At 42.4% G+C, this 72089-nt stretch overlaps 1 protein-coding gene and 1 long non-coding RNA gene across 3 annotated transcripts; both read left to right on the top strand.

The window, feature by feature from the left end:
* Positions 1-47931: 47931 nt before the first annotated feature.
* Positions 47932-60300, top strand: LOC119554880 (survival of motor neuron-related-splicing factor 30). Of its 2 annotated transcripts, XM_037865967.1 has the most exons (4): positions 47948-48055; positions 48113-48271; positions 59514-59932; positions 59985-60300. In XM_037865967.1, the coding sequence occupies exons 2-4, from the start codon at positions 48269-48271 to the stop codon at positions 60253-60255; spliced, it is 693 nt and encodes a 230-aa protein (XP_037721895.1). In that variant the 5' UTR covers positions 47948-48055; positions 48113-48268; the 3' UTR covers positions 60256-60300. The 2 variants fall into 2 exon arrangements, with proteins under 2 accessions (XP_037721894.1, XP_037721895.1); XM_037865966.1 differs by lacking the exon at positions 48113-48271 and having other exon boundaries at positions 47932-48055.
* Positions 60301-67769: 7469 nt separating this feature from the next.
* LOC119554142 lies at positions 67770-69822 on the top strand. The gene is made up of 3 exons (XR_005219801.1): positions 67770-68196; positions 69237-69444; positions 69501-69822. It is a non-coding gene; the product is annotated as an uncharacterized LOC119554142 (long non-coding RNA).
* Positions 69823-72089: the final 2267 nt, after the last annotated feature.

Raw genomic sequence — 72089 nt, 5'->3', positions numbered from 1 at the left:
CTTGGGCTTTCTGCGTAGCACAAGTTTGTTTCAGCAGGGTGCCACGCCAACTCTAACGCCCATAAACAACTATAAATGAACCTTTGTTCATATTGATACGGGTAGCTATTTAAGTGGTGTAGGTTATATTTAAGATAGTTGTGTTGGATATGTTTTTACATATAGAAATTATAACTAAAAGTGTTCTGCACACGTTCTGCTCTGGAGTACGACTCTATCTCGACTACTTTATATATTCATTATTTAAAGATACTTATTCCACACTAATCTAGGAAGGCTTAGTATACACTACATTAGGTACTGTTCACAGTCGACCTCTCCTGACAAATCTATGCGTCCTCGCAGGATTCATGGGGTAGATCATCTTCCAAATCGTCATTCATTGGGTTCCTCCTGTGGCAGGTCACACCAGCGTTCCATCTTGTCGGACGAAAACACCGACTTGCAGTGTCACTGCTTTCGTTGTGCGTGAAGGATATCTTCTACAAGATTTCTGTCGTTCGGCAGGACTTTGTTGACTATAAAAGGACCTTTGTAGCGAGGCTCCAATTTGCGTGATGTGCCCGTGCTGAATGGCTCATTCTCGACCAACACAAGGTCTCCAAGGCTGTAAACAGTTGGCTTCGCATGTTTGCATCGTAGCGTTTCTTGGCAGCATCTCGGTGATCGTTGATCCAATTCCGCATCGGTAAGCATCTTTTGATCCTGGCATTTAATGATGTTGGTTATCGCGTTCTTCAGTATATTTTGGGGCTCATACCCATACTGGGGCTATTTACCATGGTATTAATGCTCCACTGGATTGAAGGCAACTGCATTGACAAAATGATTCGATTTGTTCTCTCTGCATGACCATTGGCTCTGGGTGTCCTTACAGCATTTAAAATGTGCTTTACATTGTTTGACTTGCTGTACTTTTCGAAATCTTTTGATGTAAATGCTGTACTACGATCTGTTACAATTCGACCTGGCCTTCCCAGGTAGCTGGTTACATCTTACAGGACATCCAGGAGGTGTTTAGTTGCTGTACTTTTTACCGCTCGTACAATGGTGAATTCTACGAGATATCACGAGAATATGCACGTTTCCCTTCGAACTTTTTGGAAATGACCCCAGGTGGTCCATGTGTATAAATAAGTTTAGAATCCGTGCCATAGTCTTATTCGTGCTCATATGTCCGGCCTTATCGTGACATTCATATAATATGCGGAATCTCTACTACTTCGGCGCAACCCATAACAAATTGTTCCCATGTTTTCGAAACAAGCGGTCTTGCTCGATCACATACTCGTCGGTCTCAGATTTCTTTTTCAACAATTTTTCGGCAATTTTCTGTATTTTCTCGTCTTGTAGCTGTATAGAAAAAAGCCAATCCTCTTCGTCGATTATGGCTTTTACTATTTTCAGACATGCGGTATCCATCTCTCGAGCATCTTCGAACAGAGCTCGACTGAGTGCGTCTGTTCATCTGTGTTCCTGCTCGATGAACGATGTCTATGTCGAATTCTTGAATACGTAACCACCACCTTGCAACCCTAGGTATCAGTTCTCGTTTATCCATCGACGTCTTTAGGGTTTTGCAGTCGGTGATAACCTTTATCTTCTTGCCATTTATGTAATATTTGAATCGTTCCAAAGATTCCACGACGGCTAGAGCCTCAGGTTTGTAGCTGTTATAATTTTCTCCGATTGGGAAGTAGCTTGGCTGTTATAAGCTATTGGTTTCAGTCGATCCTCCTCACGTTGTAGCAAAACTTCGGCTAAGCCAACGGCGCTGGCATCCGTATGTAGTTCATGCTCTGCGTCTAGACGATAACTGGTCACACCTGGATTTAATACTAGGCATTTTTTTAATTTGTCTAAGGCTTCTTCTTGTGGCGTTTTCTTAGAAAACGGCTCATCCTTGCGCAATAGGGTTCTCAATGGCGCTGATATCATGGCACATCCAGCAACGAATTTGCGGAAATACCCAGTGAGTCCCAAAAACTTTCTCACATCGGCAATATTGGCTGGTTTCGGGAACATTCTGATGGCGCTCGCCTTAATTTCTCCATGTCTGATTCCTTCTGCGTGTATCTGGTGACCAAGGAATGTGATTGACTGTTTATATAACTCACTTTTGTCTAGGTTTAACATTAATCCGCACTCCTCTAAACCTTTTAGGATCCTCTCAAGCTTCTCGTATATCTCATCAAATATTTGACTGCCAATAAGGATGTCGTCCATGTAGTGTATCACGTCGCCTTTCTGCACTCTCTTTTGTAACTCTGCCATGAGTCGATTGAAAACCGCAGGTGCGTTCTTCAATCCGAATGGATGTTGTTTGAATTCGTTAACCATTCTGCTAACGATTTCCTTCTTTGGCTCGGAATCTCGGTATTGGGCATGTGTTACTACCTGACTGCTTTCGACGGTGATATCTGCTTTGACTACGCTTGTCTTTCCTATGCCTTCCAATCCTGTCGAGAAAACATCGGCGAACTTCTCCAGTAAGCTGCGAGCTTGCTTACTTTCTTTGTCGTTCTGAAAATTTTCCAGCAGCTTGGCGATATTGGTGCTTACAGGGGTTGTCGGCTGATGAGCTGCTCGCTTGATTTTAGAATCGCCTGACTCAAAGTTGAGCTCGAGATGAGCGGAGATGATGACGTCCTGTCCCAACAGAAAGTCCTCCTGCAATAGGTCGTCGTCTTTCGCTGTAACCGTCTTTCGATCGATTTCTATATCCACAGTCATAGCCTCTGTGAGGATACATGAACCTCCCCAAATGCCTCTAATCTTCATAGAGCACTTGTGGCGCTTGGCGTTAATTTGCTCTACAACTGATTGTCGGATGAGACTACCTGTGTCAATGAAGGCGCTGTAAAAGTTTGTCCTGATTTGCGGCTCCAACGTTGCGGCAACTTCCATTTGGCTCGTGGAACTTGTTGCATTTGGTACACCGTGTCTTTTTCTTCTCTTTTTGACACGAATTAGCAAAATGTCCCCTTTCTCCGCAGTTGAATCATATTACGGATTCCTTTGTCCTTGGTGGTTTAACATGGCTGACCTGCTTCTGATCGAAGTTTCTGTCTTTCGGTGAATACTCTTTCTTGTTCGTACTTGACCGACCTCGATTAACGAAATACGATTCAATGTTTGATTGTGACGAAATGAATTGCTGCAAAACTGTTTTGCAATTCTCGATGCTGTAGACCTGAGTGAACATATCTGATGATCGCTGCCTCGCTGAGCTTGTAACGCACCCCAAGGGCTGACATCCTGAAACAGTACTCCTTTACCGTCTCCTTTGATCGCCTGGTTGCATTGGCCATGTTGAAATGCACTTCTGCTTCGTCTGGACTTGCTCCGATATTGCTTTGGCGAAGTTTTTCCACGTAGTGTGTAATGCTCAATCGACTGGCTAGGATCAGATTGGAAGTGGGTCGCGGGATCACCGGACAAATCGGAATGCCATCATGAAAGAGGAGGACAGCTTGGCAAATAACAACAATCAGCAGATTTGAATCAACACTAAGTTGTAAGCACGAACCGCTCCAGAAGCTGAACGACGTTATCGGGAGAGTCAACGCAATAGACGGGGACCTCCACGTGACGACGACCGTTCTCCACAAGACAATTATTATAGCGGACCAGGTCAACGAAATACTGAGAGCCTGCCAACTAGGAAAGACTAGAGTGGTCAACGCGAATCTCTTGGACCACGACGAGATCGACACGATATTGGCGGAGGTGGACAGCCTCCCATATTAAAACGTCGTTGAGGCAGTCGAATTTTCCCTGCCTATAATCCATACAAACGGGACTACTCTTTTGTACATCTTGATGCCCAATGCAGTGGACAGGAAGTACCGACTGATGAGGATCTACCCAACAATATCCGACGGCAAGCAAGTCGTTCTGAAGTACACCACACTGGCAATGGACAGCCTGAACACATGCGCCCTCCTCAGAAATTGTGTATCCATTGGTAACACAACAGTCTGCCGAGAAAATGACTTGTTTAAATTGGAGGAGGACAGTTGCATACCCTGACTGTTGAAAGGAGGCCAAGCCGAATGCGATTACCGGAGGACCAACCAGGGAACAGTGGACCTCATCGATGACGGCACAATTTTTCTAACAAACTTTAATTGAACAGTATTCACTCCGGTCAAGAAGCACCACCTAGAGGGCTCATACGTCGTGCAATTTTACAACGAATCGATCACAATCGGTGACCGGAACTACAGCAGCTACTCGTCTACACACCTGTTGGCAATGCCAGCCGTGTTAACCCAGATAAGAATCAGGGGTTATGAGCTATCACTGAAGTATGTCCATGAATTTAGCATGGATAACCTGAAAGAATTATCAGCCATGTCCAATGAGATTTTGAAATCCTTCTCAGTGGAAATAGTCATAGCTCTTTCCACCATGACTGCGGTGTACCTCGTTTGGAAGAAGAAAACGTCAACCAAAGGAATCCCTAAGCTGCGGAACCCGCCTGCGAATCTGGAAGCGCACGGCACTCTGGAACCCGCAACCAAGGCCTACTAATCTGTGGGACACAGATCTTGTGGTGGGGAGGAGTTAACACCAGCCAAGCGTCCCCCTTTCCTTCACCCCCTCTTGACCCCTACAATACCGGACAACGCACCTCTCATCTTGGCCCATTCCCTCACCCCTCTCGGCAACACAACGACAACAAACATTCAAGTAGCTACAATCACAAGTGGCTACAATAATGCAGCCGCTAAGTTATGAGACCAGCAGCGATGCAGCAGCAGAGATACAACGTCAGAACGACAGCGGCAGCGACAGAACGTCAGCGGCAGAATTGCAACGGCAGCAGCATGACAACGGAAGAGCACTGACCGCCCTCTTGCTGCCTCAGCTATAGCTGCCTCTACCCCTACCCCTCGCTGCGCCCAAACAGAAATGCAGCGCTAGCATCTAAAGCGCAGCAACACATTGCGCAAAATACCCAAGCCCGCTGCTATGGGCTTCGGTATTTTCGCAGCCGCTCTGCCAGCAATATGCTGACGTCGAGTTCTGTTTAAGCCAACCAGCCACTGTATAACGAATTTAGTTTTACTTCAAGTTTGACTCCCGACTCGAGAAGACTAGTTTTGATTTTAAGAAATAAAACCATTGTAACGTCAAAAACGATTACTGTTTTATTTAAAGTAAAATCGTGAGTATTGAAAATAAATTGGAGAAGGACAATGAAGGAACAACGATGCAGCTAACTCTAATGAGGTAATGTCTGGGAGAATACTTCCCCCTCTGAACATGGCCGAACATGGCGGCCATAACTTATATTACAATTGCTGGGATTTGTTAGGAAAAGAAGGCATAGTCATTTAAGCATTTGTACGTTATTTTCAAACTTTAAAGGTCAAATAACTTTAAATTTTAATATTAACTTGCTTAGAAGATAATAGTTAATAAAGTATACAATTTCCGGAAATAAATAGTGCGCTTTGTCGTAAGATCAGACACTTTTAATACGAAATTAAAATACTTTTGTGCTGAACAAAGCTTGTAAATGATTTAATTTTATTATCTTTTTTTAAAATATTGTTTCAAAATTAAAAAAAAAAATTATTTAGATTCTAGAAAAGAATCTTTTTTATGTTAATACTGGGCAATTGTGATCTGCCACAAAGTTCCCAGGAAAGACTTTGGCTAATTTAAGTCACCGTTCAAGCTAAAATCAGTTTTAGAGCTTAAAAAGTACAGTACCACTAATTTTCGTCGGAAAGTATGTGCAGGTAGAAGAAAGCGTTTCCGACCCCGTAATGTAAATAAATTCTTGATCAGGATCACTAGCCGAGTCGATCTAGCCATAACCGTCTGTCCGACTGTCCGTATGAACGCTGAGATATCGGAAAATATAAGAGCTAGAGTGTTGGCATGTAAATTCTTGGGCTTTCTGCGTAGCGCAAGTTTGTTTCAGCAGGGTGCCACGCCAACTCTAACGCCCACAAACAACTATAAATGAACCTTTGTTCATATTGATACGGGTAGCTATTTAAGTGGTGTAGGTTATATTTAAGATAGTTGTGTTGGATATGTTTTTACATATAGAAATTATAACTAAAAGTGTTCTGCACACGTTCTGCTCTGGAGTACGACTCTATCTCGACTACTTTATATATTCATTATTTAAAGATACTTATTCCACACTAATCTAGGAAGGTTTAGTATACACTACATTAGGTACTGTTTACAGTCGACCTCTCCTGACAAATCTATGCGTCCTCGCAGGATTCATGGGGTGGATCATCTTCCAAATCGTCATTCATTGGGTTCCTCCTGTGGCAGGTCACACCAGCGTTCCATCTTGTCGGACGAAAACACCGACTTGCAGTGTCACTGCTTTCGTTGTGCGTGAAGGATATCTTCTACAAGATTTCTGTCGTTCGGCAGGACTTTGTTGACTATAAAAGGACCTTTGTAGCGAGGCTCCAATTTGCGTGATGTGCCCGTGCTGAATGGCTCATTCTCGACCAACACAAGGTCTCCAAGGCTGTAAACAGTTGGCTTCGCATGTTTGCATCGTAGCGTTTCTTGGCAGCATCTCGGTGATCGTTGATCCAATTCCGCATCGGTAAGCATCTTTTGATCCTGGCATTTAATGATGTTGGTTATCGCGTTCTTCAGTATATTTTGGGGCTCATACCCATACTGGGGCTATTTACCATGGTATTAATGCTCCACTGGATTGAAGGCAACTGCATTGACAAAATGATTCGATTTGTTCTCTCTGCATGACCATTGGCTCTGGGTGTCCTTACAGCATTTAAAATGTGCTTTACATTGTTTGACTTGCTGTACTTTTCGAAATCTTTTGATGTAAATGCTGTACTACGATCTGTTACAATTCGACCTGGCCTTCCCAGGTAGCTGGTTACATCTTACAGGACATCCAGGAGGTGTTTAGTTGCTGTACTTTTTACCGCTCGTACAATGGTGAATTCTACGAGATATCACGAGAATATGCACGTTTCTCTTGGAACTTTTTGGAAATGACCCCAGGTGGTCCATGTGTATAAATAAGTTTAGAATCCGTGCCATATTCCATTCGTGCTCATATGTCCGGCCTTATCGTGACATTGATGTAATATGCGGAATCTCTACTACTTCGGCGCAACCCATAACAAATTGTTCCCATGTTTTCGAAACAAGCGGTCTTGCTCGATCACATACTCGTCGGTCTCAGATTTCTTTTTCAACAATTTTTCGGCAATTTTCTGTATTTTCTCGTCTTGTAGCTGTATAGAAAAAAGCCAATCCTCTTCGTCGATTATGGCTTTTACTATTTTCAGACATGCGGTATCCATCTCTCGAGCATCTTCGAACAGAGCTCGATGAACGATGTCTATGTCGAATTCTTGAATACGTAACCACCACCTTGCAACTTTAGGTATCAGTTCTCGTTTATCCATCGACGTCTTTAGGGTATTGCAGTCGGTGATAACCTTTATCTTCTTGCCATTTATGTAATATTTGAATCGTTCCAAAGATTCCACGACGGCTAGAGCCTCAGGTTTGTAGCTGTTATAATTTTCTCCGATTGGGAAGTAGCTCGGCTGTAATAAGCTATTGGTTTCAGTCGATCCTCCTCACGTTGTAGCAAAACTCCGGCTAAGCCAACGGCGCTGGCATCCGTATGTAGTTCAAGCTCTGCGTCTAGACGATAACTGGTGATACCTGGATTTAATACTAGGCATTTTTGTAATTCGTCTAAGGCTTCTTCTTGTGGCGTTTTCTTAGAAAACGGCTGATCCTTGCGCAATAGGGTTCTCAATGGCGCTGATATCATGGCACATCCAGCAACGAATTTGCGGAAATAACCAGTGAGTCCCAAAAACTTTCTCACATCGGCAATATTGGCTGGTTTCGGGAACATTCTGATGGCGCTCGCCTTAATTTCTCCATGTCTGATTCCTTCTGCGTGTATCTGGTGACCAAGGAATGTGATTGACTGTTTATATAACTCACTTTTGTCTAGGTTTAACATTAATCCGCACTCCTCTAAACCTTTTAGGATCCTCTCAAGCTTCTCGTATATCTCATCAAATATTTGACTGCCAATAAGGATGTCGTCCATGTAGTGTATCACGTCGCCTTTCTGCACTCTCTTTTGTAACTCTGCCATGAGTCGATTGAAAACCGCAGGTGCGTTCTTCAATCCGAATGGATGTCGTTTGAATTCGTTAACCATTCTGCTAACGATTTCCTTCTTTGGCTGGGAATCTCGGTATTGGGCATGTGTTACTACCTGACTGCTTTCGACGGTGATATCTGCTTTGACTACGCTTGTCTTTCCTATGCCTTCCAATCCTGTCGAGAAAACATCGGCGAACTTCTCCAGTAAGCTGCGAGCTTGTTTACTTTCTTTGTCGTTCTGAAAATTTTCCAGCAGCTTTGCGATATTGGTGCTTACAGGGGTTGTCGGCTGATGAGCTGCTCGCTTGATTTTAGAATCGCCTGACTCAAAGTTGAGCTCGAGATGAGCGGAGATGATGACGTCCTGTCCCAACAGAATGTCCTCCTGCAATAGGTCGTCGTCTGCTATATATACTTTCGCTGTAACCGTCTTTCGATCGATTTCTATATCCACAGTCATAGCCTCTGTGAGGATACATGAACCTCCCCAAATGCCTCTAATCTTCATAGAGCACTTGTGGCGCTTGGCGTTAATTTGCTCGGCAACTGATTGTCGGATGAGACTACCTGTGTCAATGAAGGCGCTGTAAAAGTTTGTCCTGATTTGCGGCTCCAACGTTGCGGCAACTTCCATTTGGCTCGTGGAACTTGTTGCATTTGGTACACCGTGTCTTTTTCTTCTCTTTCTGACACGAATTAGCAAAATGTCCCCTTTCTCCGCAGTTGAATCATATTACGGATTCCTTTGTCCTTGGTGGTTTAACATGGCTGACCTGCTTCTGATTGAAGTTTCTGGCTTTCGGTGAATACTCTTTCTTGTTCGTACTTGACCGACCTCGATTAACGAAATACGACTCAATGTTTGATTGTGACGAAATGATTTGCTGCAAAACTGTTTTGCAATTCTCGATGCTGTAGACCTGAGTGAACATATCTGATGATCGCTGCCTCGCTGAGCTTGTAACGCACCCCAAGGGCTGACATCCTGAAACAGTACTCCTTTACCGTCTCCTTTGATCGCCTGGTTGCATTGGCCATGTTGAAATGCACTTCTGCTTCGTCTGGATTTGCTCCGATATTGCTTTGGCGAAGTTTTTCCACGTAGTGTGTAATGCTCAATCGACTGGCTAGGATCAGATTGGAAGTGGGTCGCGGGATCACCGGACAAATCGGAATGCCATCATGAAAGAGGAGGACAGCTTGGCAAATAACAACAATCAGCAGATTTGAATCAACACTAAGTTGTAAGCACGAACCGCTCCAGAAGCTGAACGACGTTATCGGGAGAGTCAACGCAATAGACGGGGACCTCCACGTGACGACGACCGTTCTCCACAAGACAATTATTATAGCGGACCAGGTCAACGAAATACTGAGAGCCTGCCAACTAGGAAAGACTAGAGTGGTCAACGCGAATCTCTTGGACCACGACGAGATCGACACGATATTGGCGGAGGTGGACAGCCTCCCATATTAAAACGTCGTTGAGGCAGTCGAATTTTCCCTGCCTATAATCCATACAAACGGGACTACTCTTTTGTACATCTTGATGCCCAATGCAGTGGACAGGAAGTACCGACTGATGAGGATCTACCCAACAATATCCGACGGCAAGCAAGTCGTTCTGAAGTACACCACACTGGCAATGGACAGCCTGAACACATGCGCCCTCCTCAGAAATTGTGTATCCATTGGTAACACAACAGTCTGCCGAGAAAATGACTTGTTTAAATTGGAGGAGGACAGTTGCATACCCTGACTGTTGAAAGGAGGCCAAGCCGAATGCGATTACCGGAGGACCAACCAGGGAACAGTGGACCTCATCGATGACGGCACAATTTTTCTAACAAACTTTAATTGAACAGTATTCACTCCGGTCAAGAAGCACCACCTAGAGGGCTCATACGTCGTGCAATTTTACAACGAATCGATCACAATCGGTGACCGGAACTACAGCAGCTACTCGTCTACACACCTGTTGGCAATGCCAGCCGTGTTAACCCAGATAAGAATCAGGGGTTATGAGCTATCACTGAAGTATGTCCATGAATTTAGCATGGATAACCTGAAAGAATTATCAGCCATGTCCAATGAGATTTTGAAATCCTTCTCAGTGGAAATAGTCATAGCTCTTTCCACCATGACTGCGGTGTACCTCGTTTGGAAGAAGAAAACGTCAACCAAAGGAATCCCTAAGCTGCGGAACCCGCCTGCGAATCTGGAAGCGCACGGCACTCTGGAACCCGCAACCAAGGCCTACTAATCTGTGGGACACAGATCTTGTGGTGGGGAGGAGTTAACACCAGCCAAGCGTCCCCCTTTCCTTCACCCCCTCTTGACCCCTACAATACCGGACAACGCACCTCTCATCTTGGCCCATTCCCTCACCCCTCTCGGCAACACAACGACAACAAACATTCAAGTAGCTACAATCACAAGTGGCTACAATAATGCAGCCGCTAAGTTATGAGACCAGCAGCGATGCAGCAGCAGAGATACAACGTCAGAACGACAGCGGCAGCGACAGAACGTCAGCGGCAGAATTGCAACGGCAGCAGCATGACAACGGAAGAGCACTGACCGCCCTCTTGCTGCCTCAGCTATAGCTGCCTCTACCCCTACCCCTCGCTGCGCCCAAACAGAAATGCAGCGCTAGCATCTAAAGCGCAGCAACACATTGCGCAAAATACCCAAGCCCGCTGCTATGGGCTTCGGTATTTTCGCAGCCGCTCTGCCAGCAATATGCTGACGTCGAGTTCTGTTTAAGCCAACCAGCCACTGTATAACGAATTTAGTTTTACTTCAAGTTTGACTCCCGACTCGAGAAGACTAGTTTTGATTTTAAGAAATAAAACCATTGTAACGTCAAAAACGATTACTGTTTTATTTAAAGTAAAATCGTGAGTATTGAAAATAAATTGGAGAAGGACAATGAAGGAACAACGATGCAGCTAACTCTAATGAGGTAATGTCTGGGAGAATACTTCCCCCTCTGAACATGGCCGAACATGGCGGCCATAACTTATATTACAATTGCTGGGATTTGTTAGGAAAAGAAGGCATAGTCATTTAAGCATTTGTACGTTATTTTCAAACTTTAAAGGTCAAATAACTTTAAATTTTAATATTAACTTGCTTAGAAGATAATAGTTAATAAAGTATACAATTTCCGGAAATAAATAGTGCGCTTTGTCGTAAGATCAGACACTTTTAATACGAAATTAAAATACTTTTGTGCTGAACAAAGCTTGTAAATGATTTAATTTTATTATCTTTTTTTAAAATATTGTTTCAAAATTAAAAAAAAAAATTATTTAGATTCTAGAAAAGAATCTTTTTTATGTTAATACTGGGCAATTGTGATCTGCCACAAAGTTCCCAGGAAAGACTTTGGCTAATTTAAGTCACCGTTCAAGCTAAAATCAGTTTTAGAGCTTAAAAAGTACAGTACCACTAATTTTCGTCGGAAAGTATGTGCAGGTAGAAGAAAGCGTTTCCGACCCCGTAATGTAAATAAATTCTTGATCAGGATCACTAGCCGAGTCGATCTAGCCATAACCGTCTGTCCGACTGTCCGTATGAACGCTGAGATATCGGAAAATATAAGAGCTAGAGTGTTGGCATGTAAATTCTTGGGCTTTCTGCGTAGCGCAAGTTTGTTTCAGCAGGGTGCCACGCCAACTCTAACGCCCACAAACAACTATAAATGAACCTTTGTTCATATTGATACGGGTAGCTATTTAAGTGGTGTAGGTTATATTTAAGATAGTTGTGTTGGATATGTTTTTACATATAGAAATTATAACTAAAAGTGTTCTGCACACGTTCTGCTCTGGAGTACGACTCTATCTCGACTACTTTATATATTCATTATTTAAAGATACTTATTCCACACTAATCTAGGAAGGTTTAGTATACACTACATTAGGTACTGTTTACAGTCGACCTCTCCTGACAAATCTATGCGTCCTCGCAGGATTCATGGGGTGGATCATCTTCCAAATCGTCATTCATTGGGTTCCTCCTGTGGCAGGTCACACCAGCGTTCCATCTTGTCGGACGAAAACACCGACTTGCAGTGTCACTGCTTTCGTTGTGCGTGAAGGATATCTTCTACAAGATTTCTGTCGTTCGGCAGGACTTTGTTGACTATAAAAGGACCTTTGTAGCGAGGCTCCAATTTGCGTGATGTGCCCGTGCTGAATGGCTCATTCTCGACCAACACAAGGTCTCCAAGGCTGTAAACAGTTGGCTTCGCATGTTTGCATCGTAGCGTTTCTTGGCAGCATCTCGGTGATCGTTGATCCAATTCCGCATCGGTAAGCATCTTTTGATCCTGGCATTTAATGATGTTGGTTATCGCGTTCTTCAGTATATTTTGGGGCTCATACCCATACTGGGGCTATTTACCATGGTATTAATGCTCCACTGGATTGAAGGCAACTGCATTGACAAAATGATTCGATTTGTTCTCTCTGCATGACCATTGGCTCTGGGTGTCCTTACAGCATTTAAAATGTGCTTTACATTGTTTGACTTGCTGTACTTTTCGAAATCTTTTGATGTAAATGCTGTACTACGATCTGTTACAATTCGACCTGGCCTTCCCAGGTAGCTGGTTACATCTTACAGGACATCCAGGAGGTGTTTAGTTGCTGTACTTTTTACCGCTCGTACAATGGTGAATTCTACGAGATATCACGAGAATATGCACGTTTCTCTTGGAACTTTTTGGAAATGACCCCAGGTGGTCCATGTGTATAAATAAGTTTAGAATCCGTGCCATATTCCATTCGTGCTCATATGTCCGGCCTTATCGTGACATTCATGTAATATGCGGAATCTCTACTACTTCGGCGCAACCCATAACAAATTGTTCCCATGTTTTCGAAACAAGCGGTCTTGCTCGATCACATACTCGTCGGTCTCAGATTTCTTTTTCAACAATTTTTCGGCAATTTTCTGTATTTTCTCGTCTTGTAGCTGTATAGAAAAAAGCCAATCCTCTTCGTCGATTATGGCTTTTACTATTTTCAGACATGCGGTATCCATCTCTCGAGCATCTTCGAACAGAGCTCGATGAACGATGTCTATGTCGAATTCTTGAATACGTAACCACCACCTTGCAACTTTAGGTATCAGTTCTCGTTTATCCATCGACGTCTTTAGGGTATTGCAGTCGGTGATAACCTTTATCTTCTTGCCATTTATGTAATATTTGAATCGTTCCAAAGATTCCACGACGGCTAGAGCCTCAGGTTTGTAGCTGTTATAATTTTCTCCGATTGGGAAGTAGCTCGGCTGTAATAAGCTATTGGTTTCAGTCGATCCTCCTCACGTTGTAGCAAAACTCCGGCTAAGCCAACGGCGCTGGCATCCGTATGTAGTTCAAGCTCTGCGTCTAGACGATAACTGGTGATACCTGGATTTAATACTAGGCATTTTTGTAATTCGTCTAAGGCTTCTTTTTGTGGCGTTTTCTTAGAAAACGGCTGATCCTTGCGCAATAGGGTTCTCAATGGCGCTGATATCATGGCACATCCAGCAACGAATTTGCGGAAATAACCAGTGAGTCCCAAAAACTTTCTCACATCGGCAATATTGGCTGGTTTCGGGAACATTCTGATGGCGCTCGCCTTAATTTCTCCATGTCTGATTCCTTCTGCGTGTATCTGGTGACCAAGGAATGTGATTGACTGTTTATATAACTCACTTTTGTCTAGGTTTAACATTAATCCGCACTCCTCTAAACCTTTTAGGATCCTCTCAAGCTTCTCGTATATCTCATCAAATATTTGACTGCCAATAAGGATGTCGTCCATGTAGTGTATCACGTCGCCTTTCTGCACTCTCTTTTGTAACTCTGCCATGAGTCGATTGAAAACCGCAGGTGCGTTCTTCAATCCGAATGGATGTCGTTTGAATTCGTTAACCATTCTGCTAACGATTTCCTTCTTTGGCTGGGAATCTCGGTATTGGGCATGTGTTACTACCTGACTGCTTTCGACGGTGATATCTGCTTTGACTACGCTTGTCTTTCCTATGCCTTCCAATCCTGTCGAGAAAACATCGGCGAACTTCTCCAGTAAGCTGCGAGCTTGTTTACTTTCTTTGTCGTTCTGAAAATTTTCCAGCAGCTTTGCGATATTGGTGCTTACAGGGGTTGTCGGCTGATGAGCTGCTCGCTTGATTTTAGAATCGCCTGACTCAAAGTTGAGCTCGAGATGAGCGGAGATGATGACGTCCTGTCCCAACAGAATGTCCTCCTGCAATAGGTCGTCGTCTGCTATATATACTTTCGCTGTAACCGTCTTTCGATCGATTTCTATATCCACAGTCATAGCCTCTGTGAGGATACATGAACCTCCCCAAATGCCTCTAATCTTCATAGAGCACTTGTGGCGCTTGGCGTTAATTTGCTCGGCAACTGATTGTCGGATGAGACTACCTGTGTCAATGAAGGCGCTGTAAAAGTTTGTCCTGATTTGCGGCTCCAACGTTGCGGCAACTTCCATTTGGCTCGTGGAACTTGTTGCATTTGGTACACCGTGTCTTTTTCTTCTCTTTCTGACACGAATTAGCAAAATGTCCCCTTTCTCCGCAGTTGAATCATATTACGGATTCCTTTGTCCTTGGTGGTTTAACATGGCTGACCTGCTTCTGATTGAAGTTTCTGGCTTTCGGTGAATACTCTTTCTTGTTCGTACTTGACCGACCTCGATTAACGAAATACGACTCAATGTTTGATTGTGACGAAATGATTTGCTGCAAAACTGTTTTGCAATTCTCGATGCTGTAGACCTGAGTGAACATATCTGATGATCGCTGCCTCGCTGAGCTTGTAACGCACCCCAAGGGCTGACATCCTGAAACAGTACTCCTTTACCGTCTCCTTTGATCGCCTGGTTGCATTGGCCATGTTGAAATGCACTTCTGCTTCGTCTGGATTTGCTCCGATATTGCTTTGGCGAAGTTTTTCCACGTAGTGTGTAATGCTCAATCGACTGGCTAGGATCAGATTGGAAGTGGGTCGCGGGATCACCGGACAAATCGGAATGCCATCATGAAAGAGGAGGACAGCTTGGCAAATAACAACAATCAGCAGATTTGAATCAACACAAAGTTGTAAGCATGAACCGCTCCAGAAGCTGAACGACGTTATCGGGAGAGTCAACGCAATAGACGGGGACCTCCACGTGACGACGACCGTTCTCCACAAGACAATTATTATAGCGGACCAGGTCAATGAAATGCTGAGAGCCTGCCAACTAGGAAAGACTAGAGTGGTCAACGCGAATCTCTTGGACCACGACGAGATCGACACGATATTGGCGGATGTGGACAGCCTTCCATATTAAAACGTCGTTGAGGCAGTGGATTTTTCCCTGCCTATAATCCATACAAACGGGACTACTCTTTTGTACATCTTGATGCCCAATGCAGTGGACAGGAAGTACCGACTGATGAGGATCTACCCAACAATATCCGACGGCAAGCAAGTCGTTCTGAAGTACACCACACTGGCAATGGACAGCCTGAACACATGCGCCCTCCTCAGAAATTGTGTATCCATTGGTAACACAACAGTCTGCCGAGAAAATGACTTGTTTAAATTGGAGGAGGACAGTTGCATACCCTGACTGTTGAAAGGAGGCCAAGCCGAATGCGATTACCGGAGGACCAACCAGGGAACAGTGGACCTCATCGATGACGGCACAATTTTTCTAACAAACTTTAATTGAACAGTATTCACTCCGGTCAAGAAGCACCACCTAGAGGGCTCATACGTCGTGCAATTTTACAACGAATCGATCACAATCGGTGACCGGAACTACAGCAGCTACTCGTCTACACACCTGTTGGCAATGCCAGCCGTGTTAACCCAGATAAGAATCAGGGGTTATGAGCTATCACTGAAGTATGTCCATGAATTTAGCATGGATAACCTGAAAGAATTATCAGTCATGTCCAATGAGATTTTGATATCCTTCTCAGTGGAAATAGTCATAGCTCTTTCCATCCTGACTGCGGTGTACCTCGTTTGGAAGAAGAAAACGTCAACCAAAGGAATCCCTAAGCTGCGGAACCCGCCTGCGAATCTGGAAGCGCAGGGTACTCTGGAACCTGCAACCAAGGCCTACTAATCTGTGGGACACAGATCTTGTGGAGGGGAGGAGTTAACACCAGCCAAGCGTCCCCCTTTCCTTCACCCCCTCTTGACCCCTACAATACCGGACAACGCACCTCTCATCTTGGCCCATTCCCTCACCCCTCTCGGCAACACAACGACAACAAACAACATAACATAACAAACAACATAACCGCTAAGTTATGAGACCAGCAGCGATGCAGCAGCAGAGATACAACGTCAGAACGACAGCGGCAGCGACAGAACGTCAGCGGCAGAATTGCAACGGCAGGAGCATGACAACGGAAGAGCACTGACCGCCCTCTTGCTGCCTCAGCTATAGCTGCCTCTACCCCTACCCCTCGCTGCGCCCAAACAGAAATGCAGCGCTAGCATCTAAAGCGCAGCAACACATTGCGCAAAATACCCAAGCCCGCTGCTATGGGCTTCGGTATTTTCGCAGCCGCTCTGCCAGCAATATGCTGACGTCGAGTTCTGTTTAAGCCAACCAGCCACTGTATAACGAATTTAGTTTTACTTCAAGTTTGACTCCCGACTCGAGAAGACTAGTTTTGATTTTAAGAAATAAAACCATTGTAACGTCAAAAACGATTACTGTTTTATTTAAAGTAAAATCGTGAATATTGAAAATAAATTGGAGAAGGACAATGAAGGAACAACGATGCAGCTAACTCTAATGAGGTAATGTCTGGGAGAATACTTCCCCCTCTGAACATGGCCGAACATGGCGGCCATAACTTATATTACAATTGCTGGGATTTGTTAGGAAAAGAAGGCATAGTCATTTAAGCATTTGTACGTTATTTTCAAACTTTAAAGGTCAAATAACTTTAAATTTTAATATTAACTTGCTTAGAAGATAATAGTTAATAAAGTATACAATTTCCGGAAATAAATAGTGCGCTTAGTCGTAAGATCAGACACTTTTAATACGAAATTAAAATACTTTTGTGCTGAACAAAGCTTGTAAATGATTTAATTTTATTAACTTTTTTTAAAATATTGTTTCAAAATTAAAAAAAAAAATTATTTAGATTCTAGAAAAGAATCTTTTTTATGTTAATACTGGGCAATTGTGATCTGCCACAAAGTTCCCAGGAAAGACTTTGGCTAATTTAAGTCACCGTTCAAGCTAAAATCAGTTTTAGAGCTTAAAAAGTACAGTACCACTAATTTTCGTCGGAAAGTATGTACAGGTAGAAGAAAGCGTTTCCGACCCCGTAATGTAAATAAATTCTTGATCAGGATCACTAGCCGAGTCGATCTAGCCATAACCGTCTGTCCGACTGTCCGTATGAACGCTGAGATATCGGAAAATATAAGAGCTAGAGTGTTGGCATGTAAATTCTTGGGCTTTCTGCGTAGCGCAAGTTTGTTTCAGCAGGGTGCCACGCCAACTCTAACGCCCACAAACAACTATAAATGAACCTTTGTTCATATTGATACGGGTAGCTATTTAAGTGGTGTAGGTTATATTTAAGATAGTTGTGTTGGATATGTTTTTACATATAGAAAATATAACTAAAAGTGTTCTGCACACGTTCTGCTCTGGAGTACGACTCTATCTCGACTACTTTATATATTCATTATTTAAAGATACTTATTCCACACTAATCTAGGAAGGTTTAGTATACACTACATTAGGTACTGTTCACAGTCGACCTCTCCTGACAAATCTCTGCGTCCTCGCAGGATTCATGGGGTGGATCATCTTCCAAATCGTCATTCATTGGGTTCCTCCTGTGGCAGGTCACACCAGCGTTCCATCTTGTCGGACGAAAACACCGACTTGCAGTGTCACTGCTTTCGTTGTGCGTGAAGGATATCTTCTACAAGATTTCTGTCGTTCGGCAGGACTTTGTTGACTATAAAAGGACCTTTGTAGCGAGGCTCCAATTTGCGTGATGTGCCCGTGCTGAATGGCTCATTCTCGACCAACACAAGGTCTCCAAGGCTGTAAACAGTTGGCTTCGCATGTTTGCATCGTAGCGTTTCTTGGCAGCATCTCGGTGATCGTTGATCCAATTCCGCATCGGTAAGCATCTTTTGATCCTGGCATTTAATGATGTTGGTTATCGCGTTCTTCAGTATATTTTGGGGTTCATACCCATACTGGGGCTATTTACCATGGTATTAATGCTCCACTGGATTGAAGGCAACTGCATTGACAAAATGATTCGATTTGTTCTCTCTGCATGACCATTGGCTCTGGGTGTCCTTACAGCATTTAAAATGTGCTTTACATTGTTTGACTTGCTGTACTTTTCGAAATCTTTTGATGTAAATGCTGTACTACGATCTGTTACAATTCGACCTGGCCTTCCCAGGTAGCTGGTTACATCTTACAGGACATCCAGGAGGTGTTTAGTTGCTGTACTTTTTACCGCTCGTACAATGGTGAATTCTACGAGATATCACGAGAATATGCACGTTTCTCTTGGAACTTTTTGGAAATGACCCCAGGTGGTCCATGTGTATAAATAAGTTTAGAATCCGTGCCATATTCCATTCGTGCTCATATGTCCGGCCTTATCGTGACATTCATGTAATATGCGGAATGTCTACTACTTCGGCGCAACCCATAACAAATTGTTCCCATGTTTTCGAAACAAGCGGTCTTGCTCCATCACATACTCGTCGGTCTCAGATTTCTTTTTCAACAATTTTTCGGCAATTTTCTGTATTTTCTCGTCTTGTAGCTGTATAGAAAAAAGCCAATCCTCTTCGTCGATTATGGCTTTTACTATTTTCAGACATGCGGTATCCATCTCTCGAGCATCTTCGAACAGAGCTCGACTGAGTGCGTCTGTTCATCTGTGTTCCTGCTCGATGAACGATGTCTATGTCGAATTCTTGAATACGTAACCACCACCTTGCAACCCTAGGTATCAGTTCTCGTTTATCCATCGACGTCTTTAGGGTATTGCAGTCGGTGATAACCTTTATCTTTTTGCCATTTATGTAATATTTGAATCGTTCCAAAGATTCCACGACGGCTAGAGCCTCAGGTTTGTAGCTGTTATAATTTTCTCCGATTGGAAAGTAGCTCGGCTGTAATAAGCTATTGGTTTCAGTCGATCCTCCTCACGTTGTAGCAAAACTCCGGCTAAGCCAACGGCGCTGGCATCCGTATGTAGTTCATGCTCTGCGTCTAGACGATAACTGGTGACACCTGGATTTAATACTTGGCATTTTTGTAATTCGTCTTCTTGTGGCGTTTTCTTAGAAAACGGCTGATCCTTGCGCAATAGGGTTCTCAATGGCGCTGATATCATGGCACATCCAGCAACGAATTTGCGGAAATAACCAGTGAGTCCCAAAAACTTTCTCACATCGGCAATATTGGCTGGTTTCGGGAACATTCTGATGGCGCTCGCCTTAATTTCTCCATGTCTGATTCCTTCTGCGTGTATCTGGTGACCAAGGAATGTGATTGACTGTTTATATAACTCACTTTTGTCTAGGTTTAACATTAATCCGCACTCCTCTAAACCTTTTAGGATCCTCTCAAGCTTCTCGTATATCTCATCAAATATTTGACTGCCAATAAGGATGTCGTCCATGTAGTGTATCACGTCGCCTTTCTGCACTCTCTTTTGTAACTCTGCCATGAGTCGATTGAAAACCGCAGGTGCGTTCTTCAATCCGAATGGATGTCGTTTGAATTCGTTAACCATTCTGCTAACGATTTCCTTCTTTGGCTCGGAATCTCGGTATTGGGCATGTGTTACTACCTGACTACTTTCGACGGTGATATCTGCTTTGACTACGCTTGTCTTTCCTATGCCTTCCAATCCTGTCGAGAAAACATCGGCGACCTTCTCCAGTAAGCTGCGAGCTTGTTTACTTTCTTTGTCGTTCTGAAAATTTTCCAGCAGCTTGGCGATATTGGTGCTTACAGGGGTTGTCGGCTGATGAGCTGCTCGCTTGATTTTAGAATCGCCTGACTCAAAGTTGAGCTCGAGATGAGCGGAGATGATGACGTCCTGTCCCAACAGAAAGTCCTCCTGCAATAGGTCGTCGTCTGCTATATATACTTTCGCTGTAACCGTCTTTCGATCGATTTCTATATCCACAGTCATAGCCTCTGTGAGGATACATGAACCTCCCCAAATGCCTCTAATCTTCATAGAGCACTTGTGGCGCTTGGCGTTAATTTGCTCGGCAACTGATTGTCGGATGAGACTACCTGTGTCAATGAAGGCGCTGTAAAAGTTTGTCCTGATTTGCGGCTCCAACGTTGCGGCAACTTCCATTTGGCTCGTGGAACTTGTTGCATTTGGTACACCGTGTCTTTTTCTTCTCTTTCTGACACGAATTAGCAAAATGTCCCCTTTCTCCGCAGTTGAATCATATTACGGATTCCTTTGTCCTTGGTGGTTTAACATGGCTGTCCTGCTTCTGATCGAAGTTTCTGGCTTTCGGTGAATACTCTTTCTTGTTCGTACTTGACCGACCTCGATTAACGAAATACGATTCAATGTTTGATTGTGACGAAATGAATTGCTGCAAAACTGTTTTGCAATTCTCGATGCTGTAGACCTGAGTGAACATATCTGATGATCGCTGCCTCGCTGAGCTTGTAACGCACCCCAAGGGCTGACATCCTGAAACAGTACTCCTTTACCGTCTCCTTTGATCGCCTGGTTGCATTGGCCATGTTGAAATGCACTTCTGCTTCGTCTGGACTTGCTCCGATATTGCTTTGGCGAAGTTTTTCCACGTAGTGTGTAATGCTCAATCGACTGGCTAGGATCAGATTGGAAGTGGGTCGCGGGATCACCGGACAAATCGGAATGCCATCATGAAAGAGGAGGACAGCTTGGCAAATAACAACAATCAGCAGATTTGAATCAACACTAAGTTGTAAGCACGAACCGCTCCAGAAGCTGAACGACGTTATCGGGAGAGTCAACGCAATAGACGGGGACCTCCACGTGACGACGACCGTTCTCCACAAGACAATTATTATAGCGGACCAGGTCAACGAAATACTGAGAGCCTGCCAACTAGGAAAGACTAGAGTGGTCAACGCGAATCTCTTGGACCACGACGAGATCGACACGATATTGGCGGAGGTGGACAGCCTCCCATATTAAAACGTCGTTGAGGCAGTCGAGTTTTCCCTGCCTATAATCCATACAAACGGGACTACTCTTTTGTACATCTTGATGCCCAATGCAGTGGACAGGAAGTACCGACTGATGAGGATCTACCCAACAATAACCGACGGCAAGCAAGTCGTTCTGAAGTACACCACACTGGCAATGGACAGCCTGAACACATGCGCCCTCCTCAGAAATTGTGTATCCATTGGTAACACAACAGTCTGCCGAGAAAATGACTTGTTTAAATTGGAGGAGGACAGATGCATACCCTGACTGTTGAAAGGAGGCCAAGCCGAATGCGATTACCGGAGGACCAACCAGGGAACAGTGGACCTCATCGATGACGGCACAATTTTTCTAACAAACTTTAATTGAACAGTATTCACTCCGGTCAAGAAGCACCACCTAGAGGGCTCATACGTCGTGCAATTTTACAACGAATCGATCACAATCGGTGACCGGAACTACAGCAGCTACTCGTCTACACACCTGTTGGCAATGCCAGCCGTGTTAACCCAGATAAGAATCAGGGGTTATGAGCTATCACTGAAGTATGTCCATGAATTTAGCATGGATAACCTGAAAGAATTATCAGTCATGTCCAATGAGATTTTGATATCCTTCTCAGTGGAAATAGTCATAGCTCTTTCCATCCTGACTGCGGTGTACCTCGTTTGGAAGAAGAAAACGTCAACCAAAGGAATCCCTAAGCTGCGGAACCCGCCTGCGAATCTGGAAGCGCAGGGTACTCTGGAACCTGCAACCAAGGCCTACTAATCTGTGGGACACAGATCTTGTGGAGGGGAGGAGTTAACACCAGCCAAGCGTCCCCCTTTCCTTCCCCCCCTCTTGACCCCTACAATACCGGACAACGCACCTCTCATCTTGGCCCATTCCCTCACCCCTCTCGGCAACACAACGACAACAAACAACATAACATAACAAACAACATAACCGCTAAGTTATGAGACCAGCAGCGATGCAGCAGCAGAGATACAACGTCAGAACGATAGCGGCAGCGACAGAACGTCAGCGGCAGAATTGCAACGGCAGGAGCATGACAACGGAAGAGCACTGACCGCCCTCTTGCTGCCTCAGCTATAGCTGCCTCTACCCCTACCCCTCGCTGCGCCCAAACAGAAATGCAGCGCTAGCATCTAAAGCGCAGCAACACATTGCGCAAAATACCCAAGCCCGCTGCTATGGGCTTCGGTATTTTCGCAGCCGCTCTGCCAGCAATATGCTGACGTCGAGTTCTGTTTAAGCCAACCAGCCACTGTATAACGAATTTAGTTTTACTTCAAGTTTGACTCCCGACTCGAGAAGACTAGTTTTGATTTTAAGAAATAAAACCATTGTAACGTCAAAAACGATTACTGTTTTATTTAAAGTAAAATCGTGAATATTGAAAATAAATTGGAGAAGGACAATGAAGGAACAACGATGCAGCTAACTCTAATGAGGTAATGTCTGGGAGAATACTTCCCCCTCTGAACATGGCCGAACATGGCGGCCATAACTTATATTACAATTGCTGGGATTTGTTAGGAAAAGAAGGCATAGTCATTTAAGCATTTGTACGTTATTTTCAAACTTTAAAGGTCAAATAACTTTAAATTTTAATATTAACTTGCTTAAAAGATAATAGTTAATAAAGTATACAATTTCCGGAAATAAATAGTGCGCTTTGTCGTAAGATCAGACACTTTTAATACGAAATCAAAATACTTTTCTGCTGAACAAAGCTTGTAAATGATTTAATTTTATTATCTTTTTTGAAAATATTGTTTCAAAATTAAAAAAAAAATTATTTAGATTCTAGAAAAGAATCTTTTTTATGTTAATACTGGGCAATTGTGATCTGCCACAAAGTTCCCAGGAAAGACTTTGGCTAATTTAAGTCACCGTTCAAGCTAAAATCAGTTTTAGAGCTTAAAAAGTACAGTACCACTAATTTTCGTCGGAAAGTATGTACAGGTAGAAGAAAGCGTTTCCGACCCCGTAATGTAAATAAATTCTTGATCAGGATCACTAGCCGAGTCGATCTAGCCATAACCGTCTGTCCGACTGTCCGTATGAACGCTGAGATATCGGAAAATATAAGAGCTAGAGTGTTGGCATGTAAATTCTTGGGCTTTCTGCGTAGCGCAAGTTTGTTTCAGCAGGGTGCCACGCCAACTCTAACGCCCACAAACAACTATAAATGAACCTTTGTTCATATTGATACGGGTAGCTATGGCTTTTACTATTTTCAGACATGCGGTATCCATCTCTCGAGCATCTTCGAACAGAGCTCGACTGAATGCGTCTGTTCGTCTGTGTTCCTGCTCGATGAACGATGTCTATGTCGAATTCTTGAATACGTAACCACCACCTTGCAACCCTAGGTATCAGTTCTCGTTTATCCATCGACGTCTTTAGGGTATTGCAGTCGGTGATAACCTTTATCTTCTTGCCATTTATGTAATATTTGAATCGTTCCAAAGATTCCACGTCGGCTAGAGCCTCAGGTTTGTAGCTGTTATAATTTTCTCCGATTGGGAAGTAGCTCGGCTGTAATAAGCTATTGGTTTCAGTCGATCCTCCTCACGTTGTAGCAAAACTCCGGCTAAGCCAACGGTGCTGGCATCCGTATGTAGTTCATGCTCTGCGTCTAGACGATAACTGGTGACACCTGGATTTAATACTAGGCATTTTTGTAATTCGTCTAAGGCTTCTTCTTGTGGCGTTTTCTTAGAAAACGGCTGATCCTTGCGCAATAGGGTTCTCAATGGCGCTGATATCATGGCACATCCAGCAACGAATTTGCGGAAATAACCAGTGAGTCCCAAAAACTTTCTCACATCGGCAATATTGGCTGGTTTCGGGAACATTCTGATGGCGCTCGCCTTAATTTCTCCATGTCTGATTCCTTCTGCGTGTATCTGGTGACCAAGGAATGTGATTGACTGTTTATATAACTCACTTTTGTCTAGGTTTAACATTAATCCGCAATCCTCTAAACCTTTTAGGATCCTCTCAAGCTTCTCGTATATCTCATCAAATATTTGACTGCCAATAAGGATGTCGTCCATGTAGTGTATCACGTCGCCTTTCTGCACTCTCTTTTGTAACTCTGCCATGAGTCGATTGAAAACCGCAGGTGCGTTCTTCAATCCGAATGGATGTCGTTTGAATTCGTTAACCATTCTGCTAACGATTTCCTTCTTTGGCTCGGAATCTCGGTAATGGGCATGTGTTACTACCTGACTGCTTTCGACGGTGATATCTGCTTTGACTACGCTTGTCTTTCCTATGCCTTCCAATCCTGTCGAGAAAACATCGGCGAACTTCTCCAGTAAGCTGCGAGCTTGCTTACTTTCTTTGTCGTTCTGAAAATTTTCCAGCAGCTTGGCGATATTGGTGCTTACAGGGGTTGTCGGCTGATGAGCTGCTCGCTTGATTTTAGAATCGCCTGACTCAAAGTTGAGCTCGAGATGAGCGGAGATGATGACGTCCTGTCCCAACAGAAAGTCCTCCTGCAATAGGTCGTCGTCTGCTATATATACTTTCGCTGTAACCGTCTTTCGATCGATTTCTATATCCACAGTCATAGCCTCTGTGAGGATACATGAACCTCCCCAAATGCCTCTAATCTTCATAGAGCACTTGTGGCGCTTGGCGTTAATTTGCTCGGCAACTGATTGTCGGATGAGACTACCTGTGTCAATGAAGGCGCTGTAAAAGTTTTTCCTGATTTGCGGCTCCAACGTTGCGGCAACTTCCATTTGGCTCGTGGAACTTGTTGCATTTGGTACACCGTGTCTTTTTCTTCTCTTTCTGACACGAATTAGCAAAATGTCCCCTTTCTCCGCAGTTGAATCATATTACGGATTCCTTTGTCCTTGGTGGTTTAACATGGCTGTCCTGCTTCTGATCGAAGTTTCTGGCTTTCGGTGAATACTCTTTCTTGTTCGTACTTGACCGACCTCGATTAACGAAATACGAATCAATGTTTGATTGTGACGAAATGAATTGCTGCAAAACTGTTTTGCAATTCTCGATGCTGTAGACCTGAGTGAACATATCTGATGATCGCTGCCTCGCTGAGCTTGTAACGCAGCCCAAGGGCTGACATCCTGAAACAGTACTCCTTTACCGTCTCCTTTGATCGCCTGGTTGCATTGGCCATGTTGAAATGCACTTCTGCTTCGTCTGGACTTGCTCCGATATTGCTTTGGCGAAGTTTTTCCACGTAGTGTGTAATGCTCAATCGACTGGCTAGGATCAGATTGGAAGTGGGTCGCGGGATCACCGGACAAATCGGAATGCCATCATGAAAGAGGAGGACAGCTTGGCAAATAACAACAATCAGCAGATTTGAATCAACACTAAGTTGTAAGCACGAACCGCTCCAGAAGCTGAACGACGTTATCGGGAGAGTCAACGCAATAGACGGGGACCTCCACGTGACGACGACCGTTCTCCACAAGACAATTATTATAGCGGACCAGGTCAACGAAATACTGAGAGCCTGCCAACTAGGAAAGACTAGAGTGGTCAACGCGAATCTCTTGGACCACGACGAGATCGACACGATATTGGCGGAGGTGGACAGCCTCCCATATTAAAACGTCGTTGAGGCAGTCGAATTTTCCCTGCCTATAATCCATACAAACGGGACTACTCTTTTGTACATCTTGATGCCCAATGCAGTGGACAGGAAGTACCGACTGATGAGGATCTACCCAACAATAACCGACGGCAAGCAAGTCGTTCTGAAGTACACCACACTGGCAATGGACAGCCTGAACACATGCGCCCTCCTCAGAAATTGTGTATCCATTGGTAACACAACAGTCTGCCGAGAAAATGACTTGTTTAAATTGGAGGAGGACAGTTGCATACCCTGACTGTTGAAAGGAGGCCAAGCCGAATGCGATTACCGGAGGACCAACCAGGGAACAGTGGACCTCATCGATGACGGCACAATTTTTCTAACAAACTTTAATTGAACAGTATTCACTCCGGTCAAGAAGCACCACCTAGAGGGCTCATACGTCGTGCAATTTTACAACGAATCGATCACAATCGGTGACCGGAACTACAGCAGCTACTCGTCTACACACCTGTTGGCAATGCCAGCCGTGTTAACCCAGATAAGAATCAGGGGTTATGAGCTATCACTGAAGTATGTCCATGAATTTAGCATGGATAACCTGAAAGAATTATCAGTCATGTCCAATGAGATTTTGATATCCTTCTCAGTGGAAATAGTCATAGCTCTTTCCATCCTGACTGCGGTGTACCTCGTTTGGAAGAAGAAAACGTCAACCAAAGGAATCCCTAAGCTGCGGAACCCGCCTGCGAATCTGGAAGCGCAGGGTACTCTGGAACCTGCAACCAAGGCCTACTAATCTGTGGGACACAGATCTTGTGGAGGGGAGGAGTTAACACCAGCCAAGCGTCCCCCTTTCCTTCACCCCCTCTTGACCCCTACAATACCGGACAACGCACCTCTCATCTTGGCCCATTCCCTCACCCCTCTCGGCAACACAACGACAACAAACAACATAACATAACAAACAACATAACCGCTAAGTTATGAGACCAGCAGCGATGCAGCAGCAGAGATACAACGTCAGAACGACAGCGGCAGCGACAGAACGTCAGCGGCAGAATTGCAACGGCAGCAGCATGACAACGGAAGAGCACTGACCGCCCTCTTGCTGCCTCAGCTATAGCTGCCTCTACCCCTACCCCTCGCTGCGCCCAAACAGAAATGCAGCGCTAGCATCTAAAGCGCAGCAACACATTGCGCAAAATACCCAAGCCCGCTGCTATGGGCTTCGGTATTTTCGCAGCCGCTCTGCCAGCAATATGCTGACGTCGAGTTCTGTTTAAGCCAACCAGCCACTGTATAACGAATTTAGTTTTACTTCAAGTTTGACTCCCGACTCGAGAAGACTAGTTTTGATTTTAAGAAATAAAACCATTGTAACGTCAAAAACGATTACTGTTTTATTTAAAGTAAAATCGTGAATATTGAAAATAAATTGGAGAAGGACAATGAAGGAACAACGATGCAGCTAACTCTAATGAGGTAATGTCTGGGAGAATACTTCCCCCTCTGAACATGGCCGAACATGGCGGCCATAACTTATATTACAATTGCTGGGATTTGTTAGGAAAAGAAGGCATAGTCATTTAAGCATTTGTACGTTATTTTCAAACTTTAAAGGTCAAATAACTTTAAATTTTAATATTAACTTGCTTAGAAGATAATAGTTAATAAAGTATACAATTTCCGGAAATAAATAGTGCGCTTTGTCGTAAGATCAGACACTTTTAATACGAAATCAAAATACTTTTGTGCTGAACAAAGCTTGTAAATGATTTAATTTTATTTTTTTTTGAAAATATTGTTTCAAAATTAAAAAAAAAATTATTTTGTTTCTAGAAAAGAATCTTTTTTATGTTAATACTGGGCAATTGTGATCTGCCACAAAGTTCCCAGGAAAGACTTTGGCTAATTTAAGTCACCGTTCAAGCTAAAATCAGTTTTAGAGCTTAAAAAGTACAGTACCACTAATTTTCGTCGGAAAGTATGTACAGGTAGAAGAAAGCGTTTCCGACCCCGTAATGTAAATAAATTCTTGATCAGGATCACTAGCCGAGTCGATCTAGCCATAACCGTCTGTCCGACTGTCCGTATGAACGCTGAGATATCGGAAAATATAAGAGCTAGAGTGTTGGCATGTAAATTCTTGGGCTTTCTGCGTAGCGCAAGTTTGTTTCAGCAGGGTGCTACGCCAACTCTAACGCCCACAAACAACTATAAATGAACCTTTGTTCATATTGATACGGGTAGCTATTTAAGTGGTGTAGGTTATATTTAAGATAGTTGTGTTGGAAATGTTTTTACATATAGAAATTATAACTAAAAGTGTTCTGCACACGTTCTGCTCTGGAGTACGACTCTATCTCGGCTACTTTATATATTCATCATTTAAAGATACTTATTCCACACTAATCTAGGAAGGTTTAGTATACACTACATTAGGTACTGTTCACAGTCGACCTCTCCTGACAAATCTCTGCGTCCTCGCAGGATTCATGGGGTGGATCATCTTCCAAATCGTCATTCATTGGGTTCCTCCTGTGGCAGGTCACACCAGCGTTCCATCTTGTCGGACGAAAACACCGACTTGCAGTGTCACTGCTTTCGTTGTGCGTGAAGGATATCTTCTACAAGATTTCTGTCGTTCGGCAGGACTTTGTTGACTATAAAAGGACCTTTGTAGCGAGGCTCCATTTTGCGTGATGTGCCCGTGCTGAATGGCTCATTCTCGACCAACACAAGGTCTCCAAGGCTGTAAACAGTTGGCTTCGCATGTTTGCATCGTAGCGTTTCTTGGCAGCATCTCGGTGATCGTTGATCCAATTCCGCATCGGTAAGCATCTTTTGATCCTGGCATTTAATGATGTTGGTTATCGCGTTCTTCAGTATATTTTGGGGCACACCCCCATACTGGGGCTATTTACCATGGTATTAATGCTCCACTGGATTGAAGGCAACTGCATTGACAAAATGATTCGATTTGTTCTCCCTGCATGACCATTGGCTCTGGGTGTCCTTACAGCATTTAAAATGTGCTTTACATTGTTTGACTTGCTGTACTTTTCGAAATCTTTTGATGTAAATGCTGTACTACGATCTGTTACAATTCGACCTGGCCTTCCCAGGTAGCTGGTTACATCTTACAGGACATCCAGGAGGTGTTTAGTTGCTGTACTTTTTACCGCTCGTACAATGGTGAATTCTACGAGATATCACGAGAATATGCACGTTTCTCTTGGAACTTTTTGGAAATGACCCCAGGTGGTCCATGTGTATAAATAAGTTTAGAATCCGTGCCATAGTCTTATTCGTGCTCATATGTCCGGCCTTATCGTGACATTCATGTAATATGCGGAATCTCTACTACTTCGGCGCAACCCATAACAAATTGTTCCCATGTTTTCGAAACAAGCGGTCTTGCTCGATCACATACTCGTCGGTCTCAGATTTCTTTTTCAACAATTTTTCGGCAATTTTCTGTATTTTCTCGTCTTGTAGCTGTATAGAAAAAAGCCAATCCTCTTCGTCGATTATGGCTTTTACTATTTTCAGACATGCGGTATCCATCTCTCGAGCATCTTCGAACAGAGCTCGACTGAGTGCGTCTGTTCATCTGTGTTCCTGCTCGATGAACGATGTCTATGTCGAATTCTTGAATTCGTAACCACCACCTTGCAACCCTAGGTATCAGTTCTCGTTTATCCATCGACGTCTTTAGGGTATTGCAGTCGGTGATAACCTTTATCTTCTTGCCATTTATGTAATATTTGAATCGTTCCAAAGATTCCACGACGGCTAGAGCCTCAGGTTTGTAGCTGATATAATTTTCTCCGATTGGGAAGTAGCTCGGCTGTAATAAGCTATTGGTTTCAGTCGATCCTCCTCTCGTTGTAGCAAAACTCCGGCTAAGCCAACGGCGCTGGCATCCGTATGTAGTTCATGCTCTGCGTCTAGACGATAACTGGTGACACCTGGATTTAATACTAGGCATTTTTGTAATTCGTCTAAGGCTTCTTCTTGTGGCGTTTTCTTAGAAAACGGCTGATCCTTGCGCAATAGGGTTCTCAATGGCGCTGATATCATGGCACATCCAGCAACGAATTTGCGGAAATAACCAGTGAGTCCCAAAAACTTTCTCACATCGGCAATATTGGCTGGTTTCGGGAACATTCTGATGGCGCTCGCCTTAATTTCTCCATGTCTGATTCCTTCTGCGTGTATCTGGTGACCAAGGAATGTGATTGACTGTTTATATAACTCACTTTTGTCTAGGCTTAACATTAATCCGCACTCCTCTAAACCTTTTAGGATCCTCTCAAGCTTCTCGTATATCTCATCAAATATTTGACTGCCAATAAGGATGTCGTCCATGTAGTGTATCACGTCGCCTTTCTGCACTCTCTTTTGTAACTCTGCCATGAGTCGATTGAAAACCGCAGGTGCGTTCTTCAATCCGAATGGATGTCGTTTGAATTCGTTAACCATTCTGCTAACGATTTCCTTCTTTGGCTCGGAATCTCGGTATTGGGCATGTGTTACTACCTGACTGCTTTCGACGGTGATATCTGCTTTGACTACGCTTGTCTTTCCTATGCCTTCCAATCCTGTCGAGAAAACATCGGCGAACTTCTCCAGTAAGCTGCGAGCTTGTTTACTTTCTTTGTCGTTCTGAAAATTTTCCAGCAGCTTGGCGATATTGGTGCTTACAGGGGTTGTCGGCTGATGAGCTGCTCGCTTGATTTTAGAATCGCCTGACTCAAAGTTGAGCTCGAGATGAGCGGAGATGAGGACGTCCTGTCCCAACAGAAAGTCCTCCTGCATTAGGTCGTCGTCTGCTATATATACTTTCGCTGTAACCGTCTTTCGATCGATTTCTATATCCACAGTCATAGCCTCTGTGAGGATACATGAACCTCCCCAAATGCCTCTAATCTTCATAGAGCACTTGTGGCGCTTGGCGTTAATTTGCTCTACAACTGATTGTCGGATGAGACTACCTGTGTCAATGAAGGCGCTGTAAAAGTTTGTCCTGATTTGCGGCTCCAACGTTGCGGCAACTTCCATTTGGCTCGTGGAACTTGTTGCATTTGGTACACCGTGTCTTTTTCTTCTCTTTCTGACACGAATTAGCAAAATGTCCCCTTTCTCCGCAGTTGAATCATATTACGGATTCCTTTGTCCTTGGTGGTTTAACATGGCTGTCCTGCTTCTGATCGAAGTTTCTGGCTTTCGGTGAATACTCTTTCTTGTTCGTACTTGACCGACCTCGATTAACGAAATACGATTCAATGTTTGATTGTGACGAAATGAATTACTGCAAAACTGTTTTGCAATTCTCGATGCTGTAGACCTGAGTGAACATATCTGATGATCGCTGCCTCGCTGAGCTTGTAACGCACCCCAAGGGCTGACATCCTGAAACAGTACTCCTTTACCGTCTCCTTTGATCGCCTGGTTGCATTGGCCATGTTGAAATGCACTTCTGCTTCGTCTGGATTTGCTCCGATATTGCTTTGGCGAAGTTTTTCCACGTAGTGTGTAGAATGAGTGATGAATCTAGCCACATCTTGGCTGGACCTTTAAGCTTTGTATAAATGGCGAGTAACAGGAACTTCTCGTCCCACTGGTAGGCATCAACCAATTTGTTGACACGATCGATGAACTGGTTGACTGAAATGGCGTTGTCGTCGCTTGGATCAAGTTCTGGCAAGGTGTTGGCAATTTCTTTGACTGAAGCTTGCCTCACGTTGTTAGTAGCCTATACAGAAATGCTCTCGTTGTTGAACTCGTTGATATCCAAATCGATTATTTGGTGCTGTTGCTAACTTCCTGCATGTGCTGGTGCTGCGTTTCCCATTTGAACGGTAACTAATTGAGCTAACATGTCCTTTAGTTCATTCATCTCGTTTTGCAATTGTGCTGACTGCGCTGACATCGCTTCTTCTTGCTGCATGGTGATCCCCACTGCTGCTGGCAGCTCTACGTCTTCCGATTGTTCAAACTCTATTAGTCCTTGAACCAATTCGGCTCGCTGCCCGAAACTGACACGTTTCTAGATCCTAGCAGGAATCTTAACACGTCGCCTTCTATCCTCGGGATTTTCCATAATTCTTATAATGTTTGTTTAACTACTAGGTTGGCAGTCCTCTTTGTGAGCGAGACAACTATATGTACCTCACAAAGTTCTGCATCTGCTTTATCACTTGACTTATACACACGAACTCCTTGTATGTCTTTGTATGTGCTCTGGTTCTCTTCTAGAGAACTCTGATTTGCATCGACTTGTGAAATTCACCAATAGTCACAACCGCTTTGTGTGTGCTCTCGCTTCTCTTGAGACTTCAGCGGCAACAGGCTCACTAAGAATCCTGATCTTACTGATATGCTAGTCTCCACGGATTTACTTAGATTCCCGATCAGTTTTGCTTGAATCCGCCTGCCACGTAGAACTGAAATACATCCTTAATTTGCAATTTTAGCTCTCACATAGACCTATGGGAACACATCCCATTGCAAAATTTCCACGCCGACGATTCTCGCTGCTCTTCTTAGAGTTCTTTGCACAACTCCTCCCACTTCTGAACTGATAAGGGTAGCTATTTGAGTGGTGCAGGTTATATTTAGGATAGTTGTGTATGATATATTATTACATATAAAAAACAAGGAAGAACGCTATAGTCGAGTGCCTCGACTATCAGATACCCGTTACTCAGCTAAAGGGACCAACGGGAAATGGAGATAAGCAAGCAGCAAAGCGAGATTGAAATGCGCCACCTACCGGCGGTAGACCGATTTAAGCGTTATGGGCGTTAGGGTGGGCGTGGCAAATTTTTTTTGGGTCAATCGATAGGTATTGACGAGACCAATACAGTTCAGTTAAAATTTTGTATCTAGCATGAAAATTGTGGGCGCCACTGGTTTGGTCGGTTTGTGGGCGTTAGAGTGGGCGTGGCATATTCGCGTAACAAACCTGCGCTGCGCAAAAGGCTACGGAATCTAAATCTGAGATCCCAATTCTCTATCATTGATGGTTTCCGAGATATCCACGTTCATATTTACGATTTCTTGAAGTTTGTGGGCGGTTTGTGGTCGTAAAAGTGGGCGTGGGAAACTTTGTGTTATCAATCGATAGGTATTGATGAGAACAATACATTTCAGTTTAAATTTTTATTCTAGCATCAAAACTGTAGGAGCCACAGTTTTGGGCGGTTTGTGGGCGTAAGAGTGGGCGTGGCACTCTACTGAAACAAACTTGCGCTGCGTAAGAAGCTCAGTAATCTGCACGCCAAATCTCAACAGCCTAGCTCTCATAGTTTCCAAGATCTCAGCGTTCATCCGGACAGACAGACAGACGGACAGACGGACATGGCTAGATCGACTCGGCTAGTGATCCTAATCAAGAATATATATGCCTTATGGGGTCGGAAACGCTTCCTTCTGCCTGTTACATACTTTCCGAAGAATCTAGTATACCCTATGCAATCTTCTTAGTTCTTGCGATACCTTTCGATTGGTGTATCACTCGTTACGATCGGACCATAATGGCAGATTTTCAATTCTGCGGCTATTTATAGTAGTTGTCTTCGCACGCTTTCTTGCGCGCTTCGCCACTACGTGCACTGCCGTCCACAGTGATAGAAATTATAACTTAAAGTGTTCTGCACACGTTCTGCTATGGAGTACGACTCTATATCAACTACTTCATATTCTCAGAGATTGGTAACATTATTAAAAGGGAATTATTCCACACTTATCTAGGAAGGTTTATTATATTCTAGATTAGGCACTGTTCACATTATTATAAATACCTACATACATTTCAAAAATTATTGAAATCGGACCATTCATAATCAATATTTTGCAATTCAATCGAGATTGCACACCACATGCAAATAAGCTGTTTTCACTAATACGCCACCAAGCCGCTAGGGGCGCTAAGTTCTAGATCGCGCTGTAGGCCAAGTGGAGCTTTAGAAGAAGAAGATAGGTGGCGTTATTGACTAGGTGTGATAGTGAAAAAACAGCTTCTTTGAGCCTGTCTCCATCCCTCTCGCACTCCCTCAAGCTGAGTAACGGGTATCTTATAGTCGAGGCCATCGACTATAGCGTATTCTCTTGTTAGTTATGTATTGGTTATTTCCTTAAGCTACCCTTCAGTTCTGCAGTAGGGACGCGGTGACATGGCTCAAGGCAAAAAGCTTCTTTTTTTTGTGCCTAAAACGCTGTGCCGCTGTTGACGTCAGCAGAGCAGTCGGTGCAGCGTAGAAGACTGCCTACGAAATCGATCGTGCAACAAAGAGAGGCAGACATTCGGAGACATTTCTTGTCTTATAATCTGTCTGCACTCCGTGCCCGCAGAGACAAATTTCGGCCGGTCCGTTATTTTTTTTTGCGTTTCTCCGTTATGTTCGGCTAGCGACTAATATTTCGGCGGAAAAATTTTCGTGGAGCAGCGACATGCGAATGCCCTAAGATAATAGAAGCATTATTGTATATCGAAACACACAACTAGTATTGTTTTTTAAAAGTAAACTATTTGATTATAGTAAAATTTAGTAAGTTGAATTTACTTATAATGTTATGTTTACTTATTGTACTTGTACATTTTTATTACAATATAATTTTTTAGTTAGGTGATAGAAATTAAGTCCGTTAAAATTGATTTAAGTATTTAAAACATTTTAGTATTAACATTTTTAAAAAAGTCGTATTGTCTTTTTTACTCAAGAAGTAAAAAATATATAGTCGGATATTTTCGCTTAAGAAAGGGTATAGGTGGAGTGGCACGCGCCAACAGCGAAGAGAAAACAAAAGAAATCAAGTAAAGGGGTGAGAAGAAGACTTGGTGCATTCTGTTTGAGTGATTGAAAGGGAACCTCTTGCACAAGTGAAGAACAAGTGACGCTCCATATAGAAAATTGTATGGGATGTCCGCATTTTCACAAGTGAAAATTCAAATGAAAATTTTTCGAAGTCCTACGGGATTTCACTTGTTCCTTATACTCATTTTTCGTATGGCCTGTCACGTGCCGGTGACACGTCCCAAGTGAATCACTTGTAAAAATCTGAATTTTTCCATGAGTTTTCACTTATGAAATCACTGGCGAGTGACACGTCCCAAGTGAAATCACTTGTGAAAATCTGAATTTTTCCATGAGTTTTCGTTTATGAAAATATAGAATTTAAAATACATACAGTTTTATTTACTTTTAAATTCATTTTATTTAAATAGTGTTATTAAGGTTATCTCTTAAACGACTATTATTATAGTAAGCCTAGTTTTATGTTACGTTATTGGCTTTTTACATTGGTCATCGCTTTCCTTAAACCTTTGTCCGGGTCCTCCGAATCCTTGGCCAACGCTCCTAAAAAATGTATGGGGATATGATCAAAAAATGCGTTTTACTTGTTTATTTGTATGTTTACCTTCTAGAGCTGTGTATAAACCCTTTGCGGGATTTTTTTTTGCCACAAAACATTTCGTCATCCACTTTGGGCTAACGGAACCCATTGAATACCTTCAAAATTTACGAACTTTAAACTAATATCAATGCACAACATCTTAAACTTAACGTAGCACTTACCTGACTTTATTATATTAACTAAACGATTAAAGTAACGCACGATTAAAGTAGCGCACAATTAAAATGGATGCTTCGCTTTCAATCACTCAAACAGAATGCACCAAGTCTTCTTCTCACCCCTTTACTTGATTTCTTTTGTTTTCTCTTCGCTGTTGGCGCGTGCCACTGCACCTATACCCTTTCTAAAGCAAAAATATCCGACTATATATTTTTTACTTCTTGAGTAAAAAATACAATACGATTTTTTTAAAAATGTTAATACTAAAATGTTTTAAATACTTAAATCAATTTTAACGGACTAAATTTCTATAACTTAACTAAAAAATTATATTGTGATACAAATGTATAATAAGTAAATATAACATTATAAGTAAATTCCATTTACTAAATTTTTCTAAAATCAAATAGTTTACTTTTAAAAAACAATATTAGTTGTTTATTTTCGATATACAATAATGCTCCTAATATATTAGGGCATTCACATGTCGCTGCTCCATGAACATTTTTCCGCCGAAATATTAGTCGCTAGCCGAACATAACGGAGACGCAAAAAAAATAACGGACCGGCCGAAATTTGTATTTGCGAGCGCGGAGTGCAGGCAGATTATAAGACAAGAAAGAGAGGGAAATCTCCGAATATCTGCCTCTCTTTGTTGCACGATCGTTTTCGTAGGCAGTCTTCTACGCTGCGCCGACTGCTCTGCTGACGTCAACAGCCGCACAGCGTTTAAGGCACAAAAAAAAAAAAAGCTTTTTGCCTTGAGCCATGTTACCGCGTCCCTACTGCAGAACTGAAGGGTGGTCATAATGGCCATCTAGCCCTAGAAAGCTTCCGGACCTTATTAATTTTGCCGTGACAAAAAACATCTCATGCAATCTTATAAGTCCCAGATCGCTTTCGGATCTATCATCGGACACTCGCCTGTCTTAATAACTCTAAACCAAGCCAAGCTTAGCAAACCAGCAAATCGCCGCACTCAAACAAACTCCTGAAAGCAGCTTTCAAAAAAAAACAAGAGAGAACGCTATAGTCGAGTACCCCGACTATCAGATACCCGTTACTCAGCTTAAGGGACTAAAGGGAAATGGAGATATGCACCTACCGGCGGAAGACAGATTTAAGCGTTAGAGTGGGCGTGGCAAATTTTTTTTGGGTCAATCGATAGCTATTGACGAGACCAATGCAGTTCAGTTAAAATATTGTTTCTAGCATGCAAATCGTGGGCGCCACAGGCTTGGGCGGTTCGTGGGCGTTAGAGTGGGCGTAGCATATTTGCGTAACAAACATGCGCTGCGCACAAGGCAACGGAATCTAAATCTGAGATCCCGATTCTCTATCTTTGATAGTTTCCGAGATATCCACGTTCATATTTACGATTTTTTCAATTTTGTGGGCGTAAAAGTGGGCGTGGCAAACTTTTTTTATCAACCATAGGTATTGATGAGAACAATACAATTCAGTTAAAATTTTTATTCTAGCATCAAAACTGTAGGAGCCACAGTTTTGGGCGGTTTGTGGGCATCCGGACAGACGGACATGGCTAGATCGACTCGGCTAGGGATACTGATCAAGAATATATATACTTTATGGGGTCGGAAACGCTTCCTTCTGCCTGTTACATACATTCCGACGAATCTAGTATACCCTTTTACTCTACGAGTAACGGGTATAAAAACAGGGATAGAGCCATATCTAAGAGTACAAAATATAATTTCAGCACATCAATTTGGCTTCCGGGAAAGTCTAGTTCCTTGAGCTGCAGCAATATTAACTTCATACGTACAGCGCGCACAATCCAAAATACTGAGAGCAATCACTGGGGCACCTTGGTATGTTGGGAACGAAAACATTCATAGGGATCTTGGCATTCCACTACTAAAAGATGAACTACAGGGTGGCTGATGAAAGCCGCTACCAAATAAAATTTAAATAACTTTTTTTCTATTTAATGAATCTGGTTAATTTTTTTTTATTTTGCAGATTGACTTTTACATTTAACAAAAATGGATAACTGGGACACTGAAACAAGAATTTGGATTGTCCGCCGCGTGAAAATTCAAATGAAAAGTTTTCGAAGTCTCACGGGATTTCACTTGTTCCTTATACTCATTTTTCGTATGGCCTGTCACGTGCCGGTGACACGTCCTAAGTGAAATCAATTGTGAAAATCAGAATTTTTCCATGAGTTTTCACTTATGAAATCACTGGCAAGTGACACGTCCCAAGTGAAATCACTTGTGAAAATCAGAATTTTTCAATTAGTTTTCACTTGTGAAATCACTTGCAAGTGACACGTCCCAAGTGAAATCACTTGTGAAAATCAGAATTTTTCCATGAGTTTTCACTTATGAAAATATAGAATTTAAAATACATACATTTTTAATTACATTTAAATTCATTTTAATTAGATCGTATTATTCAGATTTTCAATAAGGGGACAATTATTGTTAGTATTTCTGTAATTTTGTTTTTTCAGTTTGTTTTTCACGTTCGTCATCGCCTTTCTCAAACATTTGTCCGGGTCTTTGGAGTCCTTGGCAAACGCTCCTGAAAAAATGTATGGGCATATGATTAAAAAATGCGTTTTACTTTTTAATTTGTATATTTACCTTATATAGCTGTGTATAAACCCATTGCGGGATTTTTTTGGCACAAAACATTTCGTCATCCACTTTCGGCTAACAAAACATACCTTCAAAATTTACGTACTTTAAACTAAGATCAATGCACAACATCTTAAACTTAATGTAGCACTTACCTGACTTTATTATATTAACTAAGCGATTGAAGTAACTCTGCTGCGCACAATTAAAATGGATGCTTCCCTTTCAATCACTCAATCAGAATGCACCAAGTCTTCCTCTCATTTCTTCTTGACTTCTTTTGTTTTCTCTTCGCTGTTGGCGCGTGCCACTGCACCTATGCCCTTTCTAAAGCGAAAAATATCCGACTATATAATTTTTACTTCTTGAGAAAAAATTGAATATGAATTTTAAAAAATGTTAATACTAAAATGTTTTTAGTATTGAAATAAATTTTAACGGACTAAATTTCTATAACTTAACTAAAAAATTATATTGTAATAAAAGTGTATAATAAGTGAACATAACATTATAAGTATCTATAATCAAATAATTTACTTTTATAAAACAATATTAGTTGATTTGTTTTGATATACAATAATGCTCCTAAAATATTAGGGCATTCACATGTCGCTGCGCGACTAAAATTTTTCCGCCGAAATATTAGTCACTAGCCGAACATAACGGATGACTCAAAAAAAAAAAATAACGGACCGGCCGAAATTTGTCTCTGCGAGCGCGGAGTGCAGGCAGATTATAAGACAAGAAAGAGAGGGATATCTCCTCCAGCGGCTCAGCGTTTTAGGCACAAAAAAAAAACAAAAAAGCTTTTTGCCTTGAGCCATGTCACCGCGTCCCTACTGCAGAACTGAAGGGCAGACAGTCATTACAGTCAATTATGTACAAAGATTTGGACTTATTCCCATATAAAATTCAAATGGTCAACAAACTGAACGCTGCAGACTTGCCGATTCGCTTGGAATTTTGCCAGAAGATGCTTCAAATAGTGGAAGAGGATGGAAACATGTTGAACTGTCTTTTCATGTCTGACAAGGCCCATTTCGATTTAAACGGCAGCGTAAACAAACAAAATTGTCGAATATAGAGTTCTTCCAACCCACAGATACTCCATGAGACGGAATTGCATCCACTTCGTGTCACAGTGTGGTGTGCAGTTTCATCACGCTGCATTGTCGGGCCCTACTTCTTCAAAGAAAACGGTCACACAGTTACGGTTACTGGAGACCGTTAATTGAGCATGTTGAGAGAGCTTTTCTATCCAGAATTACGCCGAATGAGAATTTCTTTCAACTCTGTGTGGTTTCAGCAAGATGGTGCAGCTCCTCACATAGCCCAACCTGTTATGACAGAATTGCGACGAAAATTTCCCAATAAGCTGATATCCAGAAACTCCACATTCCGTTGGCCACCCAGGTCGCCTGACCTTACTGCACCTGACTTTTTCTTGTGGGGTTATTGCAAACAGGAAGTCTACAAAGCAAAACCAATAAATTTGAATGAACTAAGGCAATCCATTCGAGAAACAATTGCGGCTATTCCTGTCTCAACTCTCCAAGCAGTAATGAACAACTTTTTGGTAAGATGCCGCACATGCATCAACGAGCAGGGGGGCATTTAAATTCCATTATTGAATTGAATGAGCTTTGACATGAATAAAAGAAAAATGAATTCCATACACTGAAAAAAAATTATTTGAGTTTCGTAGCAAAATTCATCAGCACCCTGTATATAAACAATACACGACCTACCAAACAAAACTTACTTTTCACTTAAATCATCTGGCAAGGGACTTACTCGGATGTCTGACTGGACCCCTTATCGACGCAACGATCTTTCAGTCCAGCAGATTACCTGTCCTGAAGTTGACAATGCGTTTTGGGCGGACCGTATTTAGATCTGTGATATCTGCATGGAAATATCGCAATTTAGCGTAGTTTCCTGTCTTTGCAGCTTCTGTAAATGTCGTTATGGGCAACCGAGAGGAGGGCTGCGTGAGCACCGGCTATTAAGTGACCCATGATGGCCCTAATGGCTAGGGGGCACTGCGCCATCTTGATAAGATATTTGCGACAGACGTTCATAGGTATAGAGGGTATAGAGTCGTCACCTGGTGGTAGAGTGTTGATCCAGCAGTGTAGGTGTTATGATGTGTTGTGAGGAGTTGAATAACTCCCCACAAATATAAACAGCAGCAGATGGCCGGCCGCTTACCAGATACGCGGCGAATTCGCGTAGTAACGGCGCGGCGAGGAGAGCGAGAGAGTTTGGAGACCAAGGATGGAGATCGAGAGAGAATGGAGACTTCGCGGGCAGAGCAAGAGTGCCGTGTGCAAAAGCGGATAACGGAACTCCACCGGACTTTGGACTCTCCCGTGAACTTTGGACCGGGAGAAGAAGTGCCACATCTCGGCAGTGGAGTGGCACACAGGCGTGCCACAAACATCATGGGAATCAGCGGGACGGCAGCTGTGGGTACGTGAAGGACAAGTGGGTCAACCAGGAGGCACGGACTTTGGACCCGGAGTGGAGAGATCCAGCGGGCCGTGCGCAAAAGGGAAATAACGGTTCCCGGAGGCCCTATATAAGGCCGCAGAGCGCTGGCAGCTGGATCAGTCGATCACAAGGAGTCAAATCGTCAAGATCACTCAGATACCAAAGTGAACAATAAAACAACCGGATAATCTACAAGGGAGCAACAGCAAGTCGAGTCGCCAGAGAAGCAGCGCCGTGGGAGCCTACGAGGAGCGAGATTGCTACGTCGAGACGTTCGGGATTGGGATACCAGGAATCTCCGAATTGAGACGCAGGTTGCTGAGATCCAGAGGGCATCACACGGCTAAGTCGAGGCGGTCGATTAACCCTGACCACAAAGTCCTGGCGTTACGCCTGGAAAGAGTATAACAAACCAGAAGGGAGAGCGGTCGATCGGTACGGTCTCGAGTGGAATTGTCCAGGAGAGCCCTACGGATTCGACTTGCGAGGTCCCGGAGCGGCGTGCCCGAACCCCGAGTATAACAAGCCAGAAGGGAGAGCGGTCGATCGGTACGGTCTCGAGTTGAATTATCCAGGAGAGCCCTACGGATTCGACTTGCGAGGTCCCGGAGCGGCGTGCCCGAACCCCGAGTACCAAAAGCCACGCGGAAACGTCCCGGACAAAAAGCAAAAGGGTGAGGCTAGGGTGGAACAATCGTTTACACTAGGCGTGGAAGCGAAGTAAGGCGCGAGGCAGCTTCCTGGCGTTCCGCCTTGACTGTCCGCGCGGGCTGAGCAGAAACCCCAGTGGGACCATCCGCGACAGAGCAAGGGACAGGCGGCGGTGTGTCGAAAGGAGCGATCCTGGAGAGCGCAGTTTCTGTTCACCCTAGTCTGAGAACGGTGACGCTTCCCTAAGCCCGTACGGCCGATACCCCTCGCGAGTCCGAGTCGTTACCAGCAGTCACCAAGTCATGCGTGAGAAAGAACAGCGAGCGAGCGTCTTCAGGGAGCTGCGAGGATCTTCAGGGAGCGGCGAGGATCTTCAGGGAGCTGCGAGTATCTTCAGGGAGCTACAGGACTGGAGCACCGAGGCATCAAGGCGAGAGGTCGTCGAGTCAATCAGGACCGTCGGAAGCACCGAAGGTCACAAGCAACGAGTCAAGGCCAACCAAGCGACTAAGACACTTGTAATAATATACCTGCAATAAACCCAATACAAACCCGTGAATTCTGTGCTTTCTCACTGAGCTACTGGGCGGTCACGTTAATATAAGTTTGGTGGGACGAACACACAATATACTGAGCTAGCCGCACGAATCTCGTAGCGAGCAGACCATAAAAATCTGTTCGTTACAGTGTTTTCCATTCATGCCAGCGTAGTGAAAATTGAATTCAATTTTTATAAGTTAGAACCGTTTGGACCGTTTTAAAAAACGTTTCTTGACCATATCCATTTTTAAGCAATATATTTGGATGTTCCTTCAAATCACTTTTTTTATTAGATAAATAATGTACGTTTTGGCGCAACAGGTAAAAAGGGTTTATTTTCAAGTTGAGATCAATTCCATGGGTTCGAGCCCTCGAAAGGCCCTCGGGCCTACACCAACAAAAGTTTCCTTATAAGGGTGCCATTGCAGTTCAAATGCATTTCCTTCTCAATAAAATCCAAAAACGCCAAGCAATGATATCACCTAAAGCCTAGTACTCACATCGACAAAAACTGCAAGCTAATCATGGGAGTGAGCGAGAGGCAAATTCGGGGCTAACGCTTTTCGTCGGGTCTGTTTTTCAGCACGGTACTCAGATGAGCTATGGAATTACCGGAAAAATACCAGATTTAGCGAATGATTTTGGATGAACGCTGTTAGCCGCGGCCCAAAGAAAAAGAAATTTAATCTTTGGCGGTGTTCGTGCAAGGGTGGTGTGGAAACTATAAATAAAAAATGGATGGAGGAACGAGGTCAGTGCAGTTGAAATAGGACGCCTAATCCAAGCTGTAAGGAATAACACAACAGGGCAAATCCTCAGAATAGTTGTAAGATCTGGTCAAAAGAATTTGGTTTCGTTGTTCTAATAGAAGTATATTTTTAGAGGAACCACCAGTAATACGATCTCCGACGACTTCTCCATTAGGACTGCAGATACCACCACCAGCTACTTGGCAGCTTATGCGGAGCTGGAGGACCCGCTGGCTTCTATAGGGAGGAGGAATATAGGGCGCAAGCTAAGGAACAGTTGGAGAAGCCACAGCCAACCACTGCCAGGATGCTGGGCGACTTCCTGCAGCATCAGCGGATCAACCCCGTTCCCAATACGGCTCCCACTTCCTCAAGGACCAATATGCCTGTTGGGACTCGGAGCTGGACTGCAGTTGACGCGGGTAAGATAGCGATGCATTCGTGCGACGAGAAGGAAGCTTTAAACTACTTATTTACATAAATAAAAACATTGGTTAATCATTATATTCCAATTGTTTGAATTTCTTTGTGCACCAGCAGACTCTTCTTTTTTAAATTGCTCCAATTGATTTGTTTTCCGTTTGGCAACAAAAACAGCTGCTTAACAGTAAGACCGTGCTACATGCATTGCGGGTGAACTTTGAATACTGCGGTCACACTACAAAGAGTACGATTTTTGACTAGTGAAACTCTTAGCTTTAATCCTAGTATTCAGATCGACTAAGAGTTTCACTAGTCGAAAAATCCTATTCTTTGTATTATGAGCAAAGTTTTCAAAGTTCACCCGCAATGCATGTAGCATGGTCTTACTGTCAAGCGGCTGGGTTTGTTGCCAAACGGAAAACAAATCAATTGGAGAAATTTAAAAAGGTGGAGTCTGCTGGTACACAAAGAAAGTAGAAGCCAGCGGGTCCTCCAGCTCCGCTTAAGCTGCCAAGTAGCTGGTGGTTATGGTGTACGGAGTCCTAATGGAGAGGTCTTCGGAAATCATATTACTGGTGGTTCTGCTAAAAAGATTATTCTATTAGTACAACGGAACCAAATTATTTTGGCCAGATCTTACTTTCTTTGCGAGGACACGTCCTGCAGGAGAGCGAAGGCCCACTCGGCATGTTCCTTCCCACTGGGATTCTCTAGTGGATCTCCTCCAGCGCTTCAACTATTCTGCGGAGTTGCTCCGTTGTGGTATTGCTTCCTGTCACCGACAATAATGGGCAACAGCTTGGATTAGGCGTCCTTTTTCATCTGCACTGACCTCCTTTAACAGTTTTTGGGGTTTTTCTTCCATTTAAAATTTTTAAGTTCCCCACCGCTTCTGCACGAACACCGCCACAGATTAAATTTCTTATTCTTTGGGCCGCGGCTAACGGCGTTCATCGAAAATTCACTCGCGAAATCAGGTATCAGCGTTAGCCGCTGACTACTAGGTCGATGTGAGTAATAGGCTTTAAGCCTAATCCTCAGATCGGCTAAGAGTTTCACTAGTTCAAAAGTATTACTGCATGACCGCAGTATTCAAAGTTCACCCGCAATGCATGTAGCATGGTCTTACTGTCAAGCAGCTGGGTTTGTTTTATTAACAAACGAAAAATTGAAAGACTATGAAAAGACGAATCTGCTGGTACAAACAGAAAAAGAAATAATTATTATTAATTATTAATTAGTAGCTTAATGCTTTCTTCTCTTGTCACGATTCGCAATATGGCAACATGGGCCTTGAGAGATTGGGAGCCGGATTGGAAACGGGGTCGTTCCGCTGATGCAGCAGGAAGTCGCTCAGCATCCTGGCAACGGCTGGTTAATGGATCTTCCAGCTGTTCCTTAGCGGGCGTTATCTTTTCCTCCACCCTATAGAAGAGCGTCCTGCTGCTTTAGCTTCCAAGAAGCTGGTGGTGGTGGAGTCCTGTGGTTCCCCAATGAAGAGCTCGTCAGAGATCAGTAATACGATGTGGTGGTTCTGGTTAAAACATACTTCTATCAGTACATTGTTACCAAATTGTTTTGGCCAGAACTTACATTCTTTGCGAGGACACGCCCGGCAGGATGCCCATATAGGGAGCGAGGTCCCACTCGGCATGTTCCTCCCACTGAAATTCTCTAGTGGATCTCATCGAGCACTTCAACTATTCTGCGGATTTGCCCTGTTGTGATATTGCTTCCTGTCGGTAAAGTCCCACAATAACATGCTACAGCTTGGAATATACGTCCTTTTCCATCTGCACTGACATCCTGCAGGGGTTTTTGGGGTTTTCATACCATTTTTATTTTTTTGTTTCTATAACGCGTTAGCACGAACACCGCCAAAGATTAAACTTCATTTTCTTTGGGCCGCGGCTAACGGCGTTCATCGAAATTCACTTGCTAAATCTGTTATTTTTTCTGGTATTTCCTCAGCTCATCTGAGTACCGTGCTGAAAAACAGACCCGACGAAAAGCGTTAGCCGCCTTTTTGCCTCTCGCTCACTCCTATGGTTAGCTCGCGGTTTTCGTCGATGTGACTACTAGGCTTAATCTCGTAAAATATACTGAATAATAACACTGGAATACTGAATCGATTTGCGAGTGCGGTCCCATTTTCCGGTGAAGAGAGTTGTACCTATTTTTTTCCATCTCTTTCTAGCACGTGTATTTCTTATGAACGAAAAAGTTTCTGAAGCGGATACCCCCTATGTGTGAATGGGGTGTAAAACTGATAGTTTAAGCCTAGTACTCAGATCGGCTAAGAGTTTCACTAGTCGAAAAATCTTATTCTTTGTAGTGTGACCGAAGTTTTCAAAGTTCACCTGCAATGCATGTAGCATGGTCTTACTGTCAAGAGGCTGGGCTTGTTGCCAAAAGGAAAACAAATCAATTGGACCAATTTAAAAAAGAAGAGTCTGCAGGTGCACAAAGTAATTAAAATAAAAATAAATGAAATTTTCATCGAATGTTTTTATTTATGTAAATTAGAAGATTAAGGCTTCCTTCTCGTCCCACGGATGTTTCGCCATCTTTCCCGCGCTATCTGTAGTCCAGCTCCTAGCTGGCCAATACTGGCTGGTGATGGCTCCTCCAGCTGTCCCTTAGCGGGCGACCTTATTTTCTCTTCCCTATAGAAGCCGGCTCGTCCTCCATCTCCGCTTCAGCTGTCAAGTAGCTGGTGGCGGTGGAGTCCTCAATGGAGAGCTCGTCGGAGATCGAGCGATGTCCCATGTTCCTTCTCTAGTGGATCTCCAACTCCAATTACCAAAGTTATGGAACTTAGAAGTCTAGTTTTGGGTTCCCATTCTAGGAGCCACTGGAAATACGGAAAAATCGGACATAAAAATGGGTTAAAATTTTGACCCTAGCATAAAAGAAATGTTTGAATATAGATTATTAGAGAATTCAACAATAAACTCATGGAGGTATGCCACTTCGAAATCGGGATCCAATTACCAAAGTTATGGAACTTAGAAGTCTAGTTTTGGGTTCCCAATCTGGTAGCCATTGGTAACACGGAAAAATCGGACATGAAGATGTGTTAAAATTTTGGTATGGCAATTCTTTTCAACTGTTCTGCGGACTTGCCCTTTTGTATTTGTATTGCTTCCTGTCGGTCAAGTCCCACAATAATGGATAATGGGCAACAGCTTGGATTAGGCGTCCTTTTTCATCTGCACTCCATTTTTAATTTTAAAATTCCGCACGAACACTGCCAAAGATTAAATTTCTTATTCTTTGGGCCGCGGCTAACGGCGTTCATCGAAAGTTCACTCGCGAAATCTGGTATTTTTTCTGGTATTTCCTTAGCTCATCTGAGTACCGTGCTGAAAAACAGACCCGATGAAAAGCGTTAGCCGCCTGTCTGCCTCTCGCTCACTCCTATGGTTAGCTCGGGGTTTTCGTTGATGTGAGTACTAGGTTTAAGGCTAGTACTCAGATCGGCTTAGAGTATCACTAGTCGAAAAATCGTATTCTTTGTAGTGTGACCGAAGTTTTAAAAGATCATCCGCAATGACGATTTAAAAAAGACGAATGCACAAAGAAATACAAATAAATGGCATGTTCAAGGGATGTTTTTATTTATGTTAATAAGTAGTTAAAGGCTTCCTTCTCTTGTCACGAATGATTCGCCATTTTCTCCGCGCCATTTGCAGTCCAGTTCCGATTCGCAATGGGAGCCGGATTGGGAACGGGGTTGTTCCTCGAATGCTAAAAAAAAGTCGCCAGCATGCTGCCAACGGTTGGTAATGACTCCTTCAGGTGTCCCTTAGCGGGCGCCCTGTTTTCCTACTTCCTATAGAAGCCAGCGAGTCCTCCATCTCCGCTTTAGCTGCCAAGTAGCTGGTGGAGGTATAGTCCTGAAGTTCCCCAATGGAGAGCTCGTCGGAGATCGCATTACTGGTGGTTCTGCTAAAAAGGTACTTATATTAGTACATCGTAACCAAATTTTTTTGGCTAGAACTTAGTTTCCATCTCAATGGGTTTCTCGAGTGGATTATCTTCAGCATATCAACTATTCTGCGGATTTGCCTTGTTGTGGTATTGCTTCCTATCGGTGAAGGCCCACAATAATATGCAACAGGTTGGAATAGGAGTCCTTTTACATCTGCACTGACCTCCTGAAGCAGTTTTATTGGTTTTCCTACCATTTTGAATTTTTAGTTTCCACACCGCTTTTGCACTCACACCTCCAAAGATTAAATTTCTTATTCTTTGGGCCGCGGCTACCGCCGTTCATCGAAATTCACTCGCTAAATCTGGTATTTTTTCTGGTATTTCCATAGCTCATCTGAGTACCGCGCTGAAAAACAGTCCCAACTCCTATGGTTAGCTCGCGGATTTCGTCGATGTGAGTACTAGGCTTTAGCCGCGGTCCAAAGAATAAGAAAATTAGTTTCCTTCCATTTTTAACTTTTAGTTTCCATACCGCTTTTGCACAAACACCGAAATTCACTCGCTAAATCTGGTATTTTTTCTAAATTATTCCTCTTGAATTTTCAAAACATGTAACATGCCTTTAGCTCACTCCTATGGTTAGCTAGCGGTTTTTGTCGATGTGAGCACTAGTTTTTACCTGCTAAGTATCAGTGGGTATAAAAATGACAAAAAACAACGAAGACAGGAAATATTGCTTTGTTTATTTTAATAAAAGGTAGCAATATATTTAATTGCAGAGAAATTTAAAAATTAGTTTGTTAAAAAAAGATGTTGAAATTGATATTAAAATAAATGAAAAAATTGTTTAAATAAATATTTTAATGAACCGTACATAAATGGTATTTTTTAAAACTGAAATGGAGTTCAATGGTATTTATTTTTACGTTAAATGGAATTTTTATCATTAAAGGTGCGGTCACGCTGTTCATAAGGTTTGTTGCGTCTAGCACTTGTTTATAATTAAAATTATAATTAGTTAAATGGCGGACGATCTACAAAACTACAAATTGCAGTTGCAACAGGTTTGTATATTTCCCTAATTGTAATTATAACAATAACATTATATTGTCTCTATACAGGGGTGCCTCAGAACCCATTTCAGCGCTAAGTCGTGTTGATGTACATAAAAAAACTTACAAATAATGGGCTCTCTGCGAATTCTATGGCACCCCCGAAACTTTTTTTTTATGATGACTGCTTTCGCTGTTTAAAAATCATATATTGTGACATTTGTGATGGTAATAGTCAGTCCTTATTTTGAAATTTATCTACCCAGCAGAACCATTCAGAATGGTACATGGTAGGCTGGTATGGTAACATTAGCATGTCCTTCAATTCATCACCGCACAAAAGTGGCACCTTTTAAGCACTAAAAAAGCGGTTTGCCTCCGTTGCGTTTGGCCGTGATGATTTTGTGCCAGTGCTGAATTGTGGAACTGCAGGGTACTGTTAAGACTATATAATCGAATAAGTCATTTTGCTTACCAATATCACCCCATACGAATGAACAATGTTCATTGTACATGCAGTGACGAACTTTAGTGTTAGCACACTTAGCATCTTGAACTTTAAGTGCGCTTTTCTTCCTCTATAAATGTATTATAAAAATCCAGAAAATTATTTTGAATTAAGGAAATTTTTTACAATAAAATTAAATTTGTTTCATTGAAATATGTCTTAAAACAAAATTTTTAAAATTAAAAAACCAAAAAAAAGCTGGATTGTGCAAAACAAAAGTTTTGGTACGCTTGTGTCTTTTATAACTACATATTTTGTTAAAACTTCACCGATTTGTTTGCTAAATCCGCTTTGTCCTTAAATCTTAAGTGGTATAATGCTAAATTAGTATCATAAAATCGTTTTAGTATCTTTAGTTACACCAAAAATGGTAATATATTTTTGCATGGTTAGAGTCCTTTACAACGCCATAAAAGACTCCCAACGACAAGAACGGCTTCAGGGCACCAATTAACAAGTATAAGTAGTACAACTGACCCTGATCCTGAAAATAAATTATTATTTTTCGCAGAGATAAGGGTGTTTATTTTTTTCTTTTTGTATATAACCATTTTTGGTGTAATTTTATTAAACTAATTTTTTGGTATTTTAATTTTAAAACCTTTGTTTTAAGAGATAATTAAATGAAACAAAATTAATTTGATTTTCCCTTAATTCAAAATAATTTTGTTGATTTTTATAAAATATTTATAGAGGAAGAAAAGCGTACTTGAAGTTCAAGATAAAAAGTGTGCCAACACTTAAGTTCGGCACTGTAAGTATACTTCATAACCAACATATCGAAGCCTTAAACCTGCGGAAAGGAATTTTTAATCATATGAAAGAGGAAAAATGAGCCAGAAGTCGATTTTAATACATACATATCCCCTTTCGAGCTCTCCGCCCTGTTCCTGACATCCTGAAACAAATTTTTTTTCTAGCTGCCATAAACGTGTACTTAGTTTCTTCCAGGGCCGTTCAAAAGGTTATCGGTTGAATGTTCTTTTCCAAGCCCTTCATATTCTAAACTTAGATCTTTGCCGAGTAGATCTTAGGGTTGAGACACCTACCTTGCACACTTAGTGATATGGGTCGGCCCATGTGTCGTCCATTTTGTCAGCATGAAAGTCCTTTAAAACGTCATAAAAGGCTTCAAACGGTAAAAACGGCTTCTGGTCACCTAATCAGTAATTTAAGCATACTATTGAAGCTTCGCCAGCTTCAAGATTGCAAATTCCGCGAATAGATCGGTTATATCATATACCTTGTCTGGTCTTTATATATGCAACTTAAATTAATCATTGCAAGTCGCAAGTAATCAAATGCAAGTTTTGGAGAGTTTTTTTTTTTCTGGTTTCATCATGAGGCATATTTCACTGGCAATATATTTTATTCAACTCTGATCTGATTCCAAATGCTTAAAATTTCTGTAAGACTTTTTTATAAACAATTTTATTTTATTTTTCTCTCTGGTGCAAAAATAATTAACGAGTCAGAAAACCTAAATCTGGTCCAGTTGTTATTTAAATGCACTAAGGAAATCGATTCAAATTTGAATCGCGTAGCATCGCCGTGAATCTTTGCACATGTTATCTTGTTTAAACATATGAATTCAGATTTAAATTGAGAATTACAAAATTATTTTGTATTTAGAAATTTGTATTGCGCCTTGAAGGAAATGTTAATTTTTGTGTTCGAATTTGTATTCAAATAAATCTCATACTTTCCCCAGCTTTAAATACATATATACACAAAAACGCATAAAATATATATAAAATATATGTAAGCAAATTTAAGTGTCATGCAGCGGAACAAATTAATGTTATTTTGTTTTTTACATGCATACTCTGTTAAAAATTTAATCTAATCAAATGTAATAAAAAACTTGGAAAGATTTCGTCTCGGCGAAACGGGTTTTTGGGATTTAAAAATTAAAAATAATTTTAAGGAAAACTTTTAAAACTATTAACAAAATCTCAAGCTGAACGGATAAGCATGTTTTTAAATTATAAAAATCCTATAAAGTACAGACAGCATTATCGTTGAAATCGGGCAAAATGTAAATATGCATATGGGCCGTTCTTTTACAAACCGAACACCTTTTTTAAGTTGACATTTTTGATTTGCCTAAAACTTTTTTTACATATGTATACTATTTGGTTACAATTTTTTAAAGTTTGTAAAAAAAAAGCTATTTATCAAAAAGTACCCTCTTATCAAAAGTACCCTCTATATCTCCACCTGTAGTTATCCGATTGATTTCATGTCTTTTGAATTAAATCCTCTGAAACCCCGTATTTTAAAATACATTTTTTTAAATACAAAATTTTTAATTTCCTAAAAATAAAAACAAATTTTAATTTTAAAAATTTTAACTTTTGACCACACAAAAAAATTTTTTTTTAATTTTAAAATATTCCCTCATTCGTCGCCTACAATCGGTTTTTTTATAGGTTGGAGCCATTTTTTGTTTTCAAGATATCGAATTTAATGAAATAAGCCCTCTGATATTTTCAGCAGCCATCTCGCTCGCTCTCATTAGATCCTTACGGCGTTTGTATTTCTGAGTTATTTAACAACAACAGATGAGTGCATTGTCATTTGCGACTTTTCAGAAAATTACGCTTTTGTACTTCAAGATTCGGTGCTGGGAGTTCATTTGAATAAAAACCAAGCAACAGTGCATCCGTTTGCGATTTATTTCAGGAATGATGAAGGAGAAATCGGTTTTAAAAGCCTGGTAATGATTTCCGAATGTTTGCATCACGATACAATAGCTGTACATGTTTTTCAACAACACTTAGAAGATTTTTTAAAAGAAAATTTGGCGAAGGTAAAACAAATAACATATTTTTCGGATGGAGCTGGAGAGCAATACAAAAACAAAAAAAATTCCAAATCTAACGCATCACCTGAAAGATTTCGGTTTAGAGGCTGAGTGGCACTTTTTCCCCACATCTCACGGCAAAGGTGCGTGTGATGGCTTAGGCGGCACAGTTATAAGGTTAGCCGCCAGATCTAGTCTGTAAAGAGTAACTAACCCAGTACAAACGCCCTGGGAGTTATTCGAATGGGCATCCAAGTCTATACCAAATATAACAGTCAAATTTTTAACTAACGCGTAATATGCTGTTGAAGAGAAAAAGTTGGAAAAAAGATTCCAAAAAAGGATGACTGTTAAAGGCACTTTATCCTTTCACTGCTTTATACCAAAAGCCCAAAAATTAGCTAAAGCTAAGCACTATTCATAACAAGAAAAATGGACTTGTGTTAAAATAATTACATAATAAATGTAGTAAATATGTAAGGAAAAACCTATAAAAACAAGTAAAATAAACTTGAATTAATAATTTAGAATTGGTAAAATAAATACTTATTTGATCTTAATTAAATATATTTCCTTTTTTATTTAGAAGTTAACAACAGATTGTTAAATAATTCAGAGATACAAACGCCATAAGGTTCTAATGAGAGCGAACGAGATGGCTGCTGAAAATATCAAATCAAATTATTACATTAAACTCGATATCTTGAAAACAAACAAGAAAGAACGCTATAGTCGAGTACCTCGACTATTAGATACCCGTTACTCAGCTAAAGGGACCAAAAGGAAATGGAGATATGCAAGCAGCAAAGCGAGATTGAAGTGGCCACCTACCGGCGGTAGACAGATTTAAGCGTTATGGGCGTTAGAGTGAGCGTGGCATATTCGCATAACAAACTTGCGCTGCGTTCAAGGCTACAGAATCTCAATCTAAAATCCCAATTCTCTATCTTTGATAGCTTCCGAGATATCCACGTTCATACTTACGATTTTTTGAAGTTTGTGAGCGTGGCAAACTTTTTTTTTTGGGTCAATCGATAGGTATTGACGAGAGCAATACATTTCAGGTAACATTTTTTCTCTAGCATCAAAACTATAGGAGCCACAGTTTTGGGCGGTTTGTGGGCTTGAGAGCGTGGCACTCTGCTGAGACAAACTTGCGCTGCGTAAGAAGCTCAGGAATCTGCACGCCAAATCTCAATAGCCTAGCTCATAGTTTTCGAGATATCAGCGTTCATCCGGACAGACGGACATGGCTAGATCGACTCGACTAGTGATCCTAATCAAGAATATATATACTTTATGGGGCCGGAACGCTTCCTTCTGCCTTTTACATACTTTCCGACGAATCTAGTATACCCTTTTACTCTACGAGTAACGTATAAAAATGCTGCTTCCCATCCTGTGAGTTCGCTTAATAGCGCCACCTTTGCCCCTAGGTCGCTCACGGTCTGCGTCAGCAAATCCTGTGCCGCCCTGCAGTGATTCAGGTTGAGTTGAATCAGTTGCATGACACTGTTGAAGGGCGGCACCACTAGTCCTCGACGGGAATTTCTTGGGGCTAGCCTGGTGGCTCGTCTCCTTCCTGCCAGAAGCCGCAGATAAAGCACACCGGTTTTTTGTTTAGACAACTGAGCAGCCTTGTGGCCCTGCTCGCCGCACCTGATGCAGCAGCCGGTTCTGTCGATCAGACTTTTGCATTTGCTTTAGTACAGCAGATGGCTCCGGCTCTCTAATGCTGCAGAGTGTCAAACCAATTCGGACCTCGCCCATCTTGATCACTACATTCCCAAGGGTGAGTTGTAAGCGGCAATCTCGACACCGAGTATCCGGGGCGTATGCTTCGTACTTTGACCTTACCCTCGAGCAACAAAGTAAGTTTTTTGTATGTTAGAGGTGGTATCAAAGCATCAAAAGCCAACTCGGAGATGAGATAGCTAACCCAGTTGCATACTCCAGCCCCTCCCCGCATCCCCGACGTTACTGCTGTTAGGTATTTCTCCACCGGGGGGTCCTCTCTAGGATTCCATTTTATTGCAATTACGCTGTCTTTATGCGGTGCACTGTTTTTTTTTAGTACTTTTGTGACCATGTTGCATACAGCACAATCATTTTCTTCTGATTCGAGCATACTGTCCCCACGGTCACAAGCAGCTGGCGACCTCCCCACCCTCAGCTCAAATCTCTTTGTTTATTTTCGAATCTCGGACAGACAAAAAACACGTGTTCTGCGACTTCATGATCTGACTCGCAGAGTAAACAGTTCGGATAACATTCACGGTTAAATATATTAAGATAGGGCTTTCAAGCATCCATGTCCTGTCAACTGTTACGATAAGTAGAAGTCCACATCTCCATGCTTGATTCCCAGTCATCTCTGTGATAAGCTTATAATTCTATCGTACTTTACCAACTATTTACCCACCTATCTTGACACTTAGCAATGGTTTATTCTCTACACCGGGCATGCAGGGCATCTACAAACGCGACCCCTGTGCTACCTACACGGAACTCTGCTGATTCCGCTGCCAGCCGGTCAATTGGTAAAATTCCTTATATTACCAACAACGCGTCCTGGGGCAGCGTGCGAAACCACAGCACACCCGCGGAGCACATAATCTCTGTATGGATTCGCAGTCCTGCATAAAACTTACATGCTTAGTGGCTCGGGCTCATTTGGGAGCAGTGTCCCCGACCCCGTCCAAGTATCATATTGCAATCTTTTTAGTCCTCTTCTGTTCATAGTTCTGGAAAGCAAGTGCAAGAGCAAGTCTGTCTCCGTGAGAGACGTGTCTTGATCTGTAGCGAGTGGGCAGTCTTAGTATTAGATGTACAAACTGGATTAATTTTGAGATCCCGAAAAATTGTATCTTTTCTTATATAGTATGGGCCACTTATCATGTCTTAAAATTTTGGCTTGACAGGATTCAATTCTTTTTATAGACGTGTTACAGGCAGTGCCCTAGAAGTGTATACCCTAATATAGACTAGGAATTATTATAAATTGGTTTTAAGAGTCGACTTTTCGCCGTTTGCCTTGTGAAAGCACAGGGTTCTTAGCCATAGCCCCGTTCAGGGTGATACTCAAACTCATTTAACATGTCTTGCACCAAATCTATCACCTCTCTTTGCAGATCACTTGTCGCCAGAAATGCAGTGTCATCTGCATTAGTAGCTGTTAGAACACGTCTGCTTCTGGGCGAGGGAAGATCCGGGGTGAATATGGTATAGTCTAGCACTAGCACTAGTCTAGGGTCTAGCACACTTCCTTGGGGAACTCCAGCATGTATAGGCCTTGAAGCAGACTTAGATTCTGGAACATCCACCTTAAAGGTTTTGGCAACAAGAAATGAGCGGGGGATAGGGGAAGAATAGACTTAAGCTTAAAGAATAAGCCCTAGTGCCAGATACGAAAGGCTTGCTTGACGTCTAAAACTACTTCGCAAGAATACTTTTTCGACTCAAAGACTTTAAGGATAAGGTTGAGCACTTTATGCATTTGCTTGGCAGCGTTGTGCAGACTTCTGAAACCAAACGGATGATTCGGAATTGCGTCCTGGAATAGATAAAAAATCTTGGAAAAGGTTAGCAATAGGCTTATGGGCAGATCGAATCTGCACAGCGGGGAGAGACGCCTTTCTTAGGAATCATAACAACATCCGCATGCTTGAACTGCTCCAGATAATATGAAAGAACAATCATAGTATTAAGTTTACGCGTAAGGAACGAAATAGCTGTTACTAGCAGAGCTGTAGCCACTTTCCCGTCAATACTGCCATGCCCAGGAGCCTAGTTCGGCTTTAGTCGCTTAATTTAGTCTTTAACTTCTTCTGCATCAATAAGTGTAATTTGAGAAGCGGGAACAGTCTCTTCATCTGTGGCCAATTCAAAAGGCTTAAATCTATCTCCCAAAATCAGCAAATTCTTTACCAAATTCATCATCTTTATTTGTCGAAGTACTTCTTAAAAATCTTCTTAGAGGCTGTCGCTTAAGCCCGCAAGTGCATTTCCACAGCTCGAAGCCTCGATCAGCATCCGGATCGGGGGAAAATGTCTGACTTAGCATCATAAAGAGCTTTTCTTAATAGTGATAATATAATAATGATAAGATGGCTAAGATCTTGTAGATGATGCATTTGCATCCAGCGGCGCCGTAGTGATCTCTTCTGCCTAACCTTTTGGTTTATTTCAGGATTTAAAAGTGGGTTAATTTGCTGTGGAACAGTAGAGTGATTATCGTCAGCAGTGGATGCGGCAGACAAGATCTTAAGAGTCATGTCAACTTAGATCAGCAGAGCAGAAACGAGAAATGCTTTTAGTGGCATAGACAGGATATTGCCGATCTATTCGCGACATTTTCAATTCTGAGTTTCGCAGGCGAAGCTGCGGACGACCTTGCTAGTATTTTATAAAAGTTCGTATTTGTGTGAAGATTGCTGTATTCCCCAAAACACCATAATTTTTCAATTATTATTTTTAATGTTGGAATAACTAATAGTTTTGTTTGGAGATACTTTTTGCATCAAACAAATTTTATTCAAGCCTAGGAAAAAGTTCAAAATGTAGACTTCACAAAAATTGATCGTTTTCAATAAGTGCTATATGGTTTAAGAAAAGTCTTGTAATATTCAAACTGAATTTAAAAGACCTTTCCATTGATGCCAAAATGTACATAAAGTAAGTTAAAACTATGAGTATTCTTCACGCCAAAAGGACGTTTATTTCGCTCTCTCGCACTGCCCTCCGCTCTCCCACGCCAACTCTCCCCAACTCTCCCCAATTCTCCGCTCCGCTCTAGAGCGCTTTAGTTAAGTTAGGCTTAAGCAGTTTCTATTTCAAAGTGTCAAAAGAAATATACACACTTTGCGCAATACCTCAAAATTGACCTCTCCAAGCGGAAGAAACTGCCGAGCTTTTGCTCCGAAGTGCTTCTTCTACGAACAACTTTTGTTGGATTTCGATCGTCTTCGGGACCCACACGGTCGATTGCTGTTTTGTTAGGGGTAAAACGCATAGCTTCACGATTCTTCCTGTCATGATCTTATAAACGGCTTTAACACACCAAAATTTCTTTGCACCAATCCACTTGAGTCAATTAGCCACCAATCCAATTGACAGGTGCTTATGCAATAGAATAGATGGTTGAAGAAATGCCCAAGGATGCGTAGAAGACCTTCGCCTTCGAGCGAGCTTTGGCCACGGTTAAATTCATTAAACCAGTTTTTCATAGTGGTATAGGATGGAGTTTCGGAGTTTCGCCATACAAAGATTTAAGTTCATCGACGCACTCTTGTATAATCCACGTCAAAAGTAGTTAAAAACAAGGAAGAACGCTATAGTCGAGTACCTTGACTATCAGATACCCGTTACTCAGCTAAAGGGACCAAAGGAAAATGGAGATATGCAAGCAGCAAATGCGCCACCTACCGGCGGTAGACAGATTTAAGCGTTGTGGGCGTTAGAGTGGGCGTGGCAAAGTTTTTAAATCAATCGATAGGTATTGACGAGACCAATACATTTCAGTTAAAATTTTTTATCTAGCATGAAAATTGTGGGCGCCACAGATTTGGGCGGTTTGTGGGCGTGAGAGTAGGCGTGGCATATTCGCGTAACAAACTTGCGCTGCGCTCAAGCCTAGGGAATCTAAATCTGAAATCCCGTTTCTCTATCTTTGATATTTTCCGAGATATCCGCGTTCATACTTACCATTTTTTGAAGTTTGTGGGCGGTTTGTGGGCGTTAAAGTGGGCGTGCCAAACTTTTTTTAGGTCAATCGCTAGAAATTGATGAAAGCAACACATTTCAGTTAAAATTTTTGTTCTAGCATCAAAACTGTAGGAGCCACAGTTTTGGGCGGTTTGTGAGCGTTAGAGTGGGCGTGGCACTCTTCTGAAACAAACTTGCGCTGCGCAGGAATCTCAGGAATCTGCATGCCTAATCCCAGTATTGTAGCTCTTATAGTTGTTGAGATAGTTGAGATCTCAGCGTTCATACGGACAGATGGACAGACGGACAGACGGACGGACGGACAGACGGACATGGCTAGATCGACTCGGCTAGTGATCCTGATCAAGAATATATATACTTTATGGGGTCGGAAACGCTTCCTTCTGCCTGTTACATACTTTCCGACGAATCTAGTATACCCTTTTACTCTACGAGTAACAGGTATAATGATTGATCGAAAATGTTCACGAGTTAATTTCATTTTTCTGCCGAGGTAAGTTTTTGATTAGTCTTATCGATATCAAAGGGTGTCTTACATGAAAAAGTTATATGGAGCTTTTATCGATAAAAGCTTTTTTGGGAAAATGACAATTAATCCCAATATGGCTAAAAGTGACCTAGGCCAGAAACTTTAACAGCAGCCCTCGTATTTAACTTTTGTTCCGTCAAAACACTTATGCCGACTCGGAAGAGCTTCCTTCTTTCTTCCTGCTACGTTCTTTTCATCGAATACAATATACTATTTTATTGCACGAGTAACGGGTGTAACTAGCTATTAAAAAAGAATCCAAATTTTAAATTCTTGTAATTTTTTGTAATCTTTTAATATATAATCTATTATAATATAAATTTTACTATAATTATTATTTAACAAATACCACATACCAAAAACACTTTCGAGCAGGGTTATTGAAGTAAGATCATGTCCTTGAAAAGGTACAACTATTTCATTTCAGATAGTGTAAATTAAAACAAGGAAGAACGGTATAGTCGAATACCTCGACTATCAGATACCCGTTACTCAGCTAAAGAGACAAATGGGAAACTAAGATATACAAGCAGCAAAGCGAGATTGAAATGCGCCTCCTACCCGCACCCGCGATCTCAATATATGGTTATGTGGGCGGTAACCGTGGGCGTGGGTCAATCGATAGGTATTGACCAGACTAATACATTTCAGTTACAATTTTTTTTAAGCTTTTTTCTAGTTTAGGCGGTTTGTGGGACGAGTCTAATACATTTCAGTTACAATTTTTTATCTAGCATGAAAATTGCGGGCGCCACAGGTTTGGGAGGTTTGTGGGCGTTAGAGTGGGCGTGGCATATTCGCGTAACAAACTTGTGCTGCGTACTAGGCTACGGAATCTAAATCTGAAATCCCAATTCTCTATCTTGGATAGTTTCTGAGATATCCGCGTTCATATTTACGATTATTCGAAGTTTGTGGGCGTTGATGTGGGCGTGGCAAACTTTCTATGGGTCAATCGATAGGTATTGATGAGAACAATATTTTTCAGTTAAAATTTTTATTCTGGCATCAAAACTGTAGGAGCCACAGTCTTGGGCGGTTTGTGGGCGTTAGAGTGGGCGTGGCACCCTGCTGAAACAAACTTGCGCTGCAAAAGATGCTCAGGAATCTGCATGCCAAATCCCAGTGGCTTAGCTCTTATAGTTTCCGAGATCTCAGCGTTCATATGGACGGACGGACAGACGGACATGGCAAGATCGACTCGGCTAGTGATCCTGATCAAGAATATATAAGGGGTCGGAAACGCTTCCTTCTGCATGTTACATACTTTCCGACGAATCTAGTATACCCTTTTACTCTACGAGTAACGGGTATAAAAAGCAGATAATGCCAGGGAGTGTAAAAGCAGATAATGCGAGGGAGTGTAACAGCAGCTACTGCAAGGGAGAGAAAAAACTTTTCGCAGTAACTGCAGGACTTGCTTCGAGCAGCCAGAAAATATCCTTACTAACTTATTTATTTTTTGTGTCAACTTCGCGATTTCGCAAGCAGAAGGAATAAGGATGCAGTGGGTTTTTTGTCCATCCAGCTTAGGCGATGTTAGGGGAAAAGCGTGACATTATCCTGCAGTTATTTTCCCGCTGGGTATAAACTCAACACTTAGTGTAATAAGCAAAAACATCAAATGGATACATCAATATACTTTTGAATTTTGTATTCTTTTCTATTCTATACGATGATAAGAATATATTTCTTTTTACGTAAGTTTATCCCAAAATAATATAACATATAAAGGGCTCAACATCAAGATGATTTTTTTACAATTGAATATTTCGTCCGATATTCTTACCGTATGGTGAGGAGAATTTATTTCTTCGTGTGGAAAATTAACTACATATGGTACAAACTATTATTATAAAAATGTAAAATAAAAATAATTTTAATTTAAAAATTTTATTTTTAGGTTGAAGCAGCTCTTCAAACTGACCCAGAAAATGACGAGCTTTTAAAACTCAGAAGTGATCTTGGCGAAGTCATTACTCTTACTCGCGATCTAATACAAACTCAACTAGAAGAACAACATAAATCCTCATATGTGGAGCCGTCTTCAACTAAAACAGCGTCCTCTAATTATTTCGACGAAATTGAAGCTGCACTTTTAGAAGCAGAAAAATTAGTCTCAGCTGCTAAGATTTGGAAGATTGGGGACAAGTGTCAAGCTAAATGGAAGGAAGATCGTCAGTACTACGACGCAACTATTGAAGATATATCAAGCAAAGGCGAAGTCAATGTTATATTTGATGCCTATCAAAATCGATCTACGACAAATGTCAACGAGCTGCGAGAACGCACTACTCGCAACGAAGTTTTTCCTTCCAACAAGTATTACATTATATCAGCTTTCAAAATTAAGTTTGTAACACATTTTTTACAGGCGTCACAGACCCAATCAAAAAGAATACTTAAAAAAACGGAAGCAAAAAAAACAACAGCGATTCAAGGACTTGGAAGAGGAACGTGAATCCGACAAAAATAAATGGCTAAACTTCACCACTAAAAATCAAAAAAAAAACGGTTTAAAGGCAAAAAGTATATTCGCCTCTCCGGATAATGTAAGCGGCAGAGTAGGAGTCGGTACATGTGGGACTGCAGGAAAGGGAATGACTGATTTTACTGTGGGCGAAAAATATAGAAAGGGTCTTTAAACTGTTAAGTTAATTTCCGTTAAAATAAAATGTAAAAAACATTTAGATATTATTATTTATTGTTATAGAAACAAAAAAGTAGGAAACGCTAAAGTCAAGTGCATCGACTATCAGATACCCGTTACTCAGCTAACCAACTTCAAAATAAACTTGCATGCAGTTCCACAATTGAGCACAATCGCCCAATCATCATGAAGTCGACTGCGACTTCCGCATAGCAGCCAGCGACGCCGACATAGCGGCCAGCGTCGCCGGCAGAGCTGAGCCAACGGCGGCAAAGCAGAAGCGCTCTCAGTCGGCAACCGATTTGATTTTTTGAAAATGCTTAGAAACATGCATTTTAGGCATATTTTTCTTTAACTTTTTGCATCAAAAAATTTAAGTTTTCAAGTCGAGGAAAAAAGTTCAAAAAGGACATTTTCACACAAATTTGTCCTTTTCAATAAGTACTGAATGTGTTAAGGAATGTGTTGTATCATTCAAACGGCATTTAAATTACCTTTCCATTGATGCCAAAGTTAACAAGATGTAAGTTCAAATTATGAATATATTTAACTTTTTTTTGTGAAAATACTTTTGACCACCCTTGTATATTAATATATATATATTTTTATTTAACGATTTGTGTTATAAGCTGCCGAGCTTCTTTGACAACAATTAATTAATAAACTAACACAATCTAGGTAGTAATTTAAATATACTCTTTATTTTCGTTAGTTTTACAATAGTTTTTCTGATGATCCGTAGAATTTCCTTTATCGCGCGTTAGCAGCTTCTGCGATCGCTGCAGTTCGAATTGCAACTGCTCTGCGCGAGAACTTACGACAGTCAGAAGGAGAGAGACTTAACAGGAGCTTTCGAATGAGTGGTAGAAAGAGCGAGTTGATGCTCTATTTACAGAGAGTTGTATTAGCTGCAGCTCCGAGCATCCTCCCCCCTGTTGAAAAATCTGGGTACTCAACAATGGACTTAACTGGCAGGACGCAAAACTTGGTAACCGCTATTTTTGTTGTGCCGGACGAAGTACGTAGAACCGGTCGAAGTGTCCTGGAGTAAGCACGTCAAGGTCGTCAGGATTTTCTGAAAGTGGTGCAAGAGAACGGGAATTAATTATCGCCTGGATCTGGCAAACCAGGGTGCGTAGCTCAAAAAAACCCGATATAGATGATCCCAACGAGCGATCCTAATGGTGTTTTGCCATTTTTACGGCGGCTTCTCATAAACCTTCGAAGGGTGGAGAGCGAGGGGGTATAAAACGTAAATCAAAACCGCTTGCCAATGCGGGCGCTCCCTGCATGCGGCCTTTCGGCAGATCAGCCATTATGTGTTTGACGAGACGAGGTCTAGATCTACATCAAATTTTTTATTTTCAAAGTTTTTTTTTATTTTGCATTGCTATTTATTTATTGAATCTCCCCTTGGATACTAACAATAAGTGTATCAAATCTTATACTATTGACCTAACCTATTACTATAACCTAACCTAACAGTCATATGACTGGGATTGTTAGTTATAGCCTAGTACTCTCATCGACGAAAACCGCGAGCTAGCCATAGGAGTGAGCGAGAGGCAAACAGGCGGCTAAAGGTTTTCATCGGGTACTCAGATGAGCTAGGAAATACCAGAAAAAATACCAGATTTCGCGAGTGAATGAACGCCGTTAGCCGCAGCCCAAAGAATAAGAAATTTAATCTTTGGCGGTGATCGTGCAAAAGCGGTGGGGAATTTAAAAATTTGAAGTGAAGAAAAACCCCAAAAACGGTTAAAGGAGGTCAGTGCAGATGAAAAAGGACGCCTAATCCAAGCTGTTGCCCATTATTGTGGGATTTGACCGACAGGAAGCAATAGCACAACAGGGGCAAATCCGCAGAATAGTTGAAGTGCTGGAGGAGATCCACTAGAGAATCCCAGTGGGAAGGAACATGTCGAGTGGGACTTCAGTCTCTACATGGACATCCTTCCGGGCGTGTCCCCGCAAAGAAAGTAAGATCTAGCCAAAATAATTTGGTTGCGTTTTACTAATAGAAGTATCTTTTCAGCAGAACCACCAGTAATATGATCTCCGAAGACCTCTTCATTAGGACTCCGTACACCACAACCACCAGCTCCTTGGCAGCTTAAGCGGAGCTGGAGGACGCACTGGCTGCTACAGGGAGGAGAAAAATAGGGCGCCCGCTAAGGAACAGTTGGAGAAGCCATGTCCAGCCACTGCCAGGATGCTGGGCGACTTCCTGCAGCATCAGCGGATCAACCCTGTTCCCAATCCGGCTCCCAATTCCTCAAGGTCCAATATGCCTATTGGGACTCGGAGCTGGACTGCGGTTACGCGGGAAAGATGGCGAAGCATCCGTGGGACGAAAAGGAAGCTTTAAACAACTAATTTACATAAATAAAAACATTCGTTGAACATTCCATCTATTTTTAATTTAATTTATTTGTGTACCAGCAGACTTCTCCTTTTTAAATTTCTCCAATTGTTTTGTTTTCCGTTTGGAAACAAACCCAGCTGCTTGTCAGTAAGACCATGCTACATGCATTGCGAGTGAAGTGGTGGATTGATCTAGGGCTCTCTAGGATTCTATCCTATTGGGATTTCGCATTCTTTCTGCGATGCGCATTTCTTTGAGTACTATTGTGGCCATGTTGCATACCGCAGACCAATTTACTTCTGATTCAAGCATTATTTCCACCAGGTTACAAGTGGCTGGCGTCCTCCCAACCCTTATGCTCAAATCACTTCGTTCATTTTCAAATCTCGGACAGACAAAAAACACGTGTTCTGCGACTTCATTATCCGACTCGCAGAGTGGGCAGTGCTGATAAAGTTCATGCTTAAACCTATTCAGGCAGTATTTAAAGCATTCATATCCTATCAGCAGTTGCGTTAAGTAAAAGTCCACATGTCCATGCTTCCGTCCCAGCCATCTCTGCAGTTCTGGGATAAGCTTATACGTCCATCGTCCTTGGCTACTATTTACTAACCTCTCTTGCCACTTAGCAATGGTAAGTTTAGCAGTTGCAACCCCTGTGCTGCCTGCGCGGATATCAGCTGACTCCACTGCTAGCAGGTCAATCGGTATGACTCCCGATATTACCAGCGCCGCGTCATGGGATAACGTTCGGAACGCACAGCATACCCACAGGGCACACAATCTCTGCACGGAGTCGCCGTCTTGCATATAACTTCCATTTTTTGTGGCTGCATCTCTGAGAGGCCGTTGGTTTCGACAAGGGCACCTTCTAGCCGGGAGTGGATTATTCTTTCAAGAATTTTACCTACCGTATCTAGCATGCAGACAGACCTATACTAAGAAGGCTCCGCCGCCCTCTGTTAGGCACGCGTTATACATGTCAACATACTCTTTTGTATTTGCTCTCATGGCAATTTTAAGAACTTTATTCGGGATTCCATCTGGTCCCGGTGCCTTGTTGTCCTGTATTGTCTTCAATACCCGGATGACTTCTTCGGCACTTGTGAGCTTTATGCTCGCCGTGTAAACGATCTGTGAGGTTTGCGCCATACTCTTGCTCTGAGAATAGCGTTTCCACTATCTTTTTTAGGGTGACTGGGCATGTCGGTGACGAGTTTATATGCGAAGCCCCATGGGTTGGAGTCTATTTCTTCGCTTATATTATTAAAGCACTTGCGTTTGCTTTCTTTTATAGTTTTTCCAGGGCTCGTCTTCTTTCCCTGAAATATATTTGAAGTGCCTCAAATTCGGGCCTTCCTCTTGAGCGTTGGTATGCGCGTCTTGCCCTGTGGCAGTCTTTCCTGGCTTCCGCAATGGATTGGTTCCACCAGTATGCAGGTCTTCTTCTTGATGGGGTTTTCCCCCTTCTCTGCATAGATGCATCACGGGCTACCTTGGTGTATTCTGCGATGTGGTTTGCCCTTTCTTCAGCTGAGCCGCTTGTGGAGAGGTCCTCGAACAACATCTGTACCATCTCTACGTCTAGCGTTTCTATTTTGTACCATGGCACGGTCTTAGGAACTCGTGGTGGGCCATTTCTAGATTTTATCGTGTAGATTATTGCTGCATGGTCACTACCCGTGTAGGTGTCACTAACCTCCCAGCTGGAGCCCGAGGCCAATCCAGCGTTCACATTTGTAAGGTCAGTGATAGAACTGTTGCCGGCTCTTGAAAAAGTCGGTTTTGTTTCCAGAGTTCAGCAGCACTAGGTTAAGTGCGGCGAAGCTCTCAAGTAGCGCCTTTCCCCTCGCGTTAGTTCGGGGGGAGCCCACTCCGTAGCTCCATATTGCCGATTTTTTGCTACCGGAATTTTTATTCCTGTATTGCTCGCTTATGAGTGCCATGTCTACGCTTATTCTCGATAACATTTTCTCCAGCAACGATTGGGCAACCTGGCAATGGTTTAGGTGGCTTGGTGCACCTTTGCGCCGCAGTTGTAGCAGCATTTTGAGCAGTCCTCCTGGACCCAAGTAGCTTGTGAGTGTAATCAGACAAGTGTGTTTTGATTTTGTGCATGAGGCCATCGAGCCATACTCGATCGAAGGCTTGAGATACATCGAGGAATATTACGCAGCAGTATTCCCGATGCTCAAAGGCTGTGCGTATTTCTGATGTTATTCTGTTAACTTGTTCGATTGTTCCATGGTTTTGATTGAACCCAAATTGGTGAGCAGGGATAATATTGTGTGCTCCTAGGTATGGTATTATGAGAGTTAGAAGGCATTTTTCGAAAAACTTAGACAGACACGATAATAAACTTATTGGTCTGTAGGATGACGGAATTGTGTGGTCTTTTCCGGGCTTCGGTATCATTATGATAATAGATTTTTTCCAATTTCTCGGATAGTAGAATAGTAGATAGTAGTAGACTTATGATCCCATTAAAGAGCTTACAAATAACCTCAATAGCAGAGTTTGAAAAAAAAGTTTCGGCTCTATCTTCGTCGCTGCAGACCCAGCTGCCTGATGAATTCATATCGGAGTGATTGTTTCAATTGGAGAGCTCAGATTTGGGTGAGCCCTCCAAAGAGGATGTTATGTACTGGTTGGCGAAAGTTTTTCAATGTATCGCAGTTATGCACTTTCTGCTTCTTGCTTTAGTGTTTAGTTTAGTGTGCGAGTGGCTTCCTTAAGACGTTGTTTAGATGATGACGATCTGTTGGTTTGCCAGGCGCCTCTTTGTTAGGGACAAGCCCGTCAATTTGCAGATTGGTTTGAAAGTGGTTGGCTTGCACGTCCTTTCCTTGTGGTGTTGAGATAGTGTCTGCCTCCACGAAAACATCTTCAAGAGCATCGGTAGAGCAGTCGATGTCCGCTTCGATGTTGAACTGAGTGGTTTATTCGATGTGTGAACCTACATACTTCTTATATTTTAACCAGTTGGTTCTGTGCGACGTAAACCTGTGGGGGTGATCTGTAGTTTTTGGGCCTTGAAGAAGAGTTATTAGCACTGGCGAATGGTCTGATGAGAGGTCCGAAAGCGCTTTGGCGCTTATTATATTGCGTGGAATGTTTTTTTCACCGCATAGTCTATTAAGTCTGGAACTTTCCTGCGGTAGAAAGTGTACCCTCTTATTTGGAAGTTGTAATTGCTTGTGAGGTGCGTCTCTACCAGTAGCATAATGTCGATATGATTTTCATTCAGGAACTACTTCAAGTTTGTGCCGTGAAACACCATTGGCGCTCAATCGATTATTTGGACTGCTTAGCTGCAATCAGCTGTAACACCATATTCTGGTTTCGAACCAGTGTTTGCATGGTCGTTTTCATAAACGAGATAAATTCCATCAAACTTTGTTGCTTGGAAGTGCACGCGATACATTCTTGAGTTCGCCAATCGGCCAATACTGCAACCGAACAAGTGCCAGCAGTAACTGAGGTCCAGCATGCTGATGCTTTCAATGAAAGTAAATGATGATAGCTATCGTTATTGGATGATCATTGGGCAAAATCACCCATGCTCATCTAGAAAAGGTGACAATGAACAAATGCTGCTTGAAGATTCCATCGCTTTTCCATTATGTAGGACAGTAAGGTTAGGCGATCTTATCCTGTTGATAAATTTGTATACGTATCCAAAAATTCGTTGCATTGATCCAAAGGATCCTATGCGATCCTATTTGTAAACTTTGAAAGCTCTTCGCGAAGCCGTGATAGATCGACAGAAGAATCATTTTGCAAATGTCGCCTGTGAGAGCCACAGGAAATGCGCGAGACCGAATGAGAATATCGAAAAAGACTAGCTTAGATTGTAGGTCCCGATAAAAGAAGTTCATCCAACGAGAACCCAGATGAACATTTTGCCGATTCATCAAATACTACCCTGAACTTAGTTTGAACTTCTTTAAAAACGTAATGGAGCGGAAAGAAATATTTACATAAATGTACCTCTGAGCTAGGCACTAGCGACATGTGTTTGAGGTCTAGATATTCCTTTATAAAGGCAGAGTAGGTAAATTTTAATTGAGGGTTCCTATTAAATTTCCGATACAGGTTTTTCAAACACCTTTTGGATTGCGAGTAAGACTCACTCAACAAGGCAAGGTCATGTTTCAAAGGGAGGCGAGCCGAATATTCTCCCTATAGCCTAGTACTCAGATCGGCTAAGAGTTTCACTAGTCGAAAAATCTTATTCTTTGTAGTGTGACCGAAGTTTTCAAAGTTCACCCGCAATGCATGTAGCATGGTCTTACTGACAAGCAGCTGGGTTTGTTACCAAACGGAAAACAAAACAATTGGAGAAATTTATAAAGGAGGAGTCTGCTGGTACACAAAGAAATTAAATTAAAAATAGATGGAATGTTCAACGAATGTTTTTATTTATGTAAAATAGTTGTTTAAACAGTGGCGGATCCACGGGGGGAAATAGGGAAATTCCCTTTCCTCCTTCCTGTAGAAGGCAGCGCGTCCTCCAGCTCCGCTTAAGCTGCCAAGTAGCTGGTGGTTATGGTGTACGGAGTCCGAATAGAGAGGTCTTCGGAGATCATATTACTGGTGGATCTGCTTAAAAGATTCTTCTATTAGTACAACGCAACAAAATTGGCCAGATCTTACTTTCTTTGCGAGGACACGCTCGGCAGGATGTCCATGTAGAGACCGAAGTCCCACTCGGCATGTTCCTTCCCACTGGGATTCTCTAGTGGATCTCCTCCAGCACTTCAACTATTCTGCGGATTTGCCCCTGTTGTGGTATTGCTTCCTGTCGGTCAAGTCCCACAATAATGGGAAACAGCTTGGATTAGGCGTCCTTTTTCATCTACACTGACCTCCTTTAGCCGATTTTGGGGTATTTCTTCAATTTAAAATTTTTAAATTCCCCACCGCTTCTGCACGAACACCGCCAAAGATTAAATTTCTTATTCTTTGGGCCGCGGCTAACGGCGTTCATCGAAAATTCACTCGCGAAATCTGGTATTTTTTCTGGTATTTCCTTAGCTCATCTGAGTACCGCGCTGAAAAACAGACCCGACGAAAACCTTTAGCCGCGTATTTGCCTCTCGCTCACTCCTATGGTTAGCTCGCGGTTTTCGTCGATGTGAGTACTAGGCTTATGGAAGAAGAGTATAATTCCTGTTAAAATGCTCTTCGCACTGGAGCTCCTACTTTGACATCCTTGCAATTGGCTCAGTGACGTGTTTTATTTCCCAAAACCGAGCTGCGAGCTCGTCTAATGAAATGCCACCACGCTCTTCAGATAATCGATTTATTGCGATGAATGACAAATGTTTTGGGGCCTGCTGCCCACCTCCAGACAAAATCCAACCTAGATGTGTTTTTGTAACAAGTTAGCTCCTTTGCGGCACAAAGAAGAAGGGATCAGCGAGCTGTACGTTCGACGGGATATTCCACGAGTCAGTGGGAAGTGCGTGAATAGGTTGTTGATCAGTTATTCTCGAAGTTACGATGAAAGACTTTACGACGAGTTTGACTGGGTATCCTTTTGTTGAAAAGCTATTATCTCCATTGCCGGTAATTGCGGTCAACGTTTTGGTTTTTCTAAGTTGAAGTTGATTGACGAAGCAAGTTGTAATTAAATGAACTTGAGATCCTGAGTCCAACAGCGTACGTGAGGGTACGTAAGTGCCTGCGCGGTTCTTAATTAGGACAACGGCGGTGGCTCAACCAGCTCAACCGAATATTGAGATAAAAGGGCTTGCGAGGCGGATGACGAGACGGACATTGAGACTGATTGCGAGGCAAATGACGAGATGGCCATAATGAAACTACGTTCACGAATCAAATGACTTGAACCTGGTGTTTTACTTTCTGATAGACAAGGTTTCTGAACTGATTGTCTATAAAGGAGAAGCGTGTGATGCTTTGATTGACAGGCATGGCAAGGACCTGACCAACAGTCTCGCGCATGATGGTACCTTTTTAGACACTTAATGCATTCGCTTCCTGGTGGCGAGCCCTGGGCGATAACGTCACAAAACGGGGGCTTTGAAATATCAGCTATAGTTGCAAATGTTTTTCTTTGATTTGTACTCGCGGCCCTTCCAGACTTGCTAATTTGCCACGGATTGCCTTGCATCGCAAGCTCAACATTTTCCATTGTGCGACATCTACTTTCCAAAAGTGGGGACAAGTTATCCCACGATGGTATTTCCTGATTTAGCTTGCGTGGCTTTGTCGAATTTCTGAAGTAAGGCGGGAACCAGAACGCACCCGGAAATTTCTTCCTTAGTGGCAATAGGACTGCACAAGACCAGATAACGGAACGCAACGCGCAAACGAGGAAGCTTTTATTTATAAAGTGCCTTTATTTGTTAAGTGTTAATTTTGTAAGTGTAAATTGTTTCATTAAATTAAGTTTCAAGTAAATGCAAAGTTCCCCGGATATCATGTCGGATGTCGGGGTCACCAAAATGTTCTAAGCTGCCGAGCTTTTTCGATAACAATTAATTAATAACCTAACACTATAGGTGGTAATTTAAATGTATTTTTTATTTTCGTTAGTTTTAACAATAGTTTTTTGTGATGAACTGACCGCCAAAATATAATTACAGGTGCCAACCGGTCCCACACAAACATGTCGCGCTGTACTAGATTTCGGATCACAGGTTTGTCTTATCGCAAGAAATATGGCAAAACTGCTATTCCTTCGGGAAATGCCATTACCGATTGAAATATCTGGAATCGGAGGAAAAATAAAAACAGAAACTAGTTCAATGCTTGCTCTCGTCATGTACATCTGGTTTTGAAACTTTAGTGGAGGTATTTATTATTTCCAACAAATAATACAAATCAACTGTCATAACCGAATACACTAGCTTACAGCCAAAATGCCCAAAGAAGTATGGCGGTAGTTCCTGGTAGAGTTGGACCCCTAGAACACATAAAAAGATCAAAAAAATTTTTAGTAGATAATTTTGTTTTTTTTTAAACATTTTTTATGAAAATTATGGTATTTCCCTGTTTTTAATTATATATCGAGTCGCGCTAAACCAATTTAGATGATATGTGTGTTACGTGGACATATTAGTGCTCGAGGGAGAGGCGTCTGACTTCCGTCACCATTTTTGCCGGCATAAGCTACGTTTTTGGGTCGTGGGATCTTGGAAAGCCTCTCTCCTCTCCAACATAACGAGAATAAGTATTTAGAGTGCCCGGAAAATAATATTAGTGCGTAAAGTTCTGTAGTATGCACTTATATCGAATATCTACTGTACCAAGAGTACTTGAAACAAACACACTGTAACACTTTGTTGCATTGTTCTTATAGCCTAGTACTCAGATCGGCTAAGAGATTCACTAGTCGAAAAATCTTATTCTTTGTAGTGTGACCGAAGTTTTCAAAGTTCACCCGCGATGCATGTGGCATGGTCTTACTGTCAAGCGACTGGGCTTGTTGCCAAAAGGAAAACAAATCAATTGGAGAAATTTAAAAAGGTGGAGTCTGCTGGTACACAAAGAAACTAAAATAAAAATTAATGGAATGTTCAACGAATGTTTTTATCTACGTAAATTAGTAGTTTAAAGCATCCTTCTCGACCCACGGATGCTTCGCCATCCTTCCCGCGCCACCACAGTCCAGCTCCGAGTCGCAATAGGCATATTGGACCTTGAGGAAGTGGGAGCCAGATTGGGAACGGGGTTGATCCGCTGATGCTGCAAACTGTTCCTTAGCGTGCGCCCTATTTTCCTCCTCCCCATAGAAGCCAACGGGTCCTCCAGCTCCGCTTAAGCTGACCAAGTAGCTGGTGGTGGTGGTGTCCGCAGTCCTAATGAAGAGGTCGTCGGATATCGTAATACTGGTGGTTCTGCTAAATCGATACTTATATTAGTACAACGTAACCAAATTCTTTTGGCCAGGTCTTACTTTATTTACGAGGACTCGCCCCGGAGGATGTCCATTTAGAGAGCGGAATCCCACTCGGCATATTCCTTCGCACTGGGATTCTCTAGTGGATCTCCTCCAGCACTTTAACTATTCTGCGGATTTGCCCCTGTTGAGGTATTGCTTCCTGTCGGTGAAATCCCACAATAAAGGGCAACACCTTGGATAAGGCGTCCTTTTTCATCTGCACTGACCTCCTGAATCCGATTTTGGGGTTTTCCTTCCATTTTTAATTTTTAGTTTCCATATCGCCTTTGCACGAACACCGCCAAAGATCAAATTTCTTATTCTTTGGGCCGCGGCTAACGGCGTTCATCGAAATTCACTCGCAAAATCTGGTATTTTTTCTGGTATTTCCTTAGCTCACCTGAGTACCGCGCTTAAAAACTGACCCGACGAAAAGCTTTAGCCGCCTGTTTGCCTCTCGCTCACTCCTATGTTTAGCTCGCGGTTTTCGTCGAAGTGAGTACTAGGCTTATAAACAAAAGGCTCGGTCAAAAACCCTAAGTGGCCGAAACATGAGTCGATCGGCGCGCTTAAAGAAAGTGCAAGTGTCAGCATTCTGTTGCACACGCCGGCCGCTCAGCCAAACTCAAGTACATACACATGCCCTCGCGCTCCAGCCAAAGAGATCATAATTAAATACACTTTATATACATAAGATATACATAGCCATCTCTCTGCCGCCCAACTGTAAGCAGCGCAGCAACGAGAATTAGGCTTACTTAGATCCTAAGGCAAATTGTAAAAATCAGAAACAACTTGACGTTGGAAGCGGCATTAACGCTGCCCCAATCATGCAAGCCAAATAAATAAAGAATATAATAAAACTACTCAAAAGGATGTGTTCTCAATAAATGGATAAAGATTATTAACATTTCCAACACAAGGAGTTTCACACAACATGGCGACCGTGACTTTGGTCCTAAAGGATCTGGACCTGGATCTGGACATGGATCGGGACTTCGAAAAATAAAAAGACAGCAACCAAGGCGACAGCAGCAATCAACAACAACAAAGACAACAGCAACAACAAAGGCAACAACAGCAAAAAACGGCAGCAACAACAAGAACAAGAGAAGAAACGCAGTGAGTAGAGTGTGATGTGTGCCAAAAGAAGTGGCGTGGTCAAAAGATTAAAAGCCAGAAAGGCTCATCTACTGAAGCTGCTCAACAGCGGCAAAGCAATACAGTGGAACGACTCGGTAAAAATACATGCCGAAGTCGAATACCTAAAAAATTTGCTATCAGAACGAAAAAATCAGACCACAGCTACAGCCACATCCACCTACCCTGTAATCCGAAATATTTCAAAAAATAAAAACACATTGCCTCCTCCAGGAAAAGTTGCCATCCCAAAACTAAAGAAGATGTGCCCAGATGACTGCGAGAGACCACTGTGCTCCCCGTTCTGCGAGTACACCTGTGTAGCCAGCACCGGTGCCCCACCATGAAGTACACCTGTGCAGCCAGCACCGGTACCAAGGAAGTGTAAACCGACAGCGCTACCAGGAGGGCATAA

This window comes from Drosophila subpulchrella, chromosome 3L (genome assembly GCF_014743375.2).
Source record: "Drosophila subpulchrella strain 33 F10 #4 breed RU33 chromosome 3L, RU_Dsub_v1.1 Primary Assembly, whole genome shotgun sequence".
NCBI classification, from domain to species: Eukaryota; Metazoa; Arthropoda; class Insecta; order Diptera; family Drosophilidae; genus Drosophila; species Drosophila subpulchrella.
Note: the sequence above shows the minus strand (reverse complement) of the source record. Positions and strands in the feature narration are given on the sequence as shown.

Excerpts from the sequence above, each read along its gene's own strand:
- LOC119554880 (XM_037865966.1), top strand. The coding sequence starts at position 48,014 with ATGGCGGACGATCTACAAAACTACAAATTGCAGTTGCAACAG. Across the intron at positions 48,056-59,513 it reads ACAAATTGCAGTTGCAACAG|GTTGAAGCAGCTCTTCAAAC; the intron begins GTTTGTATATTT and ends TTTTATTTTTAG. Across the intron at positions 59,933-59,984 it reads GAAGTTTTTCCTTCCAACAA|GCGTCACAGACCCAATCAAA; the intron begins GTATTACATTAT and ends CATTTTTTACAG.